The 72,089-nt window shown below is 37.7% G+C and overlaps 1 long non-coding RNA gene across 1 annotated transcript; it reads left to right on the forward strand.

Annotated features, from left to right (window-relative positions):
- Positions 1–6,735: 6,735 nt before the first annotated feature.
- LOC142518568 (uncharacterized) lies at positions 6,736–44,503 on the forward strand. The gene is made up of 3 exons (XR_012813584.1): positions 6,736–7,614; positions 43,855–44,359; positions 44,418–44,503. It is a non-coding gene; the product is annotated as an uncharacterized LOC142518568 (long non-coding RNA).
- Positions 44,504–72,089: the final 27,586 nt, after the last annotated feature.

The following is a 72,089-nucleotide window of genomic DNA, read 5'->3' on the forward strand; positions in this document are numbered from 1 at the left end:
TCAAATTCAATATCCCTTTGGCTCGCTCCACATGGCCCTTAAAGGGAATTCTGGTCATCTTTCCTTTTTAGACATGATTCACAAGTTGGGAGAGAATTAATATCAGACATATCAAACATACCCATTCCCACTAGCATGTTCATCCTTCTTAGGGAAATATGTCCTAATCGAGCATGCCATAATTGTGCCGAATTTAGAGTATATTGTTTTCGCTTGTTTTTTTTTGTTATTTCTTGGACATTGTTTAGTGAAATATCTTTCAATTTTAAGTTATAGAGATCATTTTTAAGTTCACCAGTACCAATTAAACATTCATTCTTGTAAATGTTTCAAACACCTTTGCCAAATAAACAAGAATATCCATCTTCATCTAGCATAGAAATGGAAACAATGTTTTTCACCAAATTAGGTACAAACAAAACATCTCTTAAAATTAACTTAAAATCATTGTTCAAATGCAAGTAAACATCTCCTACGGCCTTGGCAGCAACTCTTGCTCCATTGCCCATCCTCCAGAAGGTCTCACCTTCCTTAAGTCTCCTACTTCTTCTCATCACCTGCAAATCATTAGAAAGATGTGAGCCACTGCCGGTATCCAATACCCAAGAAGTAGAGTTAATTGAAATGTTTACTTCAATATAGAACATATCGTTTCCAGAACTCTTCTGGTCAAGATATTCTCTGCAGTTACGCCTCCAATGTCCAGGCCTTTTTGCAGTGATGACAAATATCAGCAGTCTTGTCAGCCTTTACTGGTGTGGCTGCCACAACATGATTCGGAGCTTGCCTCTTCAAGGGCACATTCTTCTTGGGACGTTGGAAAGAACGCTTCTTTCCCTTCCCAGATGGACCAGTTTTCGTACCAGATGAATTACCCACATAAAGAACCGGCTTCTCTTTCTTGATGGTGGACTCAAAGATAACAAGCATATTCAGCAACTCCTCAAGGATTGGCTCCATCTTTTTCATGTTGAAATTCACCACAAAAGGATCAGATGAGCTAGGCAGTGACAAGAGCAACGCGTCGGTGGTCGGCTCCGATGGCAATGTAAGATCCATGCCAACAAGCTTTTCCAAGAGCCCAATCAACTTTAGGCCATGCTCATGGACCGAGGCCCCATCTCGCATGCGTAAAGTGATCATCTCCTTGATGGTATCATGCGTAAGAGGCCGTGTTTGCTCACCAAAGAGCTCCTTGAGTTGCAAATGAATGTCAGCAGCACTCTTTGCATCCTCAAAACGCCTCTGCAGCTCATCATTCATAGAAGCCTGCATATAACAGTTAGCTCGCAAGTCATGGTCACACCAATCCTTTTAAGTCTGCAATTCCTCAGGAGTGCAGCTAGTCAGAGCCTCAACAGGGGGCGACTCAATAAGAGTATATGATATCCTTTCCTAATTCAAGACGATTTTTAGGTTTCTTAGCCAATTGAGGTAATTAAGTCCGGTTAATACGTGTTTGTTGAGTATTGCAGATAGCGGATTGCGAATCAAAAACATTGTCAAAATTTGTACTAAAAAGTAAAATAGATAAATGTTAATTACTATTTTAAAATATTTAGTAAGATATAAAGTATTGTCTTTTACTTCATAAATTTTCGCTCCCACTATTTTGACATTTTTCACTACCCTCTAGTGAAAACGGAAAACTTCTTTTCTCAGTAGGTACGTAAGGTCCAATTAGTTAATTATGATCCCGAATAATATCAGCCAATCATAATTCCTAAAAGGTAGTTTCCAATTGAATCACAATGCAACCCTCTACGTAAAATTTTGTCTCACGTTTGATTAGGATCCAAGAATATGACGTCGTTCATCTTCACGTGTCAAGCCTTACCCATCGATATTGAACCTTAATGGACGGTCTCCACGAGTTCCCTCAATAATATGAGCCGAAATCATGGGAGTTCCACGTAGTTCAAATCACCATGTCAATGGATGTCACAGCTTTCCGGTGTCCAGGGCCCCCCCAATAATATGAGCCGAGCCCCGAACACGGTAGCGTTCATCATGTACCCATTGTCGATGACAGACATGGAAATTATAAACACCTTTATAATTCCCCTTTTCGGGCTTGATATTAATTTTGAATCTTATTCAAAATGAGGGTTTTTAATTTTGAAAGGTCTCATCATTAATTTTATTTTAAAGCTCGTCATGTTTGATCGTATGTTTGCCGGATTGATGCAACTTTGTTATTATCATAATAATAACGCACATACTCATTATTTATAACATATCATGCATATATTATAAACAGTAAAAAAACAAGGATGATCAATCGCCCAAAAACTAATGGCTCGTGTGAGCTAAGCACAGGCCTAGGTCCAATCATAGGGAAATGCATGGGATGCAAATGTAACTTTTACATAAGCTTCCAATATTTACATTTCTTCGATCTTCATAATCATCAAGGCCACCATCTTCCAATCTTGATCTTCCACTATACTAATATTTACAAATAAATATACATGGCAAATAGGGATACATCTCATGGGGTGGGAACGGGCCATAAACAAAGCACACTTATAAATTGATAATTATTACAACCATCCAACACAAAAAATCCTAGCATACAGCTAGCAAATTGGACTTGAGCTTTTGATCATCCTTCATGCATAATATCACATATCATACACCAACAATTAATTATCACAATAATCAACTGATCCAATATTAAATATCTTAATCAAATCACTAACCGCCACGATTATAAACTAAATCAACAAAGTATACAAACTCCTTTATCTACTTTCTAATTAATTTATTTATAACCGAATTTCTTGTAAATCACAATTCACTATAAATAATTGAAGTTCATCTTCAATTATTTATTTTATGAGAAAATATGTACAAATTTTGTAAATTTAAACTTAAGGGCCCAAAAAATCATTTTTCACCAAAAATATTTTGGCCCATTTAAATTTCACAAATTATGTTAACCATCCAATGGCCCAACAACTCAAGGCCCATGACACTTTAATATTCCAAAATTATTTTGGAAACCCTAGTCGTCATCGCCGTCGCCGGAGCTCCGTAACCGGATTCCGACCAACTTAAAAAAATTATTTTTCAAAGGGGCTGTTCGGGAAGCCCCTTGCCCGAGGGGCTGCCCTTGCTGTCCAAAAAATCGCCCAAACCAGCCTTCATTTTGTTGCAACAAATCATCTCATGCGGTTAGAAATCGACCTCAATATAATATCATGTATGTGCTACACAAAATAGTATTCATAGCTCTCATACCACTTGAAAGGAATCGTTTAAGGTGCTCGAAATAAGCAACGGAAGTTTCAAAATATTTTTCATACAAGAAATTGAGCACCCTAAACACTAAGGTGTGTAACAAATACAATAAAACACATAATGACATTCATAGAGTGTTTTAGAAAAATTACCTATCAATCTCTTAAGATTGATGATGGCTCCAACCAATTTGTAAACAACTAGGGCTCTTGAAAGGTAGACAAATCAACAAGCCTCCTTTGAGCACTCTTTGCTCAAAATCAAGCCCACCACCAACAAAGAAGATCCCCTTTAATTTTTCACTATAAATATTAGAAGATTTTTCTTTGAGAAGTGTATATTTTCTTCAACAATTGAAGAAAAAAAATTGAAGGGAAAAATGAGGCTAAAATTTCGGCCAAAGTGGGGGAGAGAAAGGGGTTGGAAGACTTTTCTTGGTGCTTGAAAAAGTGATAAAGTACATGAGCATGCCATGCATTATTTTATGAAAAAGTTGCCTCCAACCCCTTCACCTCCCTTGCATGCTTTTTACTTGTGCTTGTAACAATTACAAGGCCCATGAGCTTTTATTTAAATGTCTCAAACACATTTGACACCATTTAAACTTTACATGAATTTACTCAAGCCCAATAGTTGAATAATTATTTCTAATTGGGCTTTACAAGGTCCAATGTTGTTTAATTAATTCAACACTTGAATTAATTTAATTATTCGAACTCTACTATGTCTACTAGTGTTTAATTAATTAAACACTTGAATTAATTTAATTTAGTCCATAATAATGTTTATGAAAATCACAATTTTCAAAGACATTATTCACTTGGTCAACTTTTAATTTAGGAACACTTCCACATGTTAAAAGTTACATTTCCCTTATAGAAGTCATACTTCTAATTTTCATTGTGCTTATAAAATTCTTTCTAAGCCATTCAACACATTGAACTAATTTTCTTCTTAACGGGATCTAAAAAGTTCGCACTTGTGTGGCCCTCAATGGTTCATTGATACAACTAGACGTGGGTTCACATCTTGATGTGATTTGGGACTAAACATGTTCTTATATGAGCATAAACCAATTGCTTCATTCTTAATTATCAACTCCTTGATAATAAGAACGTCAGAACTCAAGTCTGATAGTACCCAACCAATCATGTTAAACGCCTAGCAGCATCGCTTACAAGATTCCCTAGGTATCAAATGATAGTTCTTGCAAGAACCATTCTATTATGGTTAGAGTACAGTACGCTCCCTTCATCTCATATATCCAGACTGATTAGACAACTATTGGTATATCGAGAGTTGTCAAAGAATCGATACTATGTGTCATGTCGTAGTTGCATCGATGGTGTAATATATGAAACCCCTTTCATAATTACCACCATATTCTGATCAGAGATTTCATACTATATATACATGAGATCACATATGATATCCATACTCGAAGGTAAGCGGTGAATCCCCGACTACAATGCATCGACTCCTATATGTTTCGACAAAACACACAACCTTGCCACCTGATGACCCCATGAGAGTCTGTAAACAAGTCAAAGTAAAATGCTAGCATATAGAGTCTCAATGTTGTCACGGGTCATAAGGACTAATGGTGTACAACCATAAACTAGGACGTTTCCACTCGATAAGTAAGAACCACTTAGAAAGTCCTTTATGGAGGGTTGTTCAGTGCACTCTACAAGGAGCACCTATCTGCATGTTCAGACATCACAATGTCCCCTACCAATGAAACATAGTACTCACATCGCAGATACTAGTCTCAAATTCGATCGGCCTATATCCTTCTTAGCGGTGGCTAAATCGACTAAGAACTGTTTAGAATATAGAGTATTGCAAATATGAGTTTCATGATACTCATCATATGAGCATCTCATAATCTTTCTACTATTTGTATATTTAAAGACTTTATCTATGCAACTAGCATGGGTATTCAGATAAAGATGTGCCAAAATAATAATTTCAAATATTATTAAAATAAAGATTGTTTATACATAGATTTCAACAAGAACCCTCGGCCAACACTTGGCTCGACGGGCACCTACTCTAACATCAGCCACTTGACCTTGACCATTTTGATTACCTTGTTACGCTGCCTCCTCTCTTTCCTGCCTAAGATCTGTGTCGGTTTCTCCTCGTAGGTCGAAGTAAACTTCAGTGGCTCATAGTTCAGAACGTGTGATGGATTTGACATGTATTTGCGGAGCATAGAAATGTGAAATACATTGTGAACTCCATCAAGATTAGGTGGTTGATATTTGTCGTTTTTACGTGTATTATTGCATTAGTTTTGTACGTATTTGCATTGTGTGTGTGTATTTCATCTACATTTTGTTCGTTTTAGAATTAGCATATGCATTTCATCGTGGCTCACTCGTATTTGATGAATTTGCAGGTGAAATGGCCGGAAAACTGAAATTGAGGGAAAAGTATACAAGCCACAAGAAAAAGGAGACAATTTTGTAGAAAGGCTGGCGCTCGAGCGGTAGAATCTTACTGTTCGAGTGCCAAGGCTGATTTCCTGAGCATGTTGACAGAGAGGCTGGCACTCGGGCAGTATGATCAACCGCTCGGGCGCAAGTTGTTTCCTTTCAAGAGATGAAAAACAGAAGAGTCGACACTCGGGCGGTATAATATTACCGCTCGAGCGCGAGTGTTGCAAGTTGGAAGAAACAAGACAGAGGAGTCGACGCAGGGGCAGTAGAATCTTACCGCCCGAGTGGACTCAAATTTGGAAAATATTGTGCACGTGATTTCTTTCCTTCCGATGGATGCTTACCAAGTTTTGTTGGAAAGGGGCATATGGACGAGATAGGGCAAGGAAAAGACACACTTTTCAGTAACCACAAGAGTTTGGTGGACAAGACAAGGCTTGTAGTTGAAGAATTCAAGATTTTCGAGCACCGACTTCTCGTTTTCTCTAAGTCTAGTATTTCTAGTTAGAATTTCTTGTTTAAATATTGTTTTGATTGTTTTTATCATGAATTCTAGTAGATAAATTTTCATATTTTCTGGGATTTAATGGGATCCTACCCCGGAACCGTGTTTAGTTAATTTACTTCGTGACTATTGATTTATTCGTGATTGTGCTGTTAAAATTTTAGCGAATCGGGGAACTTTTTGAAGGTTCAGCTAATATTTTCACAAACTTTCTAACACGAAATATTTTTCGTCAGTGTGTTTAGATTTAATGGGCCTTTTTTTAAGTTTATTGGGCTTAAACTCTTTTAATTCCTTTTAATTTAAAATAAGGACCCATTAACCTAATTGTTAACTATATTAAATAATTCCTTTTTGACCCTTTACCCATTATCACCCTCCCCCAACAGCCGACACCCTCATTCAGAATTCATTATCTTCGGTTTCAGAACTCAGCAGCTGAAGGTTTCGGTCCTCTCTTGGTTTGCAAAAGAAAAACTTCTCCCGGGTTCCTTCGCTTCGTTCTTGCTCTCCAAACATCATAAGGCACGCTTGTATCTCATTTTCTCTTTATTCACGCCATATTATTGCTGTTATTTATGTAAAAGCATGAGGCTTTGCTTCGGTTATCATGAGGATGCATTTTTACTCAAGTTCTTGTTGTGTTTTTGCACTATTGTGTTGGGATCTCACTTTTTCTTGCATCATTGTGTAAAGGGGCTGCCGATCATCATGCTAGGGGCTTTTCACGTTGAGAAAATGATATTAAGATGCTAGAGTCAAGGTTTGGTCGGCAACTTTGAGGGGCCGATCGATGTTGGTTGTAGGGTGGCTCGGTATGGCAAGATCTAATGTTTTGGGGTGTGCTGCGATGCATGACTCGATTCCAGCCAAGGAGCTGACCCCCTTGGGTCCGTAATGGGGCTGATAGAGGGCCATGAGCAGCTGGTCAAGGTCTAAGAGTCTGTCGAAGAGCTAGGTGGAGTTGTGACTCTGTGGTCTCGTGCGTAGTGCCTTTGTGAGGATCGCACGGGGCTGGGGTTTGGGGGGCAGTAAGGTCAGCTAGGTTTGGTCAAGGAGAGTCTCTTGGGTTCGAACTTGGTCTTAGTATGGTTGGTTAGGCGCTGGTCCTCGTGGTCTTGAGCTAGGATCGATAATTTGCAAGTTTAGTGAATTAGTGTTGAAGATGTCTTGCACAAAAATTTCCATCAGCCTAAGGTGCCTGGTCGAGAGGTTAAGGGGGCTGGTCTTGAAGGTTTTAAGGCTGTTCATATGTTTATAAGGTGTGGAAAAAGGTTGGGAAAATTTTGATTAAGTTTCGGTTTGATTCGGGTTAAAACCGGGACCCCGGTCCAAGTTTTAAAACGAATCGGTTAAGTTGTAAAATGAGCTCGAGTTTATGTCTAGGAATGCTTATAAATATGTTTTGGGATATTTTTAGGAGTTTGGTAAGCTTCGGATCAAAATAATGAGTTTTGGAATTATCCGGGATTTAATCACCGCAAGAAACGTTAATTAAAGGATAAATTGAAACGCCTAGATTTAAGCATAATAAAATTAAAGAAAATTATATTTAAGCTCAAATAATTATTAGAAGTCTAAGTTTTTAATTTGGGAATTTTATGCTAAGGTTTGGTTTAATTCGGGATTAAAACGCATTAATATGTTATAGTTAAAGTTTAATTTACAAGTCATCGATTTAAGACAAATAAAAATATGAAAAAATTCATGTAGGTTTAAATAATTATTTGAGACATGTTAGAGTCAATGGAATTAAGAAAATATCAAAAACGTGAAATTTCACGTCTAGGGACAAAATGGAAATTTTTGGGTTTCTAGGAGCAAAATGGTCATTTTGCACCTAGGGTGAGATGTTGATCCTGGAGCTCCCTGAGCACAAATTTACTATATTTTAAATTTTTATGCATCATGATCATGATTTTAATATTTTACGTAGATATACGTCGCATGCTTGGATTTAAGAAAAATTGCATTTATTCATGGATTTTATAAATGATGAAAATGGTAATGTTTTGAATGATGGGAATTAGTTGTGGCTATTGAAGTATATGTAAATTTTTAAGACGTATATGTAAATGCTGATGATGATGATGTGGCCTAGGCACAGTGGATGGGTAATCCTGTCACTGATGTGCGATAGCCGCCGGGTACCGCGGTTCTATGTATGATGGATATATCGTAAATGATGAATGATGTACGATAGTCACCTCTAATGAACTGAATTCACCAATGATAAATGATGAAAGATGAATGATGAACGATGAATGATGAACGATGAATGATAAACGATGAATGATAAATGATGACCGATGAACGATGAATGATGAACGATAAATGATAAAAGATGAATGATGAATAATGATTAACGATGAGCAGTTTTGACACGTCATGATTTTACACGACACGTTTATGTTACATTTTTAAAGTTCATGAAAGGTATGTTGAGTATGATACTTTTCACTGCTGTGTGCTATGTATATGTATTTGCTATTAACGGTGCAGGTGTGTTGAGTCTTTAGACTCACTAGGCGTGTGTGATGCAGGTGAGCTTAATGATGAGGGGACGGGAGGTGCTAAAATCTGAGTAGGCAGACCTGGTGCGGTGACACGACCCGATGACCACATGTTTTCAGCATTACGATTTATGAGATTGAGAGAAGATGAATAATTTCATACGTTGATAATTTTAAGATTTTTATTAGTTTATGTTTTCGTATGATTATGGATGAGTTTGGTTATTTTTAAACGACGCCATTTTTATTGTCAAATATTTAAGATCATTTTTAAATCTTATATTTTTCTGTAGAGCGCATGCATGCGAAACGTTTAAATGATATTTCAAAAATGCAAGCTTTAAAATAAAAATAAAAATTTCCGCATCTTTTAAATGAGTAGACGTTGCAGCCATAACTTTGAAAGATGGGAAGAATGAGTCGTTCATAGTCAATGTATTAGGATGGGTTGGGTGTGAAAAAGTGTTTAGAATGGGGGTTGAATAAACACTTGACAATTTTCACAAATTCTTCGATAAATGAATCAGTTTAGTGAAAAATTGAATCCGCGAATCTTGTTGTCAATATCAATCAGTTAACTTAATAAAAATGCGGAAATAACTGAGAGACAGATAGAATAAAATTGTTAAGAAAGAACACACGATTTGTGGATGTTCGGAGATTTCAAAAATTTCTACGTCACCCCTTCTATCTCGAAGATAGGATATTTGCTAAAAGACTTTGATCTATACAGATTTGTACAAACCCACTTCAGTTTGGACTTAACACTGCCAATACTGAAACTCTTAGAATTAATACAGTTTTATCAGTGCTCGACTGATGTAAATTCAAAGCACAACTGATCTCTATAAGATCGAATAATACAACAATGAGTGTTTTGTACTTAAGCTCAAAGTATAACCTGAAAGCTATGAATGTGTATAATAAGCTTGACCTTCTGTAAAAACTGAGCTTTGAAAGAATATGCGTAGAGTTTTTGCTAAAATTGTAACTCAGTAACTTCGCAGTTAGATTGTATCGGTTTTGTAAATCAGGTAACTTTGGTTTGTATTTCGTAACTTGGGTAAACTCTTCTCAGCTGATCTTCTCGGCTATTAATAGGCTTTGCTTCCAATGGTAAAAATGAATGCATTTGAATATTTGTATCCGTTGTATAGCCACGTCAACATTTTTCTGACAATCATACACTATCGTTCTCACTGCTCTTGTACAAACTGTCGGTTGTTAGCTACGTCCTTTAACTGATTACGTGTAAAGCTGATAAATCAGTTGATTTCTTTAGCCGATAGGATTAATTGATTGGTGTGTAACTGATCAGTCTTAACTGATTGTTGTGTAATTGATCATTCTTTACTGAAGGTTCAGTTGACTGCACAGCTTCAGTTAGCTTGATCAGTTCAGTTGCCTTCAGTTAACTTAATCAGTTGTTCAATCTTTTTACGCTTAATTTGTCAAACTCCGAAATTTAGTTTCCAAAAATTTCCCCCTTTTAGGTGTTTGACAAAATTTAGAATTTATGAACTGATCAAACTGAACTCTTGTAAATAAAATAATCTTTTATTGATAAATCTTTCATTCTACAGATTCGTACAATGAATGAAAGAATAAAAGAATCTTCTACTGACTGACTGAAAATCTTCCAAAACTCTCAACTGAATATAGAGGTCGTCTTCTAACTGATCTGGACTTCTTCATTTCTTTGCTCTTTTATCAGCTGGTCCTTGATCAATCGGTTGACTTGGTCTTCTCTTAAATAGCTTCTGATGTTCCTCTTCCCCTTTTTTGTCAAACCCATAAACTTTGCTGGATAATGCACGGACTTCTGAGGTGACAGTAGATATTGCATTCATCATTTGTTCTTGCATCATATCCATTCTCTTTGTCATTATTTTTTGCAAAAAATCAATGCAATTTTTGAACATGTCTTGAGTCTGAAAAAGTGCTTGAACTGTCACTCGGTCTTTCCTCAATTGATCCAATTGGAGAAATAAGGAAGTGATATCCTTAGTGACCTGTTGTAGGCTCTTCATAGTATTCTCTTTTGTGGAATCAACTTCAATGTATGCAGCAATTGAGTTGACTTCACATCAGAGATAATTGAAATTAAATTGTGCAGATTGGACTGAATTTATCATAATATCTGTAGCCATTGTTATCTGATGAGACAGGGCTTCAGATGATTCTGGTTGTTGCTCCTTGTATGCTTCATTAAAAACTACAAAGGCCCTATTAGTTGATTTAGTCACAGCCGTAACCATTTCTGGAATAATTTCTTCAACTACCTCATGTTGAGGTTCTTGAGGTGAAGTGGAAGTCTGAGCAGCAGTTGAGCTGGTATGCTCTTCAGTTGGTTTATAAACTGGCACTTCAGTTGGCACTGGCACTTCTTCATTTTGTTCAGAGTGCAACTGAGCCACTTCAGTTTCAGTTTGAACTACTTGTTCAGTGGTGGCAGGCGACTGAACTGGTTCTACAGCTTCTGGTATCACAGTCTCTGAGGCTGGTTGTTCAGTTTTTCTCTGGTCTTCAACTGATTCATCAGTTATAAAATTCACCTGGATGTCAGCAGCAACTGATTGTATCACTTCATCAACATTTGCCAGTGACAACTCAGCATCGATGTATAATTGAAGACCTGCTGGAGGAAATTTAAAAACAGAAAATGACGGTTGAGCATCCTTGGAAGAAGGAAAAGTTACTTGCTCTGTTTGTTCAGGAACTGCTTCCTTAGATGGCTCTGACAAAGTTGTTGAAGGTTCAGCCTGCTCCTCTGATTATGGACTTTGGGAATTTGCTGGAATAATCAACTATTGACTCATTTCCCAATCTTTGATCTTCATTTGCAAAGATAAGAGATCTGTATCCAGCTGATCAAAAACTACTTTGTCATTGAAGGCAGTTGGACGGGTAGGATCATAGTTCATGCGTAGCTGAGCTAGGACTTGAGCTAGCTTTTTGACACGCATCATATCAAAGAAGTAATTGCTCCTCTCCAGCGCTTAAGCAATCGTTGCAGCTTTAACTACCTTGAGGACTGTTGTTTCCAAAGCGATGAATTTGGTCAAAACTGATGTCTTCTGCAATCGCTTAGCAAACACTTCAGTCTTGAATCTGACCCATTCATTGTACACTTTCAACTTCGATTCAGAAAACTCATTTACTTCTTCCCATATTAAATCAATATGAGTCTGAATCGGGTGGTTGGTCTGGGCTCTTCAATCATTTTGCCCTTACCTTTTGGGTCAGTGAGGGCATGAGAAATGCTCAGCCCTGATATAGTTGAGTCCACCTTATCACGTATCACCACTCCCTTTGGTCTGGAAAAAGCCAGTGTAGTTGGACCGGTGATAGTGATGAGTGATGCTCTCACTCCAACTTGTTTCTGCTTTTCACTTGATTCGGTGGTAGTCTTTTTTGAGGGAGCAGTTGGAGGAAGTTGTTGATGCTCAGTTGACGATGCAACTGGAACTGCCCTGATTGGTATTGCTTTGATGGGTGCAACTGGAACTGCCCTGATTGGTATTGCTTTGATGGGTTGTTCAGATCCAGTTGGCTTTACTCTTTCAGCTGGGATAGATTCCACAGCTGCAATAGGCTTGGTTTTCTGCGTTCTTGGCTTTTTCATAATTTCCGGAGAAGGGCTTTTCTCCGATTCAGTTTCAGTTTCACTTACAATAAATTTCCTTTTGATTGTTTTCTTTGACTTTGCCAAGTCCTTGGTCTTCTCCTTTTTGACTGATTTGGGAGCTGCCTGCGTCTCAATCTCCTTTTTAACTTTCAAAAACTGCTCAGGAGAGATGATTAGCTTTGTCTTCGGTTGCTGAATATTCTTGGCATCATGAATGTTTGGAATCCATATGAAGACTTTGAATATGGATGACTGCTCAGCAGATTTGCACAGCATATCCTTTGGACTGTTTGGTCGACTGAATCATGTTCTTCAGAATGTTGAAAATAATGGCCGAACAGTTCAGTTTTCGTCCATTTATCACAGCAGCCATGACTTGAAATTTTTCAAGGGTGAGGGCAGCAAAAGAGCCTGCCTTGGCTAGTACACCCTTGGCCACGATATCTACCAGCAACTGAAATTCATAGTTCTGCTCCTTCTTGGGATTAGATACCTTTATCTTTTTCCCATCAGCAGATAGAAGCATCTTCTCAATATCAGAAACTTTTATTTCAGAGAAGTGAGAGAGACCATGTCACGCCCCGGGACCAAAGCGTCGGTGACATCAGGCATTGTTTAACAATTACATTGAAAACAATAAGCCACGTATCAAACAAAACAGTCTTTTTCATAAATAAATATTGTCTTTACAACATATGGGTCTGTCCATCTTGATCGTAATTTTTTGGGGAATATGTGAAGTCGAGAATTATAAAGAAAAACTTTTTTACCAATCTCAAATGATTTTCTAAGAATTGTTCTATCATGAAATGATTTGATTTTTGCTTTATAAATCCTTGAATTCTCATATGCGTCATTTCTGAGTTCATAAAGTTCATTAAATTGCAATTTGCGCAATTTATTGGCATCATCCATGCTTGAATTAAAAGTTTTGATCGTCCAATAAGCTTTATGTTCCAATTCCACAAACAAATGACAATGTTTTTCATAAACCAACCTATAGGGAGACATATTCAATGATGTTTTAAAAGATGTTCGATATGCCCAAAGTGTATCATTAAGTCGCATAGACTAATCTTTTCTATTTGGGTTAACAGTTTTTTTCAAAATTTGCTTTATCTCCCTATTAGCTAATTCAACTTGTCCATTTGTTTGAGGATGATAAGGAGTAGTTACTTTGTGAGTAATATAATATTTTTCATTAATGAAGCAAATTGTTTATTAATGAAGTGAGTTCCCCCATCACTTATCATGGATCGAGGAATTCCAAATCTACTAAAAATATTTTCTTTCAAAAATTTGATGAAGATTTTATGATCATTTGTTCGACATGGAATTGCCTATATCCATTTGGAAATATAATCAACTGCAACTAAAATATACAAGTATCCAAACGACGGTGGAAAAGGTCCCATAAAATCAATTCCTCAACAGTAAAGATTTCAATTTCAATGATAGGATTCAAAGGCATCATGTTTCTTTTTGAAACTGCACCAAATTTTTGACAATTTTCACAGATCTTACAGATTTCGTGGGTGCCTTTAAATAAAGTGGGCCAATAAAATCCACACAGCAAGATTTTTGCAGCCGTTTCCTCTGAAGAAAAATTTCCTTCGCATGCTTCTGAATGACAAAATTTAATGACACTACTTACCTCATTGTCGGGTATGCAACGCCGAAAAATTTGATCTAGACAATACTTAAAAAAATACGGATCATCCCAATAAAAGTTTTTTACCTCATTCAAAAAATTTCTTTTATCTTGGGAACTCCATTGCGGTGGCATTTTGTGAGGCCCGGGGCCGAAGAGGGCAGGGGGTGATCGCCGGTGCCATCAGTTGCATGGACATTGAGCGGCTCCTGGCAGGCTTCTAGGTGGAGGGAACATGAATGAACCGACCCACACGGGAATGAGAGGGATTCCAAGATTGTTCAATGTAATGGACTGTACAGTTGAAGAGGGCTTAAAAGATTTGATTTGTACTACTCATATCACGAAGGTGCATCTTTTTTTCGGTAGCTCATCACATAAGAACTCCAAAGTTAAGCGTCCTTGACTTGGGGCAATTTTGGGATGGGTGACCTCCTGAGAAGTTTTCCAGGGTGCGTGTGAGTGAGGACATAAGCACGCTGGAAAGACTCGTCTTGATACAGTGAGGACAGTCGTCAAATTCGGGGCGTTACAGTTGGTATCAGAGCTGACCTCTCTTATTACGGTGTGGTTCGGGGATGAACCAAGCGGAAGCTGGTGGGCATGTGAGGCCCGGGGCCGAAGAGGGCGGGGGGTGATCACCGGTGCCATCAGTTGCACGGACAATGAGCGGCTCCTGGCAGGCTTCTAAGTGGAGGGAACATGAATGAACCGACCCACACGGGAATTAGAGGGATTCCGAGACTGTTCAATGTAATGGACTGAACAGTTGAAGAGGGCTTAAAAGATTTGATTTGTACTACTCATATCACGAAGGTGCATCTTTTTTTCGGTAGCTCATCACATAAGAACTCCAAAGTTAAGCGTGCTTGACTTGGGGTAATTTTGGGATGGGTGACCTCCTGAGAAGTTTCACAGGGTGCGTGTGAGTGAGGACATAAGCACGCTGGAAAGACTCCTCTTGATACAGTGAGGACAGTCGTCGAATCTGGAGCGATTCACATTTTTTCCTATCACAAGAAAATTTACTATGTTAGCAAACCAAGGTGTAGTAGTAACTAAAAATAGATGTTCATCAGGAAAATTATCGTTAATTGGTGTCATTTTACAAGATGATCTTGTTACTAGTCTCGATAAATGATCGGCTACGACATTCTCGGTTCTTTTTTATCTTTGATCACAATGTCAGATTCTTGGAGCAACAAAATCCATCGTATCAGTCGTGGCTTTCCATCCTGTTTGGCCAATAAACATCTAATAGCAGAATGATCAGTAAACACAATAGTCGTTGATCCAATCAAATAAGAACGAAATTTATCTAATACAAATATTACAGCAAGTAGTTCTTTTTCAGTTGTGGAATAATTCATTTGAGCATTGTTTAAAGTTCTTCTTGCGTAATATATCACTTAAGGCTTATCGTTTCTTCTTTGACCCAATACTGCACCGACTTCATAATCACTCGCGTCGCACATGATTTCAAATGGTAAAGATCAATCATGAGGTTTCATGATAGGAGCTGATGTTAAATGTCGAATGATTTTATCAAAAGCATTTTGACATTCTTGAGTCCACTCAAATGCAGTGTCTTTGGTTAAGAGGATACAAATGGGTTTAGAGATTGAAGTCCTTTATAAACCTCCTATAAAATCCATCATATCCCAAATGATCGAATTTCTTTAATTGTTTTTGGAGGGGGTAAATTGGTAGTGACATCAAATTTTGCTTTATCAATTTCAATTCTATGAGATGACACAGCATGTCCCAAAACAATCCCAGAAGTAATCATGTAATGATATTTTTCTAAATTTAAAATAAGACCTTTTTCCTAGCATCTTTTTAAAACTTTTTTAAAATTTTCAAGACAATTATCAAATGTATTCCCAAAAACTAGCTAAATCATCCATGAAAATCTCCAAACAATTTTCAACCATGTCGCTAAAAATGCTTAGCATACATATTTGAAATGTTGCTGGGAATTGCATAAACTAAATGGCATCCTGCTGAAGGTAAATGTTTCAAAAGGATATGTGAATGAAGTTTTATCTTGATCTTCGAGTGCAATGGGAATTTGATAATAACCTGAATATCCATCAAGAAAACAATAGTAGGGATGACCTGCTACTCTTTCTAAAATTTGATCCAAAAATGGTAATGGAAAATGATATTTTCTAGTGGCGTCATTTAAATTTCTATAATCAATACAGATCCACCAACTAGATGGGATTCGACTTGTTAACAATTCACCTTTTTCATTTTTTATCACTGTGATGCCAGATTTTTTTGGAACTACTTGCGTTATACTTACCCACTTACTATCAGAAATAGGTTAGATAATCCCAACATCAATTAGTTTGAGAACTTCAGTTTTCACAACATCTTTCATATGTGAATTTAATCTCATTTATGGTTGTTGAGATGTTTTAACATTTTCTTCTAAGTGAATTTTGTGAGTGCAAATTAGTGGATTAATGCCCTTGAGATCTTTTAGTGTCCAACCAATTGCATTTTTATGCCTTTTAAGCATATCAACTAATTTACATTCTTGATCACTTGCTAGTTTGGAAGAAATTATCATCGGATATGTTTTATCTTCTCCAAGAAATGCATACTTCAGTTCTTCTGGCAAGGGTTTTAACTTTAATATGGGTGGTTCATCTTTGTACTCATATTTTGCCTCAAATTCTTTCTTTGATCCTAGTAACGAGTGATACCTGATAAAATTATCAAGATCAATTTCAATATTTTCTTTAACATTATCAATTGAACAAATATATAATTGGTCACGAGTACTCCCTTCTTGAATGTTTTCTTCCACAAGAGTTTCAATAAGATTTTCATCTTCACTTTCATCTCCTTTGTCATGTGGTTGTTTACAAAGATTAAAAACATTAAGCTCCAAGGTCATGTTACCAAATGACAACTTTCATTATTCCATTCCTGTAATTTATTAGAGCATTAGAAGTTGCTAGCATTAGAAGTTGCTAAAAATGGACGACCCAAAATTACAGGAATTGCATTACAAGCTTTGATAGGTTGTGTATCTAAAACTATGAAATCTATAGGATATACTAAGTTATCAACTTGGACCAACACGTCTTCTACCATACCTCTTGGCACTTTAACAGATCTATCGGCAATTAAAAGTGTTACCGAAATAGGTTTTAACTCGCCTAGATTGAGTTCTTGGTAAACTAAATATTGAAGCAAATTCACACTAGCTCCAAGATCAAGCAAAGCTTTTTTAATCTTTTGTTCTCCAATAATACATGAAATAATAGGACAACCAGGGTCTTTATGTTCAAAGTATTATTATTTTGAATGATTGCACTTACTTGTTCGGCTAAAAATGCATTTTTTTTCACATTCAATTTACTTTTTTCACAGTGCACAAGTCTTTCAAAAATTTGGCATATGATGGTACCTGCTTTATTGCATCTAATAAAGGAATATTAACTTTTACTTGTTTAAAAATATCATATATATCATAATTCAATTTGATTTTTTTGTATTTTTCAATGCATGAGGGAATGGTAGTGATACTGTCTGTTGATCCTCCTCTTCGCAAGTTATGGGTTCCACTTCCTTGCCCTTTGGAGTTGATTCTTCACATGGTTCAAGAATGAATTTTTCCACAACCTTATCACTGCGAAGGGTAATAACAGATTTTACCTGATCCATCGGTTGAATTCCAGAAGTTCTAGTTTGTGAATGATGATATTTGGGATTAGCTGTGGTTGCGAAGGAAATTTACTTTTTTCATGAACATTAAGTGCATATGTAAATTTAGAAAAAGTATCTTTCAAATCTGTCATGGTTTGAGCAGATTGAGTATTGATAGACTATTGTTTTGCAATGAAAGAATTCAATATTTCTTCCAATTTTCTTTTAGGTGGAAGAACATAAGGTGCATAATTTTGAAAATTTTGTTGATTTTGGAAATGTGGTTGTGAAAATTGTGCAGCATTATCATTCCTCCAACTAAAATTTGGATTATTTCACCAACCTGGATTGTAACTTTGAGAAAATAGTTCAAAGTTTGGCCTTTTGAAATTTTTCAAAACATTGGCTTGTTCATGGAGACATTCTTTAAAAGAGGGCGAAGTGGGACAACTTTTGTAGAATGATCACTTGTATCACAGATCTGATATGCAATTTCTTGAACAGATTTTAATTGACCATTCTTTTTCAATTCAAGTGCCTCAATTTTTCTTGCCAAAGAGGTAAATCTAGCTTAGAGATCATGTTCATCCTTGAGGGTGTACATACCTTCACCAGATGTGGGAGATTGAATCTTGTTTGATGGTTCGATTGTACCTATAGTGTCCTAATTTTGAGTATTTTCAGCTAATGAATCGAGATACTCAATTGCCTCGTTTGGATCGTTATCTTCAAATGTTCCATTACACATAAATTCAACCATTTGCCTATCTTTAGGTGTTAAGCGTTCATAAAATTGAGAAACAACTCTCCAAATTTCAAAACCATGATGTCAACAAAGATTAAGCAATTCTTTATATCAATCCCAGCATTGATAAAAAGTTTCTCCTTGTTTTTGAGTGAAAGTGATGATTTGCCTTTTGAAAGAATTTGTTCTATGAAACGAAAATTTTTTTTTCAAAAATTGTTGTTGCAATTCATCTCAAGTTCGAATGGATCCCGATCTAAGAATTTGTAGCCAAGTTTTAGCTCTATCTTTTAAAGAAAAAGGAAAAACCTTAAGTCGAATGGTGTTCATGCTACAATTTAGATAATTATCTGTGTTGCACATTTCTTCAAACTCTCGTAAATGCATGTATGGATTTTCAGAATATAAGCCATGAAAGTTGGGTAAAAGTTGGATAATACCAGACTTAAAATTGAAATGAGATGCATCATGGGGAAAAACTAGACATGAAGGTGCACTAGTGCGTGTAGGATTCATGTGATCTCTAAGTGTTCTTCGTCTATCATGATCATGTTGAGATTGAATTTCATATTCATTTTCTTAGATGGGTTCTTCCGCCACGTTTTGTAAAAAAAAAGGGTTATTTCGAACGAGTCGACCACTAAGTGTATGTGACCAAATGCTCATGCAAATGCAAAATAAAAAGAAGAAAAACATACAAAATCAATAAAAATTCAAAAAAAGAAAAATAAACTATAAAAAAAATTAAATAGACTTGTAACTAAATTATACTTCCCGGCAACGGCGCCAAAAACTTGATGCGACTTTGATTGTTGCACTCCCAAGAGCAGATTGGCCACAAGTATTATAATTCGATGAGTTCGAATATCTTATCCATATGGAAGCTAAGATAATTACAAGTCCACTACAATGTCCATTTGTTTAGTTTTTTTCTTTTTCTTTTAATTGTTTGAATTTTTAATTGTTCAAATTTTAATTTAAATACTTGAAATTATAGGATCCACTCTTGGTATTTTAATAAAGTTAACATTAATGAACATTATTGAAATCCACTTAATTAAATGGGTTCAATATATTAAATAATCATATTTATATTATGTTATATATTATTTGAAACGTCTGCTATTCGTTTTGCTTAGAAAATACTAATAATATTTTTTCCTAACTCTCATGATTCGGCCGAACCCTTAAACAAATTATATAAAATAATTTGACACCATTTAAAAATAAAACACCCAACTAGTAATTGGAAATCAAAGGGAATACTCAAAACATGAAATCGTTAAACGTTTTACCAAACCTAAAAAGCGATAAACTTGAAAAGTATAGCCCATACTAAACATCTCAAAAACCACTCAAACATAAATAAAAAGTCTTAAAAATCTTTAATGTAAATCATAAGTGCGGAAAATAGAAGCGCTGGTCCTCAGGTTATGTGCACCTCCAGTCCAGTCAAATCAAGCATCAAGACCTCCACTACCCTCAACATCATATTCACCTGCATCGAACACACCTAGTGAGTCTAAAAACTCAACACAACATATTGTTGATAAAAATAATACGTAATACAGATAACATGAAACAGTGAAAATACTTGTACTTAAAATAACATTTTCATAAACATGTAAAATCATAAACATTTTTCGTAAACATATCCATAACATCATCAACATATACATATTCATATTCGTGTTTGTTGAATTCAGATAGTTGATTGTCACTTTCGTGTTCATCTACGTGTTGGGCGATGGATCCATCTATATGTAACTATAGTACTGGGCGGCGGGGACACCAGCGACACTCTCACCCGTCAAATGGGCCTTGGCCTTACGTATTAACATATGATCGTATTAATATTTGTATCCAAGGAAATACGATCGTCGGGCTCCCATTGAAACCATAACTCTCACGATATCTCAAACATTTCGTATTTCCATAACTCTCACGATATCTCAAACATATCATCGTTTTTCCTTTAAACCAAACATGCAACATATCTTTTAAATGTCCATAATTAAACCATAAAAATCCATGAACATTTAAAAATCATTAATTAACATATAAAAATTCATAAACATTTAAAATAATCATATTAGCATATAAAACAGCATTCATGACACTGCCATGACGTTTACTAATTTTTAGGTGTAAAATTACCATTTTACCCTTGGATGTAAAATTCCTCGAATTTTACTTTTTCTTAATTTCATTGACTCTAACATGTCCCAAATAATTATTTATGCCTAAATTAAAATTCTCATAATTTTATTTAGCTTAAATACTAGGCTTTTTAATTAATCTTTAATTATTCATTTTTAAGGCGTTTTAATCCCGAATAATTTCAAACTTTAATATAAACTTCCGAAAGTTAAAATTTAGACTTTTTATATTATTTTAGCCCTCTTGAACCATGACTCGACCCTTGTGAGCCGTGTTTCGATTAATTTAACAAAGGAAAACCCTAACTTGACCCATATGTTTCGACCCCGAGCCACGGTCCGATTTTCTCGAGCCACCCTCGAACCATGATGGACCGAACCCTGACCAGCCCCTATAGGAACCCTTCATGACCCTTAGAACCCATGGACTTGACCCCAAGCTTGAACCCGAAGCCCCTAACCCAGCAACCAAACTAGCCGAGAACTCCTCCTAGCTTAGGACTCTTCGAACTCGCCCCTAGGATCTAGCCACTGGACCATGCCCTTGAACCAGCCTATTGTGCACCCGTCTAGGACCCTAAGGACTCACCCTAGCCCAGCCCTGATCCAACTGGTCGAGCCCCTTAGTTCCTCGCAGTCTGCAGAACCAACATGTGATGCACGCGTCTTCTTGGGTGGGAGTCCTAGCTTGCTAGGACTCCTCCCAGCCCCTGGTGTACGAGTCGTAGCAGAGCTAGGACTCTTCCCTTGACTCAACCACGACCCTGGCTAGCCCTGGTCCCAAGCCAAGACAAGCCAAGCCTTAATTTCCCACAAACCGAGCCCTCAAGACACACATGTCACCCGATGGTTCCAGTTTCTATTTTATCATGTTGTCTAGTTTGTGGGTAGTGTTTCTATGACCCTAACTCATGTAAAAACATGCTTGTTCAATCCCTAACTCATGGCAGTCCCTTTTCCATCATACAAACATGATTTTGAAACAAACCAAGCTTTAAAAATCCATGTTCATGTAAAAAAAATTAAATAAAACGTCACTTGTTTTTCATACAAAACATTCTTAAATTCATATTATGGTGTGATAGATGTTTGAAGGAAAGAAATATGCATGCCTTTGCGTATTTTACGCACGAAAACGAAATGACGATGAGAAGAACGGCGGCGTAGACTCCTAGGCTGAATTCCCCTTGAAGCTCACGATTTTCTCTTAAAAATATTGTAAGGCCCGAGGATTTAGTTATCATAATCAGATTTGTTTTGTTGATAATTAAGGTGATTGTAGATGCATTGTATCGGACCGGAAGAGACGAGAAAGTAGACGCAATTTTTGGTGTGAGATGAGCTCGGCGTATATGCGCCACCAGCTCGGCGCATATGCGCGACATGTCCAGAACCTGCGGCGCATATGCGCGAGTAGATACGTGCATATGCGCGACACGTCCAGAATATTCGGCGCATATGCGCGAGTAGATCCGCGCATATGCGCGAGGGGCAGATTTGTTATGTGCCGAGACAGAACTTCTCGTGCACATGCGCGAGCTGAGGACGCGCATATGCGCGAGAAATCCAGCATGAAACCTTATGTTGACACATGGCTTGGACCTATATAATGTACAAAATCTTCATTCTTCATGCCATCAGAGAACACCGAGAGAAGGAAATTCAGAAGAAGACAAAGGGGCAGAATTTAGGGACGAAATCTTCATTCTTCATGCTTTATATTGATATTACTTGGAAGGTATTCAAGGACGAATTTTATCAACGTTTCTTTCCAGTCTCCTATCGAAAAGACAAAGGGGCAGAATTTGCCAACTTGAGACAGGGGCAATGGAACATAGAAGAGTATGTTGCCAAGTTATCTTCCTTGCTTCGATTTGCGCCACACGTGGCAGGAAATGACGAAGCGGCCGCGGACCAGTTCATCAATGGTTTAAACCTTGATATTTTTACTTTGGATAACACGGGACGACCCAACACCTTTTCTGATGCACTGAACAGAGCGAAAGGAGCAGAGGCTGGCTTGATTAGGCAGCGAGGAGCTTCCTATAGTGCTCAGAGTCAGAGACAGCCACAGCCCGCCGCACAGTTTCCACCACTTCCTCCTCGATTTGATACTGGAAGCAGTATTAGTAGCCAGAAAGATTCTTTGAAAGCTAAAGGCAAGCAGTTCAAGAGATCTGGGAGCAGTTCGTCGAGCTCCAGTGGACCCCGACAGGGAGGTCCTGGTCAGAGTGCAGATTATGCAGGTGTATACTGCCGTTCTTGTGGAGGACGACATGCCACAGAGCAGTGTCAAGGAGTGATGGGCAGATGTAACATATGTAGGCAACAGGGACATTTCGCCAAAGTTTGTCCACAGAGAGGTGCACAGAGATTTCAGTGTGCAGGGTCATCTGCATCAGTGACTCAGCCTGAGAGGCAAGCTTCGTCTGTCCATTCCTTTCAGCCAACGCCTACACACTCCCAGCCTAGAGCCAGAGGTGGCTAGACAGTGAGCCAACCTCCCAGACAACAGGCTCAGGTGTTTGCATTAACGGAGGAGCAGGCCCAAGATGCACCAAACGATGTGATTGCAGGTAGCTGTTTTCTTTGTGGTTATCCTGCCTATGTATTGATAGATACAGGTGCATCATATACATTCATATCAGAACGTTTTGCATTGATACATACATTGCCTGTCAAGTCATTGTCTGCTGTAGTGTCTATTACTTCTCCGTTGGGAAGTGGGTTGATATCTGTGACATCAGTTAGACATTGTATACTACAGTTTAAGGGACATGAGATTGATTTAGACTGTGTTGTACTTGGCTTATCTGATTTTGATTGCATTGTCGGGATTGACATGTTAACTAAGTACACAGCCACCGTAGACTGTTTTCACAAGATTTTCAGATTCATACCTGAAATGACAGAAGAATTGAAATTCTACGGTAAGGGTTCCAGATCACGGATTCCCTTAGTATCTGCTTTGACTATGAGTAGATTGCTGCAGAAAGGAGCAGATGGGTTCCTTATTTACTCTATAGACTTACAGAAATCGAGCCCGACATTGGCAGATTTTCCAATAGTACGGGAGTTTGCAGATGTAATTCCAGATGAGATCCCAGGGTTACCTCCAGCTCGAGAGGTAGATTTTAGTATTGATCTCATTCCAGGTACTGTTCCTATATCTCGAACTCCGTATAGAATGGCGCCGATAGAGTTGAAAGAACTGAAAACACAACTAGAAGATCTTCTAGCCAAGGGATATATCAGACCCAGTGTATCTCCTTGGGGCGCTCCGGTATTATTTGTTCGAAAGAAAGACGGTTCGATGAGATTGTGCATCGATTACCGGCAACTGAATAAAGCAACGGTGAAGAATAAATATTCATTGCCGCGTATCGACGATTTATTTGATCAGTTACAGGGATCATCTGTCTATTCCAAGATTGATTTGCGATCGGGATATCACCAGTTGAGAGTTAGAGATGTGGACATACCGAAGACAGCATTCCGAACCAGGTATGGACATTATGAGTTTGTTGTCATGCCTTTTGGTTTAACGAATGCTCCAGCAGTGTTTATGGGATTGATGAACCGTATCATTCAGAGGTACTTGGATGAGTTTGTGATTGTTTTATTGATGATATTTTTGTATATTCTAAAAATCTGAGTGAGCATGCCAATCATTTGAGAATTGTGTTGCAAACGTTGAGAAATGAGAAATTATTTGCTAAACTGTCAAAGTGTGAGTTTTGGCTAAAACATGTTGTCTTCTTGGGTCATATTATATCTGGAGACGGTATTTCTGTAGATCCGAGTAAAGTTGAAGCTGTGATCAGTTGGCCCAGACCGACTTATGTGCCTGAGATACGCAGTTTCATGGGTCTGGCAGGGTACTATCGACGATTCATCAAATATTTCTCCAGCATTGCAAAGCCGATTACCCAGTTGACACAGAAGAATACTCCGTTTGTATGGTCTGAGGATTGTGAGTCTAGCTTTCTAGAGTTTAAGAAGAGGCTGACCAGTGCACCTGTCTTGATGATTCCATCAGGTACTGGCGATTTTGTTGTATATTTTGATGCTTCACACAGAGGGCTAGGATGTGTTCTTATGCAGCGAGGTCATGTGATAGCATATGCATCTAGACAGCTGAAGCCACACGAGACCCGATACCAAATTCATGACCTTGAATTGGCGGCCATCGTTTTTGCATTGAAGATTTGGCGTCACTATCTTTATGGCGAGAAATTTGAGATTTACTCTGATCACAAGAGCCTGAAGTATCTGTTTTCTCAGTCAGAGTTGAACATCAGACAGCGTAGATGGCTCGATTTGTTGAAAGATTTTGATTGCGAAATCAAATACTATCCAGGGAAGTCAAATGCAGCAGCAGATGCCCTGAGTCGAAAGGTATGCGCCCTATCCTTATCGACGATAGGTGTTTCGAATTTAGTTGAAGATTGCTGTTTGTCTGGTTTAGAATTTGACACAGATAGTAGACCATTGAGACTTGCTTCGATTCAAGTTGAGCCAGATTTGATTATGAGAATCAAGGAAGCCCAAAGAACTGATCAGAATGTGCAGAAATCGATTGATATGGTCAGATCAGGACATCAGTCTGAGTATCAGGTATATGATTATGTTCTGTATGTGAATAACCGTCTTGTAGTGCCAGATGTTTCAGAGTTGAAAGAACAGATTATGTCAGAAACGCACTGTAGTCGGTTCAGCATTCATCCTGGTGGCAGGAAAATGTACAACGATTTGAAGACACAATTCTGGTGGAAACAGATGAAGTCAGATATTGCAGAATTTGTGTCTAAGTGCTTGAATTGCCAACAGGTAAAGGCCGAGAGAAAGAAGCCCGGAGGTTTACTTCAGAGTTTATCTATTCCAGAATGGAAATGAGATCACATTTCCATGGATTTCGTGACGAAGTTACCTCGATCCTCCCGGGGCTGTGACGCGATTTGGGTCATTATTGACAGATTGACCAAATCAGCTTGTTTTATTCCGTACAGAATAACATATCGACACAATCAGATGGCTGAGATATATGTCCGAGAAGTAGTCAGATTGCATGGTGTGCCGAAGTCTATCGTATCAGATCATGATCCACTATTCACTTCACACTTTTGGCACAGTTTACAGCAGGCTTCAGGTACGACATTGCACCTTACTACTGCCTATCATCACCAGACAGATGGACAGTCAGAACGGACTATCCAGACTTTAGAGGACATGTTGAGAGCCGTAGTGCTAGATTTCGGCACTATTTGGCAAGATTCACTGCCACTTTGCGAATTCTCGTACAACAACAGCTATCAGACGAGTATCGAGATGGCACCGTTTGAAGCTTTGTATGGCAAGAACTGCAGATCTCCGTTGTACTGGGATGATATATCTGAGGTACCAGAACTTGGGCCTGATATGATTCGTGAAATGACTGAGAAGGTAAAGATCATTCAGAAGAGAATGAAGGCAGCGCAGGATAGACAAGCCAAATATGCCAATATCTGACGTAGACCGTTGGTATTTGAACAAGGAGACAGAGTGTTTTTAAAGATTTCTCCTTTCAGAGGCATTGTCAAATTTGGCAAGCGTGGAAAGTTGTCTCCTAGATACATCGGTCCTTACGAGATTCTGGAGAAGATTGGCGATCGAGCATATCGACTGGCTCTTCCTCCTTCTTTATCTGGGATACATGACGTTTTTCATGTATCGATGTTGCGTAGATATATGCCAGATATTTCTCATGTCATTCAGCCTGACGAAGCCGAGCTTGATCAGACGTTGAGTTATGTTGAGCAACCGATACAGATTCTTGATCGGAAAGAGAAGCAGCTCAGAACGAAGACTATTCCACTTGTAAAAGTTCAATGGAGTCGTCATGGCATCGAGGAAGCGACTTGGGAGACAGAAGCAGATATGAGACAGAGATATCCCGAGCTATTTCTATGAAGTGAGTATTTATTCAGTTTTGATTATATTGCATCTTGTATATACTTCGATCGATTGAAGTCGATTTCGAGGACAAAATCATTTCTTAGAGGGGGAGAAATGTAAGGCCCGAGGATTTAGTTATCATAATCAGATTTGTTTTGTTGATAATTAAGGTGATTGTAGATGCATTGTATCGGACCGGAAGAGACGAGAAAGTAGATGCAATTTTTGGTGTGAGATGAGCTCGGCGTATATGCGCCACCAGCTCGGCGCATATGCGCGACATGTCCAGAACCTGCGGCGCATATGCGCGAGTAGATACGCGCATATGCGCGACACGTCCAGAATCTTCGGCGCATATGCGCGAGTAGATCCGCGCATATGCGCGAGGGGCAGATTTGTTAAGTGCCGAGACAGAACTTCTCGTTCACATGCGCGAGCTGAGGACGCGCATCTGCGCGAGAAATCCAGCATGAAACCTTATGTTGACACATGGCTTGGACCTATATAATGTACAAAATCTTCATTCTTCATGCCATAAGAGAACACCGAGAGAAGGAAATTCAGAAGAAGCCTCCTCACTCTATTTTATCTTAGAAATAAGATTTTGAAGAATCCAACCAACCGAATTTGAATCCGAATTTAGAATTTTATTCCTCTCATCACTAGCTACAAGAGGATGTAAGTATCTTTAAATTTCAGCATGTTCTGGAGTGTAGATGTTGAGGAAAGCTTGATATGATAGAGATTATGTGTTCATATGTTTGTAGTGTTTGTAGATTCGAAACCGGATCGATTATCGGATATCGTATGCTATTGTTATGATTTCCAGCACATATGTGTATGAATTTCTGCAAATTTTGAGATGCTAATGGGTAGATTATGATGGTGATGAGTTGGGGATTATGATATGTTGATATATGGTGAGATTTGCATTGATCGGTATCGCAAGTTTACGCCGTTATGCCGTCGAAATATACCGAGATTGAATATTGATCCGTATGTGTATCCTTTTGAGTTAAAAGTTGATATGGTGCATTATATATATGTCATTTCAGATTTGATTTGACAGATTCGATATCAAGAATACGAGACTTCGACTTCTACGAACGACAAGAAGGTATAATTCAATGTTTGTTTGGGGAAGACACAGCTCAAATGACTTTCAATTTGAGTTTCCCAACAAATCACATACTTGTTCTGTTTGTACTTTATATTGATTTATATATATGTACTGAGATAGGAGTGTCATTTGTAGATACGCCAATTTTCTAAACGTTCGGTGATATCGATGCTTCGGATCAGATTCACTCCGATTGTAGATTTCGATACAGACAAGACCAAAGTTTAGGAATAAGATGTAACGTCACCACGATTGGGAGAGTAGGTGGGAGACCTGTTACATCTTATTCACACCGGGATCCCTAGACTTAGATACGAGTCGAGTTAAAGAGTAAGAGTCAGATTGTTTTATCTGTAATCACTAATGTGTCATAATTACTGATTATGTGTTATGATTTGTATTAAACTGCATGACATGCATGTATACATGTTTTATACTGGGATTTATTCTCACTGGAGTTTCCGGCTGTTGTTGTGTCTGTATGTGTGCATAACAACAGGTAGGGCAGGATCTGGGTCGCAACAGAGATGAGAAATGGATATAGCGTGGTGATCACGGGCATAGCAGATGTACTAGTAGTTTGTACTTTTGTCATGTACTGTATTTGAATACTAGTTTGTTGAATATGTACTGGACAATACATGTATATTATGTTTGTAGAGATAAAATAAATAAAGACCTTGTGCATGTTTATATACATTTGAATTAATGTTAAAAGCAAAAAAAAAAAAATTTGACCCACATTTTCTAGCAAAGTCCAACTAATCCCAGAAAGAATCGAGTTAGAGCCCGGGTCCCCACAAATATGGTGTGGGTGTGTGTCGTGAATATTGGGGAGAATTGGTGTGTGAAATCTTAAAGTGGCGTGAGTTTTATGAGGGTTTGGGTTGGGGTTTTGTACATTAAATAGTTAATTAAGTAACTAATAAGGCTTAGGCCCACTAAGTAAGTAAATTAGGCCCATTAGTGCTTAATGAATATATTAAAAATAATTTTGTTTAAGTAAGTTTGTGAATTTATTAGCCGGGTTGCCAAAACGTTTGTATTTTTGTTGAAAAACCAACACCGATAAAATTTACGTCCCGACGTATAAAATCACCTCAAAACCTCTTATTTTCAAAAAGATGAAAAAGCATCAACCATATTTTAAATAATTAAAAACAATTATTTAATAAAAGCATTTTACATTTTTTCAGCCCTCGGTTTCCGTTCCTCGATCGCAACTCGAATAATCCTTAAAAATGCATATTAATGCATGTAAGTAGAAAAACTACTAAAACATTACATAAACATGTCACATAATAAATTTAGCAATTAAAATCATTTAATTACTCTATTTTTTCATATTTCCTAGATTTTTATGTAGTTGAATTACGTCGTCTTAATTTTGGTCCTTACAATTCCTCCCCCCTTAAATAAAATTTCGTGCTCGAAATTAGAATTTACCAAATAGCTCTGGGTAGCGACTCTTTAAGTCCCTCTCGGTTTCCCAAGTAGCTTCTTCTTCCGAGTGATTCAGCCACTTGACATTGACCATTGGAATGACTTTGTTACGCAGTCTTCTTTCTTGCCTTGCCAAGATTTGGATAGGTTTTTCTTCATATGTCATATTTTGAGTCAATTCTAGAGGTTCATAATTTAGTACATGTGATGGATTCGATATGTACTTCCATAGCATAGAAATATGGAACACATTGTGAACTCCAAAAAGCATTGGTGGCAATGCCACTCTATAAGCTAGTATCCCAACCCTCTCTAAAATCTCGAACGGACCAATAAATCTTGGACTAATCTTCCCTTTCTTACCAAATCGCATAACACGTTTCATAGGTTCTATTTTCACAAACACATGGTCTCCCACTGCAAACTCTAAGTCTTTTCGTCTCTTGTCAGCATAACTCTTTTGTCGGCTTTGTGCAGTCTTGATTCTCTCACGAATTTTGACTACAAGCTCGGCAGTCTATTCAATCACATCCGGACCAATTTTTCTTCTTTCACCAGCCTCGTCCCAATGAATAGGAGATCTACGTTTTCTTCCATAAAGTGCCTCAAAAGAAGCCATCACGATTGATGATTGATAGCTATTATTGTAGGTGAACTCCACTAGAGGTAATTTAGGTTCCAAACTGCCTTGGAAATCGATCACACAAGCTCGCAGTAGATCTTCTAGAATTTGAATAACTCTTTTGGACTGACCATCAGTTTGAGAATGGAATGTTGTTCTGAATAATAACTTGGTCCCAATTGCTGCATGCAGACTCTTCCAAAAAGACGACGTAAATCTCGGAACTCTGTCAAAAACAATAGATACAGGAATCCTATGCAGACGAACTACCTCTCGAATATATAACTCTGCATACTGAATCATGGTGAAGGTCGTCTTTATAGGTAGAAAATGCGCTGATTTCGTAAGATGATCCACTATGACCCATATAGCATTGAATCCCTTAATAGTCTTCGGCAATCCCACAACAAAATCCATAGTAATATTTTCTCATTTCCACTCGGGAATAGGAAGTGGCTTAAGTTTCCCTGCTGATCTTTGATGCTCTGCTTTAACTTTTTGACAAGTCAAACACTCGGATACCAAACTCAAAATGTCTCTCTTCATGCCTGGCCACCAATATAACAACTGCAAATCTTTATACATTTTCGTGCTTCCCGGATGAATGGAATATGGAGTGTCATGGGCTTCTTTCATAATAAGATCTCTCAAAGAATCATCACTAGGAACCCATAAACGATCTCGATAACGAACTATATCATCCACATCTGAATATAACTTTCGGCCCTTGGCTTCATCTCTTGCTCTCCACTTTTGCAATTGCTCATCATTAGAGTGCCCATCACGAATTCTATCTCTCAAAGTCGACTGTACTGATAATGTGGCAAGATTAGGGGCCTCGCCCCTAGCATAAATTGTAAGCTCAAACCGCTGTATCTCGGACTACAACGGTCTTTGAAGTGATAGATGAGTGATAACTGCTGCTTTTCTACTCAATGTGTCTGCCACCACATTAGCTTTCCCCGGATGATAGCTAAGGTTACAATAGTAGTCCTTCACTAACTCAAGCCATCTACGATGTCTCATGTTCAATTCTTTTTGGGTGAAGAAGTATTTCAAACTTTTATGATCGGTGAATATTTTTCACTTCTCCCCATATAAGTAATGTCTCCAAATCTTCAATGCAAAAACTACTGCTGCAAGCTCAAGATCATGAGTAGGGTAGTTTTTCTCGAGAATTTTCAACTGTCTCGATGCATAGGCTATTACTCGGTCATTTTGCATTAGAACTGTTCCCAAACCAAGTTTAGAAGCGTCGGTATAAAGAACATACTCTCATTGCCCCGATGGCATAGATAACACCGGCGCTGATATCAAAGCTGCTTCAACTTATCAAAACTGTCTTGAGACTCGGATCCCCAAACAAACTTTGCATTCTTCTTTGTTAAGGCGGTCATGGGTACCGCTATAGATGAGAAAACTTGCGATATTAGCCAGCTAGTCCCAAGAAACTGCAAATCTTGGTAACACTCTTCGTTACTGGCCACTCTTTCACTGCCTCAACTTTACTTGGATCAACTTCGACGCCATCAATAGAAATAATGTGGACTAAGAATGCCACTCGATCAAGCCAAAACTCACACTTGCTGAATTTTGCAAATAACTTCCTATGTTGCAAAACTTGCAGTGCTGTCCTCAAATGACGACTATGCTCCTCTCTGCTCTTGGAATAGATCAATATATCATCAATGAAGACTATAAAAAACTGATCCAGATACGGCTGAAATACGCGATTCATGAGATCCATGAAGATCGCTGGCGCATTGGTCAACCAAAATGGCATGACCATAAACTCGTAGTACCCATATCTAGTACGAAATGTTGTCTTGTGAACATCAGTCTCTTTTACTTTCAATTTATGGTATCCAGAACGCAGATCAATCTCAGAAAATATCGATACTCCTTGTAACTGATCAAATAAATCTTCAATTCTTAGCAGTGGATACTTATTCTTGATAGTGAACATATTTAGCTCTCGATAATCAATGCAGAGACGCATAATACCATCTTTCTTGAAACGTCTGCTATTCGTTTTCTTAAAACGTGCTAGAAAAAAAAATTTCAAACCTCATTAAACCGACCGAGATGCATTATCACATGCAAAAACTATTTTGAAACCGTTTTAAAAGTAAAACAACCAACTATTTTACCAAACCTCAAAACATTATTTGAAAAGTATAGCCCATAATATCACCTCTCAAAAATCACTCATAATCATGAAAAAAGTCATAAAATATCCTTAACATAATTTAAAATCATAAATCATAAACTAGTGCGGAACACTAGCGTCGGTCCTCGGGTTATGTGCACCTCCAGACCAGTCAGATCATCCATCAAGACTTACATTAACATTACTATCATAATCGCCTGCATCAATCACACCTAGTGAGTCTAAAGACTCAACACACCATAATCTTGATAACAAGTAATACATATACAGATCACATGCAACAGTGAAAAATACTTGTATTTAAAATAACCTTTTCATGAAGATGCATAAACTTTAAAAACATTTTCATGATCCTTTTTCATAAACATATTCATATCATCCTCACCATATTCATATTCATATTATCATCAACATATACGTATTCTTTTATCCTTTCGTTGAATTCTGATCGTTAATTGTGGCTTTCGTGTTCATCTACCTCTACGTCTACATGTTGGGCGATAGATCCATCTACATGTAACCACAGTACTGGGTGGCGGGGACACCATCAACACTCTCACCGGTCAACTGGGCATTGGCCTTACGTATTAACATATCATCGTATACATATACATATTCATATCCATATCCAGGGAAACACGATCGTCGGGCTCACACTAGGACCATAACCCTCACGAAATTTCCAACATATCATCGTATTAGTCACAACTACTTCACTTCCTTCAACGTTTCATATTATCATCACTTTATAAAATTTAAACATGCATGTAACGTTTTTCTTTTAAACCAAGAATACAACATTTCTTTTAAATGTCCATAATTAAACCATAAAATCCATAAACGTTTTAAATATAACATTTTAACATATAAAAATTCCTAAAAATTCCAAATAATCATATTAGCATATAAAACAACATTCAGGACACTACCATGACGTTTACTAATTTTTAGGTGTAAAATGATCGTTTTACCCCTAGACGTACAATTTCACTTTTTTGACATTTTCTTAATTCCATTGACTCTAAAATGTCCCAAATAATTATTTAAGCTTATATGAATTTTCCCGTATTTTTATTTAGCTTAAATCGACGACTTTTAAATTAATCTTTAACTATAATATTTTAATGCATTTTAATCCCGAATTAAACCAAACCTTAATATAAAATTAAAATTTCCAAATTAAAAACTTAGACTTTTAATACTTATTTAAGCTTAAATATAATTTTTCATAATTTTATTCCGCATAAAACTATGCGTTTCAATTAATTCTTGATTATTTGTTTTTAATGCTTAGGTGTACATTCCGGTTTTGACTCGTATTGACTCGAAACTTAACCAGATTTTACCAAACTTGAACCAAATCTGAAAAACACCTAATTAAACCATATTCTACCCAAATCAAGCCCAGCAAGCCCCTTGAACACATCTAGGAAGCTACTGAATTTTTCTGCACCAAGAGTTCTAGTCCTAATATGATTCGAACCTAGGCTAATATCGACTCCAGCCCTTAACCACCATGTCCAGCCTCTACCCAACCATTCTAGGACCTAGAACAAACCAATGACATGCTGCTGGACCGAACCTCCCAGCCTCAAATACGCCTAGCCCTTCAACCGTACCCTAGGACTCTAAAACACACAATTTTCGTTCAAAATGGTGTCCTATATTTTCCAAACTTTAAACATACACCTAGGGACCCTTAAACATGTGGAAAAACATCCCTTCAAGTACCCCTACCATGGCAGCCCCTTTGTGCATCATTATGAGGAGTTTTAAAAGATGAAAACACTAGTTTTGTGTATGTATAGCCATAAAAACGAAAATATGAAAGTTGTGTCATATTTTTCATGCAATCATGTATCAAACACATAATATGGTGTGAAAGATGAGAAAAAGGAGATTAAGGCGTGCCTTTGCATTTAAAACGCAAGATTTTACGTTGACAAATCGAAGAACGACGACGAGGAGACGACGACTTGAATTTCCTAGCAATTATCAATGCTTTTCCCTTCAGCTTTTGATGTGTGTGCCGTGACTTGTGTGAAGTGGAGATTTTTTATTGTATTGGGGATGTGGGCGTGGGGTTGTGGTAGGATATGGGTAGGTTTTAGTTTTAAATATAGTTAATTAATCACTTAAACAAGCTTAGGCCTATTAGTGATTAATTAAAATATAAAAAAAATTATTTTGTTTAATAAAGTTTGTGAATTTATTAGCCAGGTTTCCAAAACGCTCGCATTATTGTTGAAAAATCAACACCGATAAAAATTACGTCTCGGCGTATAAAATCACCTCAAAACTCCTTATTTTCAAAAATAAGAAAAAGCATCACCCTTAATTGAAATAAATAAAAACAATTAACCAATAAAAACATTTTTATTTTTCAGTCCTCGGTCTTCATTCATCGATCGCAACTCGAATAACATTTTTTAAAATATATTTTAATGCAATCATGTATAAAAATATATGTTAAACATATCAATATGCACAACATAATTAATTAATGAAATTAAAACAATTACTTAAAATACAAGAGAATTTAATAGTTCAAATGCATGTTGTTCGAGTGGACCTTTAAATTTTCGGGGCGTTACATTTCTTCTTCACAAATAATACCGGTGCGCCCCAAGGAGAATAACTAGGGCTAATAAAACCCTTTTCTAGCAATTCTTTCATTTCAGCAGGTGCTAGACGAAAAGGTTATTTAGATTGAGGTACTGTGTCTGGCATTATTTCAATAGAAAATTCCACTTCACGATCGGGTGGGATGCCAGAAACGTCCTCGGGAAAGACGCTAGGAAAATAACTGACAATATCAACATCTTTGAACTTCTGACTGATAGGAGCATGTGTGGTAGTAACACATTCTAGAAAAGCTTGGCATCCACGTTTAATAAGTTTCCTCGCACATAGACAAGAGATAATGTGCGGCATTTGTTTGTTTCTCGCCGCCTCAAAGACAAAAGATTTACCACTAGGCGGTCTAATAGACACTGATCGCCGACAAAAATCAATCGAAGCTCCATTCGCTGATAACCAATACATACCGAGTATAATATCAAATTCAGGCATATGAATCACAATAAGATCTGCCCGAACCACATCTTTGAATAAACGAAGCTCCAGATTATTGACAATTTTAGACGTGAGCATTAGATTATCGGAAGGAATAGAAACTTTGAAACCCAAACCCATATCTTCAGGAATAATATTCAATCTTTTGATGAAGGTTTCAGATATGAAAGAATGTGCTAGACTTAATTTAATTGTGGTGATGAGAATCAAAACCAGTAGAGATAGCAATAACTAGAAAACAATACAAAGCAGAAGATATCGAATCGCTTTAACAGAAGCAGTACTTTTAATAGTACTCAACGGCTTAGAAAAACCGAAGCAAAACTTAGCTTTTTAAGCAGAACTTGGCTTACACTAGATCGTTATTCAACGGTTTTGCTTGATCGTTTCAATCTTAAATGTTACCGTTACTTTACCTAGTACTAGCATTAATTGCACCATTAATGTTGTACGAAGCCATTTAATACGTTTTACCAGTTTTGGTATTAAACAGGACTGATTGTGTTGAAAGCTTTATGCAGGATCCTTTTTAGGAAATAAAGTTGTTTTTATCGGTAATCAAAGGAGCCATTTTTTATTATAGACGTCGTATTCAAGTTATCTATATATATGGATCAAACCCATATAGAGAAGAACGTGGATTATTTTTCGAGGATCATTTTATCTACCCAACGTTATATTGAGCAACTGCGAACCAATCGTTATCTTCTAGCTCAACTTACAGAAAGCAGTACACGCTTCATATTATACATCTGATCTTCTGAGATCACTTTGTACTGCTGTTTCTTCATCTCTTCAAGCAAAACATTTTACTACATCTTTGAGAAGAGTTTGTAATCTGGAAAAGAGTCTTTTCTAGAACTTTTTTGAATTGAATTATATTGTGTTGAGATACTAAGATTTTCAGTAGGCAAGGGATAAGTCTTGCTGAAGTGGGTGTGTACAAATGTGTACTGTAAAATCCAAATCTTTTAGTGATACCTTCTGAAAACTGAAGAAGGGGAGACGTAGAAGATTTCATCTTCGAACTTTCATAAACAACCATTGTCTACTGCCTACTGTTTTTACTTTATTCACCTTACTCCATCGGATCATTTCCGCACTTATTATTGTGATCTGATGGACTTACATTCGTACAAGATTAGCTACAATCTCTAACATGATTCTAGCACCCTTTGCAAAAATTATCAGTAAAGGATAGAGTTTATTCACCCATCCCCCTCTCTAAACTCTACATCAATCTCCAACAAGTGGTAACAGAGCAGATTTTTCTTGTTCTGAAAATTTACAACAGTTGTGGCACACTTTAGCAAGGTTCCCATGTTCTCAAAAGAAGACTTCGATGACTGGAAGATCCGAATGCAAGCTCATTTTGCAGGTCAAGATGATGACATTTGGTATGTCATCACAGATGGTCCATTGAAGATTTTAAAGCCTAATACAGCTGTAAGGCCCGAGAATTTGATTACCGTAATCTGAAATGATTTGGGGATAATCGATGTGATTATAGACGTAAAGGATTAGACTGGAAAAGACGAAAAAAGACACGCAAAGTAGGTGTGAGGGTGTGCCATTCGCGCACATGCGCGACGTGATGCGCGAGCCATGCGCGGGTTTGGCAGAAGACCCCGGCATATGCGCGGCGTGAGGGTGCGCATATGCGCGAGGTGTCCAGTAACCAAAGTAAATGTCCAGAGAAGTTGGCGCATATGCGCCGGATGGAGGCGCGCATATGCGCGAGTAGCATTTCACGAGACAGTAGGTCTCGCGCATATGCGCGACGAGGAGGCGCGCATATGCGCGAGCTGCCGAGACACGCGCTGAGAAATTGTGTCTCGCGCATATGCGCCGAGTGATGTCGTGCATATGCGCGAGACGTGTTGCACCAAAGATAAGCCACTTGCCCTTGCATACAACGTGTGTATATATATATCTATACATATCAATCCTTAGCCTTAAGAATGAAAAATGAAGAGAAACGAGCTGCCGAGGAAAGCTCAAGTTCTAATTTACGATCTGGTCATCTGATTTGAAATCTGACTTCAGTACCGAGTTCCTAGAGACGACAGCTACAACGGGACGTAAGTTTTATTGAATTCTGATATCGTTTGAAATTATGATATTGGGGGAATTGTGATTTGACTAATATTATGTGTTCTGGGTATACTGATCAGTATATAATTGAAGTCAGATCCAAGAACATACTGTTTATGTAATTGTTATGATTTTCTGAAATGATATGACTGAGATTGTACAGATTTGAGATTATGATCTGTTATTGTTGGAATTATGAGTTGTATCGATATCGATTATGTCTCGTGATATTTTATCTGTGATATTGAAATTGACGGGATTATCGAGACTGTATTACTATGCCGTTGAAACATCATTAGAGTGGTATCGATCAGATTCAGTATTGATTATGATTGTATCGTTCGATCGTGACATTGATCAGAATATGTTTTGAGTTGAGTATCGATCATAACAGGTTTTGATTTGAGTTATACCTTGATACAGTATATTGATATTGTTGATGCCAGATGGATATTGATAGGCAGTGAGTTCGAGACTTCGACTGAGTCCGATCGACAGAACGAAACGAAAGGTATAAATTGATGTTGATGCGGAGTGGATAGAATTGGAGTTTCTTCTATTATTGGTGTTCGATATGGAAAGAGCCATAGTCCGTGAATAAGAACATACTACCACCCCGATCGGGAGTGTAGGTGGTTGTATGTTCTTATTCCGATCGGGATCCCTAGATTACGACTGAGTCGAGTCGGAGTCTGAGAATCACGGAGAGTGATTCATTGCTTGATATGGAATTATGTTCCTCATGATGGTATATGTTTAGAATATAATTTGTTCTTGATATTGATTCATGTTTAGGATTATATTACATGTGATGAATATTTGATTCATGTTCTGATTTTGATACATTTTATGAATGTTTATTTCATGCTTTTATATTGTTTATATGAAAGGCATGTATACATGATTTATACTGGGAATGTAATTCTCACCGGGGTTATCCGGCTGTTGTCCTGTTTGTATGTGTGCATGACAACAGGTGGGACAGGATCAGGGTCAAGAAGAGAACGAGGCTGGACTAGATAGCGTGGAGATCCAGGCTCAGAAATAAATTAGGAGTCAGTACTGATATGTAGTTGAACCTAGTTGGATTATTGTAGACAATACATGACTTGTATGTTTATATTTAATATGTAATTCAGATTGATTTACATAACGTTTCCGCTTTGTATTTTTTTTAAAAAAAATTTAGACTATGTTTATTGTAATTGATTGATTAATTCTAAGAACGATTAAAAACTTTAATTAGCGTCCGGGTCCCCACAACAGGTGGTATCAGAGCGATAGATCCATTAGATTGAGACTAAGATAGAGGCTAGTGAGCGGGGTAGAATGAATTTTCTTTCCTTGCATGTGATTACTAGCATGATTTACTGCTTTGTTGATACATGTTACTTGATTTATCTGATTTGATATAGTAATATGCATTATTGAGGTTGGATTAAAACCGACTCTTGATCAGCTGTAAGATGATCAGGGGAGGACTGAAACTTGAAACAGGGTCAGCTAAGCATTGAAGAATATGTTGCTCAATTTTCTACCTTGCTACGTTTTGCACCTCACGTGGCTGAGAATGATGAGGCTGTAACCGATCAGTTTGTTAAGGGATTGAATCCTGAGATATTGACATTAGTAAATACAGGCCGACCCTATAGTTTTGTTGATGCTCTGAGTAGGGCCAAGAGAGCCGAAGCCAGTCTGACAAGACAGAAAGGAGCTTCGTTTGTGCCTCTAGCATCGAGACCATAGCAACCACCTCTCGGACCTGAGACTGGTAGTAGTAGTGGTGAAAAGAAAGACTATTTGAAAGCTCGAAAGAAGCAGTTTAAAAAGTTAGGCAGCAGTCTTTCTAGCTCCAGTCGTTCGAGTCAGAGTTATTGAAACGTCCCGTCCTTTTTATTGCTTAAAAAATACTTGAAATTTTTTTTTTTTAACACTCAATTTTTGGCCATGTACCTTTCTCACATGAAAATATAAAATATTTTCCCCTTTAAAATTAAACATTAACCAACTAGCATTTTAAAAACCAAGTGCAATAGTGATAAAATGAAATCGTCGCATATTTTACCAAACCTAAAAAGCAATAATTTGAAAAGAATAGCCCATACTAAACCTCTCAAAAATCTCTCAAATGCATAAATAAATAATCTTAAAAATCTTTAATCATAAAGTATGAGTCAAAAGTCATAATGCGGAAAAAGTAGAAGCGCTGGTCCTCGGGTTGTGTGCGCCTTCAGTCCAGTCAAATCACTCATCAAGTCCTCCCTCAATACCACCTGCATCCATCACACCTAGTGAGTTTAAAGACTCAACACACCATAATCTTTATAACGAGTAATACGTAATACAGTCAACATATAACGGTGAAAAATACTTGTACTTAAAATATCGTTTTCATAAAGATGCATAAACGTAAATATTTTCGTAAACATTTTCATGATGCATAAAACTTTAAACATAAACATTTTCATGACATGCAAACATGAATTTCCTTTTCCTCAACATGACATGACATAAAACCTTAAACATAATCATAAACATTTTCTTTTTTTTCCATTGTTGAATTCAGATCGTTAATTGTGACTTTCCTGACATGACATGACATGACGATGGATCCATCTACGTGAAACCTCAGTACTGGACGGCGGGGGACACCAGCAACACTCTCACTGGTCAACTGGGCCCTGGCCTATCATGATCGAATAGAAATACGCTCGTCGAGGTTCCCTCGGGGGCCTTTTCCCATAAATGGGTTCCCTCTGGGGCCTTTTCCCCTCACGACATTCCCATTCTTACCGTTACTACATGACCGTTACCACATATTCGCAATGATGGAAACATGATCGTCGGGCTCTCACTGAGACCATAACCCTCACGACTTCTCCAACATTAACGAATTAGTCACAATCACTTCACATCCTTCAACATTTTACATTCACATCACTTAGAAAAATCATGAGTAATATTTTCATTTTTCATTTTTGAAACCAAGCATGCAACATGTATTTTAAATGTCTTCTTAAATCATAAAAATCATTTAGACATTCAAAAATCAAATTTTAATCATGAAAAATTCATAAACATTTAAAAATAATCGTAATTTCATAAAAACAGCATTTAGGGCACTGCCATGACCTATACTAATTTCTAGGTGTGAAAAGACCGTTTTACCCCTGGGCTCGAAATTTTACGTTTTCGACTTTTTTCTTGATTTCATGACCCTAATATGTCCCAAATAATTATTTAAGCCTACATGAATTTTCCCATAATTTTATTTGGCTTAAAACTTAGACTTTTTCATTTATCTTTAAATAATTGTTTTAATGGTGTTTTTAACCCGAAAAATCCCAAACTTTAATATAAAATTCCTAAATTCTAAATTTAGTCTTTTTATATTATTTTAGCCCTTATGGACCACGACTCGACCCCGTGAGCCGTTTTCCAATTTTCTTATTTTAAAAACCCTATTTGACACCTAAACTTCGACCTCGAGCCAACTTCCGATTTTCACGAGTTACCCTGAACCATACTGGTCCAAAACCTGACCAACCTCCCAAATTAGCCTACTGGACCCTAGGTTCACCAAGAAACCTATCTAAACTACAAAAACGTGCAGTCCAAAAATCCCCTAAGATTGGCCGAGAATTTCACCTAGGAGGGACTCTACGTTATTGAGCTTGTGGCTCCAGCCAACGCCCCAACCCTTGGACCCAACCCATGTGCACTTACTTAGGACCCTAGGGACTCCTTCTAACCCAGCCCATGACCCCCGAACAAAGACCCTCAACTCCTGGACACCTATACTCTCCCACGCTCATGTAGTGTGTTTCTCGGGTGGGAGTCCTAGTATGGCTAGGACTCCTTCCCCAGCCCTTATCGTGAGTCCTAGCTTGGCTAGGACTCTCGCCCTGACCCATGACAGGCCCTGACCGAGCCTTGGCTCAAGCCAAAACCCTGGTCGACCCCTCCCTCGTGAAACCTGGCCTTGCGATCATGCACAGAATTTCGCACCAGCAGGTTTCCCTCGATTATGTAGTGTTTAGGGTGTGGTTCCAGGACTCTAACTCATGTAAAAACTTGGCTTGATCATGTCCTAATCATGGCAGCCCTTTGAAGCACATAAAAACATGATTTTGAAACTTTAAATCATGAGTTTTACACATGGTTATGCAATAATACGAAAATTTCATATGAAGTTCAAAATTTTCATGCAAACATAATTTAAAACACTAATATGATGTGATAGACGAGAAAAGGAGATGTATGGCGTGCCTTTGCGTTATATACGCACGAAATATCGTTGACGACGAAGAACGGAGGGACACCTTGGCTTGGACTTCTCTTGAACCCTTCGAAAAACCTTAGATGTGCTTAGGTGGGTGCTGCCGTGAGGTGGTGGGGTTTGGGAGAGTGTTTTCAGCAAATAAAAACTAGGGTAGCCGATTGATTTGTTTCTAGAATAGGGTTCTGTGATTTAATTAACACATTATATACTAATTTGATCACTAACTAGACCTTAGGCCTAATAAGCCATTAAATTAGGCCCATTAGTCTATTTAGGATTTAAATAAAATAATAACAAAGTTTTTCTTTAATTAAATATGTGAATTTATTAGCCGGGTTGCCTAGAAGCTCATATTTTAGTTGAAAAACGAACACCGATAAAATTTACGTCCCGGCGTATAAAATCACCTCAAAACCCTTTATTTTCAAAAATATGAAAAGCATCGACCATATTTTAAATAATTAAAAATAATCATTTAATAAAAACATTTGACATTTTTCAGCCCTCGGTCTTCATTCCTCGATCGTCACTTTGAATATTCCTAAAAATACAATTTTATGCATGATGACAATAAAAATCTCAAATAACAATTAAACAAGTATGTCACATAATTAATTAGCAATTAAAGTCAATTAATTACTCATTTTTCATATTTCCTAGATTTGCATGCAATTGGATTACGTCGTCTTAATTCTGGACCTTACAATTCCTTCCCCCTTAAATAAAATTTCGTCCTCGAAATTAGATGTAGAACCCGTAAAATTGGACTGCGTATAAGCCATGCATTATTCTAGTATTTAAAATTAAAATGATTTTTTTATCGTATGAGTATTTAAATTCTTTTCTTTAAATTTATTTATTTTACGCAGTAGTGTAATTGTTATCTTTTCAGTTAAATAAATGAGGTCGGACCGGAGATGGAGTATTAAGATAAGTAAATAAAGACTTATTTAAGAAGTGGTAATTTAGCATGTTAGTAAATATATTTTAAAAAGTTGGCATGCATGCAAGTTATTAAACTTATTTGGTATTTTATTTAATTGTTTTTAAAGCATTAAATGAATGTTTATTTCATTAATTATGTGATTAATTATTTTATGCATTTTATGCATAATTCATGCATGAAAGGATTTAATTCATGAAATTTTAGAAGCTCAAGCATTAGAGTTTTAGGTGCAATTCACGTTCGGACGAGGATCGGAGACCGGAGAATTTTCTGAAAAATTATTTTATTACATGATTTATTTTTATAAGTTAAGGTAAAGCATTTTTAAGTGTATTTTACAAAAATGAGAATTTTTGGGTGTTTTTACCAGTAAAAATTTTATTTTTAATCGGTACGCAAATTTTATCGAATCGGGGGACTTTTTAATGGTTCGGCTATTATTTTCAAAATCTTTCCAACTCGAAATATTTTTCGGGAGTGGGTTTGGGCTTAATGGCCTACTTTTGAGTTTATAGGACTTAATCATCTTTTTAATCTTTAAATTAAACAATTTAGGCCCATAAACTAATTTGTTATCTACTTAATTAACCCTTAAATACCATTTACCCTAAACCTAATTACCCCAAGTAGCCGACACTACCCTCAGCAGCAGACACACCTTCGTTTTCATCATTAAAGCTTGAGGTCCCATCGGTTTCTTCTACACCCTTGAAAGAAACTTTCGGCTCGTGTGTGTGTCCTTCAATAAAGATCATCACCAGGCACGCTTGTAACATCCTTTGTGCATCACACATGCTTATATTACTGATTTATGTGCATACATCCCATGAAACTTTCGATCCAAGCATAAACAAGAATAGGTTTCGATTTTTGCATGTATTTTGCACCCTACGTTTTACACTCACGTTTTTGGTTTTCTGCTGCAAGGGACTGCCATATTTGGTTGGAAAGGGGCTGTCTAGATGGTGACACGATAGGGTTTGAGTGCAGGTGTGTAGATCGATCGAGTGGGAGAAGGAAGGGGTTCGATCTAAGCTCACGGGTTACACCAGCTGTGCGAGAGCCTCCTCCAGCATTGGACCAGATCCTGATGGGTCTGAGATGGGGTCTGGTGCGCCTAGAAGCGGGCTGGAGGGACGGAGAGCTCGATCGGTCCAAGTAGAGGCGCATGGGTCTCGGTAGGGAGCTTGGGGTTGTCCTCGGTTACTAGCTGTTAGCCGGTTGCATGGGGAGGTTGGCTTGGTTCAGGGGTGTTCCTTGGTGTCTGGTTTAGGCCTACAGTAGGTGGGTTCATGGCTGGAACGAAGGATTAGCGTGAGGTGTGAGTTTGTGAGGGAAAGGTGTGGTTGAGGTGTTGAAATAAGAGAGGACCGAGTAGTGTAGCATGTTCTGGACTATTACCGTGGGTTTAAGGAGACTAATGATAGGGCTTTAGGGCCTATTAAGTGTTTTTATGATATGGTAGAAGTTGTAGAAGATTTGGGTAAATTTTGGACCGAGTCGGATTAAAACCGGAACCCCGAACCGAGTTTTTAAAACTAATTAGATAAGTTATGATACGGACTCGAGTTTACGTCAAGGAATACTTTCAAAAAATTTTTGGGATATTTTAAGGAGTTTTGTAAGCTTCGGGTCAATTTTAGAGGTCCAGGGGTTAAACGATAATTTTTTGATTTCTAGGGGCAAAATGGTTATTTTGCACCCGGGTTGAGATTTTGGTCCTGGCAGCGCCCTGAGCACAAATTCAAGATATTTTAAATATTCATGCATCATGTTTACGATTTTTACGCTATTATAATAATTATGGTGCATGCTTGGTTTAAAGGAATTAAGAGAGAAAAAGTGAGAAAGTGAAGAGCACTCCGTCTCCGCCGCGCCGCGTCGTTGTTTCGTTTGTTTTCTGTCAAAACAAACCAAGGCATGTTTATATCTTCTTTCACTCTTCAATCAAGCCATATAGGTATTTTTAAATATCGCAAGTACATGATTTTAATGCAAGAAGATCGAAATTGTTCATATTTAATTCAGTTATTTAATTATATTACGTGCAAAAATACAAATTTTGAGATTTATGCGATATGGCTTGTGGTCACTTTACTATCATGATTAAATCCGATCGCCAGTTACCGGTCCGGTCGTCAGTTACCGGTTATGAGAGCATTACTAAGTCCTGTCGCCAGTTACAGGCCCGGTCGCCAGTTACCGGTTAGTTCAGTTGTTTCACCCAGTACTGTGGCAGTGGTCTGATCAGACGTACATTACTAAATCCTGTCGCCAGTTACAGGCCCGGTCGCCAGTTACCGGTCAGTTCAGTTGTTTCACCCAGTATTGTGGCAGTGGTCTGATCAGACGTACATTACTAAGTCCTGTCGCCAGTTACAGGCCCGGTCGCCAGTTACCGGTCAGTTCAGTTCAGGGACCACTTGCGTAGACCATAATCTCAACAGAAAATTTATGACATGCTATTTTATTACAGGGCTCCAAGTAGCAAACATTTTCACTATGATTTTCAGTTCAGTTATGCACGTATTATAATTGCTCATGACAAGTTATTTTCACATTATGCCTCATGACATGATATTTTTATCCCATGCAAATTTTTACTATATTTACTCTTTATTTACGATATATGCATGTTGAGTCTTTAGACTCACTAGACTTGATTGTTGTAGGTACTGATGATGCCGGGGCCGAGGGCGGGGACCAGTGAGCTAGTTGGATCGGCAATAGTGGAACCCGAGGACCTCATTTACAGCCCTTGCCATTTTTATGCTCAAACATTTTTTATCAGTTGTTGGATACTTTAACTTGTTATTTTGGCGAATAATAATTTCTTCCGCTGCTATTTTTAAACATTAAACTTGATTCATCAGTTTATTTTGTGAATGAGGCACCTTAATTATTTTAAAAAGAAAATTTTAAATTTTTCCGCAATTTTTCAAACACGAATTTTCGGGCCGTTTCATTAGAACTTACTGAATAAATCTGGATAGCGATTCTTCAAGTCTCTCTCGGTTTCCCAAGTAGCTTCATCTTCCGAGTGATTCAGCCACTTGACCTTGACCATTGGAATGACTTTGTTACGCAATCGTCTTTCTTGTCTTGCCAAAATCTGGACAGGTCTTTCCTCATAAGTCATATTTGGAGATAGTTGAAGAGGCTCATAATAAAGCACATGTGACGGATTCGACATGTACTTCCGCAGCATCGAAATGTGGAACACATTGTGAACTCCTGCAAGCGCTGGTGGCAATGCCACTCTATAAGCTAGTGTCCCAATCCTCTCCAAAATCTCGAACAGACCTATAAATCTTGGACTAAGCTTGCCCTTCTTGCCAAAGCGCATAACACCCTTCATGAGTGCTATTTTCACAAATACATGATCGCCCACTGCAAACTCTAAGTCCCTTCGCCTTTTATCCGCATAACTCTTTTGTCGGCTTTGCGCAGTCTTCATTCTATCACGAATTTTGACTACCAGCTCAGCTATCTCTTCAATGACATCTGGACCAATATCTCTTCTTTCCCCAACCTCGTCCCAATGAATAGGAGATCTACACTTCCTTCCATAGAGTGCCTCAAAAGGAGCCATTCCTATTGATGATTGATAGCTATTATTGTAAGTGAACTCCACTAGAGGTAATTTTGGTTCCCAACTGCCTTGGAAATCAATAACACATCCTCGCAGTAGATCTTCCAAAATCTGTATAACTCTTTCTGACTGACCATCAGTTTGAGGGTGGAACGCTGTACTGAACAATAACTTGGTCCCCATCGCTGCATGCAGACTTTTCCAAAAAGACGACGTGAACCTCGGATCCCTGTCAGAAACGATGGATACAGGAATCCCATGTAGCCGAACTATCTCCCGAATATACAAGTCGGCATACTGAACCATGGTGAATGTCGTCTTAATAGGTAGAAAATGCGCTGATTTCGTAAGACGATCCACTATCACCCAAATGGCATTGAATCCTTTAACTGTCTTTGGCAATCCCACAACAAAGTCAATAGTGATGTTCTCCCATTTCCACTCGGGAATAGGGAGTGGTTTTAATTTTCCCGCTGGTCTTTGATGCTCTGCTTTGATTTGCTGACAAGTCAAACACTCGGATACATATCTCAGAATGTCCCTCTTCATGCCTGGCCACCAATATAACAACTGCAGATCTCTATACATTTTTGTGCTGCCCAGATGAATGGAATATGATGTGTCATGGGCTTCCTTCATAATAAGGTTTCTCAAGGAATCATCACTAGGAACCCATAGACGGTCTCTATAACGGACCAAGCCATTCACTACTGAATATAAATTCCGGCCCTTGGCTTCATCTCTAGCTATCCACTTTTGCAACTGCTCATCAGTAGACTGCCCATCACGAATTATGTCTCTCAAAGTCGACTGTACTGATAATGTGGCAAGATTAGGGGCCTCGCCCCTAGCATACACTGTAAGCTTAAACCGCTGTATCTCAGACTGCAACGGTCTTTGGAGTGATAAATAAGTGATAACTGCTGCTTTTCTACTCAATGCGTCTGCCACTACATTAGCTTTCCCCGGATGGTAGCTAATGTCACAATCATAGTCCTTTACCAATTCAAACCATCTGCGATGTCTCATATTCAACTCCTTTTGGGTGAAGAAGTATTTCAAACTTTTATGATCGGTGGATATCTTGCACTTCTCCCCATAAAGGTAGTGTCTCCAAATTTTTAGTGCAAAGACTACTGCTGCAAGCTCAAGATCATGAGTAGAGTAGTTCTTTTCATGAATTTTCAACTGTCTTGACGCATAGGCGATAACTCGGTCGTTTTGCATCAGAACTGCGCCCAACCCAAGTTTAGAAGCTTCGGTATGTAGAACATACTCCCCTTGCCCCGATGGCATAGATAACACTGGTGCGAATATCAAGGCTTGCTTCAACTTGTCAAAACTATCTTGACACTCAGATCCCCAAATAAACTTAGCATTTTTCTTCGTCAAAGATGTCAAAGGCACTGCAATAGATGAGAACCCCTTGATGAATTTGCGATAATAGCCAGCTAGTCCCAAGAAACTGCGAATCTCGGTGACACTCTTCGGTACTGGCCACTCTTTTACTGCCTCAACTTTACTCGGATCAACTTCCACGCCATCACTAGAAATGATGTGGCCTTAGAACGCCAATCTGTCAAGCCAAAACTCGCACTTGCTGAACTTTGCATATAGCTTTTTGTCTTGTAATACCTGCAGTGCGATCCTCAAATGACGGCTATGCTCTTCTCTGTTCTTGGAATAGATCAATATGTCATCAATGAAGACAATAATAAACTGATCTAGATATGGCTGAAATACGCGATTCATGAGATCCATGAAGATCGCTGGCGCATTGGTCAACCCGAATGGCATGACCATAAACTCATAGTGCCCATATCTCGTGCGAAACGTTGTCTTGTGAACATCAGATTATTTGACTTTCAATTGATGGTATCCAGATCGCAGGTCAATCTTAGAAAATATCGATGCTCCTTGCAACTGATCGAACAGATCCTCAATTCTTGGCAGTGGATACTTATTTTTGATGGTAACTCGATTAAGCTCTCGATAATCAACGCAAAGACACATGCTGCCATCTTTCTTTTTCACAAACAAAACCGGAGCGCCCCATGGAGAGTAACTAGGGCGAATGAAACCCTTGTCTAGCAATTCTTGGATTTGATCTTTTAGTTCTTTCATTTCACCAGATGCTAGACGATAAGGTGCTTTAGATATAGGAACAGTGCCCGGCATAAGATCAATAGAGAATTCCACTTCACAATCGGGCGGAATGCCAGAAACGTCGTCGGGAAAGACGCTAGGAAAATCTCTCACAATATCAACATCTTCTATCTTCTGACTGATGGATTCATGTGTAGTAGTGACACATGCTAGATAAGCTTGACATCCACGCTTAATAAGCTTCCTCGCACATAGACAAGAGATGATGTGCGGCATTTGCTTGTTTCTCGCCGCCTCAAAGACAAAAGATTTACCACTAGGCGGTCTAATAGATACTGATCGCTGATCAAAATCAATCGAAGCTCCATTTGCTGATAACCAATCCATCCCAAGTATAATATCGAATTCGGGCATAGGAAGCACAATAAGATCTGCCCGAACAACATCTTTGAATAACCGAAGCTCCAGATTCTTAACAATCTTAGACGTGAGCATCTGACGCCGGATGGAATAGAAACTTTGAAACCCAAACCCATATCTTGAGGAGTAATTTTCAGTCTTTTTATGAAGGTTTCAGATATGAAAGAGTGTGTAGCTCCTGAATCTAGCAATGCATAGGTAGCTACACCTAAAATAATGATCCTCCCTGCGATGAAAATTGTCTTATATATCTTTTCGAGTTGAAGCTTAAGGATTTACTATCTTTAATTCCCAAAATATATGAATATTTCGTGTCGAACTTAAACATTTCTTGGGAAAAATTGCGCTTTAGTCCCTCAATTTTTGAAATTTGCATTATTGACCCCAAAATTTCGAATTATTGCAATTAAGTCCTTATATTATTCGAAATTCCGATTTAGCCCTTCATGTTTCGAGAATTGCATTTTGATTCTTAATATTTCAAAAATTTCACTTAGGTTCCTTATTTTCGAATTATTGCATTATAGTCCCTTTATTTTTTTCGAAATTGCACAATAGACCTCAAAGTTTCGAAAATTGCACAATAACCCCCAAAATTTCGAAATCTCCCTAAATTATGATTTTCTTTAATTTTGGCCCTAAAACTTTTTTATTTGGAATCATTCCATCCTTCACATAAAACAAGACACAAAATTCAAATCATTTTCTATAGTTTCTAAAATCATCACTTAAATCCAACTAGGTAGAACATGCAACCTAATTTATTCTAGGTTGAAACTTGATCCCAAATCAATTCTAATAACCAATTTAACACTTCATGCATTAATAAGCAATATAAAAATGTTAAATGACTAGGTTACCCGTGATGAGGGTAGTGTCTGCCTCTTCCTCAGCTTCCTCGGCATTCATAACATAAGCTCGGGCTGTGGCAGCTGCTTTCTTCTTTGGACACTCGATAGCTTTGTGTCCATCCTCTTTGCAGTAAAAACATTTAAATGATCCCCATTCACATTTGCCAAGATGTGCACGGTTGCACTGTTTGCATGGTTGTCACTCAGCAGGCTTTGGTGCTCCAGGATTTTGTGGCTTTGGTGGCGCTGGCTTCTTGACTTGACCTTGGGGCTTTTGAGGCCCTTGAGGTCTAGGAGGACCCGTATTTGGCTTCTTGTTGGGTTGATTGTTACTCTGAAAGTGCTGCCTCTTGCGCTGAATCTCAAAGTCAATGTCCTTTAAGGACTGCTCATTCTGATATGCATAAGTAACTGCCATAGCATAATTCTCCGGACGCATCATCATAACTTTATCCCGAATGGTAGGTCGTAGGCCATCCTTGAAATGCTTAAGTTTTTCTTCCGCGTCCCTGGCAATAAGGGGTACAAAGTGACAACCCCTATCAAACTTCTTCACAAAATCAGCAACAGGTATGTCTCCCTGACGGAGAGTCATAAATTCCCTCTTTATCCGGCTTCTGACGTCAGCAGTAAAGTATTTCTCATAGAATTTCGTCTTGAACTGTGCCCAAGTGAGTGTAGCAAGGTCAACACCATGCTCGGCTCCTTCCCACCATAAAGAAGCGTCGTCCCAAAGCAGATAAGTAGTGCACCTCACACGGTCGACGTCTCCCATATCCAGATAGCGAAAATGTACCTCGAGTGATCAGATCCAACTCTCAGCAGCAAATGGATCGGTGGTGCCAGAAAATTCCTTCGGCCCTAGCCTCCGGAATTGCTCTTAAATATCCTGATGTGGCCTAGGTGGCTGCTGTAGCTGCTGCTGCTGCATCTGCTGTAACTGCAGCTATAACTGTTGCTGTTGTAACTGCTGCTGCTGTAATTGTTGCTCGAAGAGACGAGCCATACTCTCTAAAGCACGAGAAGCAGGATTCCCTGGAGGAGGAGGTGGTGGTGGTGGTGCATTTCTTTGACTATTCCATCGGCGATTAACACTGTTCTCTTCCTGATTCTCGATAACGGGTACACGTCTAGGAGGCATTTTATCTGAATGTTTTCCAAATTCTAACGTAACCAACATGCAATTAAATCTAAGTTTTCTAATCATGTGACATGTCCTAATTCATTTTATCAATTAAAGCATGCAAAGCATAAATACTCGAAAAGCTAATAAACATGCATCATAAACATAATATTCATATCATCATGCAGGTAACATCATACTAAATCATATAAAGCATGTAAACTTACAAATTGAGGCTTGACGACTGATCTTCCCGGCGCTGATGGTGGCACAACCCTTTACAGGACCTTTGCTCTGATACCAACTGAAACGTCCTGTCCTTTTTATTGCTTTAAAAGTACTAGAAATTTTTTTTTAACACTCAATTTTCGGCCATGTACCTTTACCCTTTAAAATTAAACGTTAACAAACTAGCATTTTAAAAACTAAGTGCAATAGTGATAAAATGAAATCGTCGCATATTTTACCAAACCTAAAAAGGAATAATTTGAAAAGAATAGCCCATACTAAACCTCTCAAAAATCTCTCAAATGCATAAATAAATAATCTTAAAAATCTTTAATCATAAAGTATGAGTCAAAAGTCATAATGCGGAAAAAGTAGAAGCGCTGGTCCTCGGGATGTGTGCGCCTTCAGTCCAGTCAAATCACTCATCAAGTCCTCCCTCAATACCACATGCATCCATCACACCTAGTGAGTCTAAAGACTCATCACACCATAATCTTTATAACGAGTAATACGTAAAACAGTCAACATATAACGGTGAAAAATACTTGTACTTAAAATATCGTTTTCATGAAGATGCATAAACATAAACATTTTCGTAAACATTTTCATGATGCATAAAACTTTAAACATAAACATTTTCATGACATGCAAACATGAATTTCCTTTTCCTCAACATGACATGACATAAAACCTTAAACATAATCATGAACATTTCCTTTTTTTTCCTTTGTTGAATTCAGATCGTTAATTGTGACTTTCCGGACATGATATGACATGACGATGGATCCATCTACGTGAAACCTCAGTACTGGGCGGCGGGGGACACCAGCAACACTCTCACCGGTCAACTGGGCCCTGGCCTATCATGATCGAATAGAAATACGCTCGTCGGGGTTCCCTCGGGGGCCTTTTCCCATAAATGGGTTCCCTCTGGGGCCTTTTCCCCTCACGACATTCCCATTCTTACCGTTACTACATGACCGTAACCACATATTCGGAATGATGGAAACACGATCGTCGGGCTCCCACTGGGACCATAACCCTCACGACGTCGCCAACATTACAAATTAGTCACAATCACTTCACATCCTTCAACATTTTACATTCACATCACTTAGAAAAATCATGAGTAATATTTACAATTTTCATTTTTGAAACCAAGCATGCAACATGTATTTTAAATGTCTTCTTAAATCATAAAAATCATTTAGACGTTCAAAAATCAAATTTTAATCATGAACAATTCATAAATATTTAAAAATGATCGTAATTTCGTAAAAATAGCATTTAGGGCACTGCCATGACCTATACTAATTTCTAGGTGTGAAAAGACCATTTTACCCCTGGGCTCGAAATTTTACGTTTTCGACTTTTTTCTTGATTTCATGACCCTAATATGTCCCAAATAATTATTTAAGCCTACATGAATTTTTCCATAATTTAGTTTGGCTTAAAACTTAGACTTTTTCATTTATCTTTAAATAATTTTTTAACGGTGTTTTTAACCCGAAAAATCCCAAACTTTAATATAAAATTCCTAAATTCTAAATTTAGTCTTTTTATATTATTTTAGCCCTTATGGACCACGACCCGAGCCCGTGAGCCATTTTCCAATTTTCTTATTTTAAAAACCCCATTTGACACCTAAACTTCGACCCCGAGCCAACTTCCGATTTTCACGAGTTACCCCCGAACCATATTGGTCCAAAACCTGACCAACCTCCCAAATTAGCCTACTGGACCATAGGTTCACTAAGAAACCTATCTAAACTACAAAAACGTGCAGCCGAAAAATCCCCTAAGCTTGGCCGAGAATTTCTCCTAGGAGGGACTCTACGTTATGGAGCTTGTGGCTCCAGCCAACGCCCCAACCCTTGGACCCAACCCATGTGCACTTACTTAGGACCCTAGGGACTCCTTCTAACCCAGCCCATGACCCCCGAACCAAGCCCCTCAACTCCTGGACACCTATACTCTCCCACGCTCATGTAGTGTGTTTCTCGGGTGGGAGTCCTATCATGGTTAGGACTCCTTCCCCAGCCCTTATCGTGAGTCCTAGCTTGGCTAGGACTCTCTCCCTGACCCATGACAGGCCCTGCCTGAGCCTTGTCTCAAGCCAAAACCCTGGTCGACCCCTCCCTCGTGAAACCTGGCCTTGCGATCATGCACGGAATTTCGCACCAGCAGGTTTCCCTCGATTATGTAGTGTTTAGGTTGTGGTTCCAGGACTCTAATTCATGTAAAAACTTGGCTTGATCATGTCCTAATCATGGCAGCCCTTTGAAGCACATAAAAACATGATTTTGAAACTTTAAATCATGAGTTTTACACATGGTTTTGCAATAATACGAAAATTTCATATGAAATTCAAACTTTTCATGCAAACATAATTTAAAACACTAATATGATGTGATAGACGAGAAAAAGAGATGTATGGCGTGCCTTTGCGTTATATACGCACGAAATATCGTTGACGACGAAGAACGGAGGGACACCTTGGCTTGGACTTCTCTTGAACCCTTCGAAAAACCTTAGATGTGCTTAGGTGGGTGCTGCCGTGAGGTGGTGGGGTTTGGGAGAGTGTTTTCAGAAAATAAAAACTAGGGTAGCCGATTGATTTGTTTCTAGAATAGGGTTTTGTGATTTAATTAACACATTATATACTAATTTGATCACTAACTAGACCTTAGGCCTAATAAGCCATTGAATTAGACCCATTAGTCTATTTAGGAATTAAATAAAATAATAACAAAGTTTTTTTTAATTAAATATGTGAATTTATTAGCCGGGTTGCCTAGAAGCTCGTATTTTAGTTGAAAAACGAACACCGATAAAATTTACGTCCCGGCGTATAAAATCACCTCAAAACCCTTTATTTTAAAAAATTTGAAAAGCATCGACCATATTTTAAATAATTAAAAATAATCATTTAATAAAAATATTTGACATTTTTCAGCCCTCGGTCCCCGTTCCTCGATCGTCACTTTGAATATTCCTAAAAATACAATTTTATTCATGATGACAATAAAAATCTCAAATAACAATTAAACAAGTATGTCACATAATTAATTAGCAATTAAAGTCAATTAATTACTCATTTTTTCATATTTCCTAGATTTGCATGCAATTGGATTACGTCGTTTTAATTCTGGACCTTACAGTTATACCGGAGTGTATTGCAGCACATGCGGAGGGAGACATCCCACTGAGCAATGCCAAGGAGTATTTGGTAGTTGCCATATCTGCCGACAGTCAGGACATTTTGCGAGAGTATGTCCACAGAGAGGTTCCCGAAGATTCCAGGGAGCAGAGGCATCTGGTGGTAGTGACCGAGGAACAGATCTAGGATGCACTTGATGATGTAGTGACAGGTATCTGTTCTTTTATGATTTTGTTCCATATGTATTGGGAGATTCTCGTACATCTTATACATGATTCTGTATGAATTGCATTGACATATGCTTTATTCGGTTGGGTCTGTATATACTATAGTATTGATTTCTTTATCTTTTGTGGGAAAGATTGATACCAGTGAATTCTGTAAATATCGTATATTGCAGTGAAGTGAGAATGAGATTGAGTTATACTGTGTTGTACTTGTGTGGTCTGATTTTGACTGCATTATTGATATTGATGTATTGACAAGTACAGAACTATTATAGATTCTTGCCAGGAGATGGTAAGATTCGGACCTGAAATGGCCGAAGAATGAATAATATACGGTAAGGATTTTCGATTTAAAATTCCTTTGATATCTGTATTATTTATGACTCGATGATTATCGAAAGGAATTGAGTAATTCCTTATGTATTCAGTGGATTACTGAAACTGAGCGTATCATGGATTGATTTGCCAGTAGCATGAGAATTGCTAAAGTCTTCCTAGCTGAGATTCCAGGTTTGTCTTATAACAGGGAGAGTGATTTCAGTCTTGATTTGATACCAGATATTGTTCTTATTGGTAGAATTCCATACAGAATGATGTTGATTGTATCGGAAGAATTGAAGTATCAATTAGAAAATTTATGCCTGAGAGTAGAGTTATATCTGATTGTGTGTTTCTCTGTGAAATACTTCAGTTCTGTTTATTAGTTCAGTTATGGGCGGATGAATCCTGTGTTCAGAGGTATTCTGATGATTTTATGCTCGGTATATTCATGATATTTTGATTACTCGCAGCATATGACCGATAGAATCGAATATTTTGTATTGAATATTCTGAGAACTGAGATTATGGTAGATAAGAACTGTTGAATTTTGAATCTGGCCTGAGACAGATTGTATTCAGAATATGTGACATCTGAAGACGATATATCTGTTGAGCTGAGTACAGTGAAGCCGTGATCAGTGGCTGAGATTGATATCAATGTCAGATATTGGTGGTTGTATGAATTTAGCAGGATATTATATACGATGGTTGTAGTAAATCTGCTTGAGACTTGTTATCTTCTAACTCAGTATTTGATATAGACTACATATCGTTGAAATTCTATACGGTGTGAGTCAAACCAAAGCTGATTTCGAGAATTAAAGCAGTTCAGAAGTTTGATCAGAATGTTTAGACCTTGATTACAATGATCAGAGTAGAGGATCGATCAGAATATCAGGTATGTGATACTGTATTGTATGTGAATAGCCGACTTGTTTGTGCCGAATATTTCGAATCTGAAACGACAGGAATGATCATAAATGCGCCATCTTTAATTCAACATTTATTCTGATGATAGAAAAATGTAGACTGACTTGAACTGACTGATGTTAGGGAAACAAATGAAATCAGTTGTAGCAGAATTTGTACTGAAATGTCTAAATTGCCGACAGGGGAAAACAGGAGGTTGGTTATATCGATTATCGATTCTTGAATAGAAATGGGAGTACATTTCTATAGATTTCGTAATGGAACTACCGAAATCTTTTCTAGATTGGGATGCGACGTGATTGTTATTAATAGATTGTGTGAATTTGCATATATTATTTGTACATGAAGACTTACGGATATGACCAGTCGATGGAGATTTATGTCACAAAAGAGGATAGATTGTACTGAATGCCAGAGTTGATTATATCAGACTGTGATTTTCGTTTGATTTTGTACTTTTGGCAGAGTATACAATAAACTCTTTCACTTATCGTCTATAGATCGACAGATAGTTGGAACAACTATCCTGGAACTGGAGGATATCCAGGAACTGTAGTGCTGGATTTTAGCACTAGTTGAGGCGATGTGTTGTCACTTTGTGAATGATTGTAAGACGATAGTTATCAGATGAGTATCGAGATAGCATCATTCGAGGCATTGTACAGTGAGAACTATAGATTTTCTTGTATGGGGATTATATCTCGGTGATACCTGAGATTGGATTTGATAGGATTAGAAATATGAAAAAGAAATTGAAACTGATTCAGAAGAGAATAAAGACAGCTCAGAATAAATAGACTGAATATGTCAACGTCGGATGATGACTGTTGTTATTTGAGGTTGAAGATTGAATATAACCCTGATTAAAATTACCAGATTGATAGGAGATGATAGTATTGATTTGTTATGAGCTATTGATGGTATATACGGATGTTGTATAGCCAGTATTGTAAGATTGATTCTATCATCAGTCATTCGAGTGGTATTATGAGATTATACTTCTTGAAGCATTATTTCAGATTGAAATCAGAATCAGTAAAAGAAAAATGATTCATAACGAAGACTATTCCGTTTGTGAAAGTTCAATGGAATCGTTATGATACTGAAGAAAAACAAAATCCGAGATGAGATAAAGATTTCAGAATTGTTTCATGACAATGAGTTTTTTGATTAACCTCTATCATACATTTCTTTCTTTATATGATTGGATAGCCTGTGATTTCGAGGACGAAATCGAATCTTAGGGGGGGAGAAATGTAAGGCCTGAGAATTTGATTACCGTAATCTGAAATGATTTGGGGATAATCGATGTGATTATAGACGTAAAGGATTAGACTGGAAAAGACGAGAAAAGACACGCAAAGTAGGTGTGAGGGTGTGCCATTCGCACACATGCGCGACGTGATGCGCGAGCCATGCGCGGGTATGCCAGAAGACTCAGCGCATATGCGCGGCGTGAGGGCGCGCATATGCGCAAGGTGTCCAGTAACCAAAGTAAATGTCCTGAGAAGTTGGCGCATATGCGCCGGATGGAGGCGCGCATATGCGCAAGTTGCATTGCACGAGACAGTAGTTCTCGCGCATATGCGCGACGGGGAGGCGCGCATATGCGCGAGCTGCCGAGACACGCGCTGAGAAATTGTGTCTCGCGCATATGCGCCGAGTGATGTCGCGCATATGCGCGAGACATGTTGCACCAAAGATAAGCCACTTGCCCTTGCATGCAACGTGTGTGTATATATATATCTATACATATCAATCCTTAGCCTTAAGAATGAAAAAGGAAGAGAAACGAGCTGCCGAGGAAAGCTCAAGTTCTAATTTACGATCTGGTCATCTGATTTGAAATCTGACTTCAGTACCGAGTTCCTAGCGACGACAGCTACAACGGGACGTAAGTTTTATTGAATTCTGATATCGTTTGAAATTATGATATTGGGGGAATTGTGATTTGACTGATATTATGTGTTCTGGGTATACTGATCAGTATATAATTGAAGTCAGATCCAAGAACATACTGTTTATGTAATTGTTATGATTTTCTGAAATGATATGACTGAGATTGTACAGATTTGAGATTATGATCTGTTATTGCTGGAATTATGAGTTGTATCGATATTGATTATGTCTCGTGATATTTTATCTGTGATATTGAAATTGACGGGATTATCAAGACTGTATTACTATGCCGTTGAAACATCAGTAGAGTGGTATCGATCAGATTCAGTATTGATTATGATTGTACCGTTGGATCGTGACATTGATCAGAATATGTTTTGAGTTGAGTATCGATCAGAACAGGTTTTGATTTGAGTTATACCTTGATACAGTATATTGATATTGTTGTTGCCAGATGGATATTGATAGGCAGTGAGTTCGAGACTTCGACTGAGTCCGATCGACAGAACGAAACGAAAGGTATAAATTGATGTTGATGCGGGATTGCACAACTCGAGTTGGATTCGACTTGAGTTTCCCAAAATCACATGCTTTATGTTATTGCATTGTTATTTGCAATTGAATATGATTGATATCTTTGGTCTATGGATTTATAGACAATGTAGGTGTTGAGTCATAGGCGGATGTGCCTAGTCGTACACATTTGATCTCGTGACAGAGGTTCCTGACTGTGATGGAATCGTCACTGGACCATTGCACATTGTCATCGAGGTTTGGCTGTATCGAAGTGGATAGAATTGGAGTTTCTTCTATTACTGATGTTCGATATGGACGCCAGGGTCGATAGGCCTAGTCTGTGGCAGATTCGCCAAGACGTAGGACGTTTGGCTATATCGGAGTGGATAGAATTGGAGTTTCTTCTATTACTGGTGTTCGATATGGAAAGAGCCAAAGTCCGTGAATAAGAACATAATACCACCCCGATCGGGAGTGTAGGTGGGTGCATGTTCTTATTCCAATCGGAATCCCTAGATTAGGATTGAGTCGAGTCTGAGTCTGAGAATCACGGAGAGTGATTCATTGCTTGATATGGAATTATGTTCCTGATGATGGTATATGTTTAGAATATAATTTATTCTTGATATTTATTCATGTTTAGAATTATAATACATGTGATGAATATTTGATTCATGTTCTGATTTTGATACATGTTATGAATGTTTATTTCATGCTTTTATATTGTTTATATGAAAGGCATGTATACATGATTTATACTGGGAATGTAATTCTCACCGGAGTTATCCGGCTGTTGTCTTGTTTGTATGTGTGCATGACAACAGGTGGGACAGGATCATGGTCAAGAAGAGAACGAGGCTGGACTAGATAGCGTGGAGATCCGGGCTCGGAAATAAATTAGGAGTCAGCACTGATATGTAGTTGAACCTAGTTGGATTATTGTAGACAATACAAGACTTATATGTTTATATTTAATATGTAATTCAGATTGATTTACATAACGTTTCCGATTTGTATTTTAAAAAAAAAAATTTTAGACCCTGTTTATTATAATTGATTGATTAATTCTAAGAACGATAAAAAACTTTAATTAGTGTCCGGGTCCACACAACAGCTGTTGCTGTTGCTGTTACTGATGGTGCACCGAAAATGGTTGAAAAACCAAGAAGCGAATGGACTGGCGAGGATAAAAAGAAAGCCAATCTTGATAATGTCGCGAAGGACACCCTCTATAAAACTCTTGATAAGAACACCTTCAGCAAGATCAAGATGTGCTCTACTGCGAAAGAAATTTGGGAAAATCTCATTCAAATCTGTGAAGGAAATGAGCAGACGAAAGATAATAAATTGTCTGTAGCAATGAAAAAATTTGAAAATCTGAAAATGAAGGCTGGAGAAACTCTAAATGAGTTTGATGAATGTTTAAGCAGCTTGGTCAATGAACTAGCAACTCTGGGTAAAGAGCATGGCAACAGAGAGATAGCGCTCAAAGTAATGAGAGCTTTGCCCAGAGAATGGGATGTAAAAACCATGGCTATGAGAGTATCTAAAGATCTGAACAAGTTAGAAGTGCGTGACTTGTTTGGAGACTTAAAAGGCTATGAGTTTGAACTGGAAGTGACAAGCGGAGAAGAGCCTTCATCAAATCTACCTACCAAGGCCCTTACTGCTATCACTGCTACTGCTGCTGCTGTAGTTGTTCCACAAGCATCACCTACTATCACCATTGATAGCACATCTGAAAATACTGCTGAACAGATCATCAGTGGCGCGATCTCTCTATTTGTAAAGAAATTCTCCAGATTCATGAAAAGAATCATCGAGCTTACCATGGTCCCAACCGAAACTTCAAGAAGGATTCACCATCTGGTAACATGGCGTGTTTTAATTGTGGAAAGGTTGGGCATTTCATTGCTGATTGTCCAAAGCCAAAGAAGGATGATCATAAGAAAAAAGAATACAAGAGAAATGACAAGAAGTCTAGAAGAGACCGCAAAGCGATGATTTCTGAAGAAAGCAAATTCTAGTTCTGAATCTTCTGATTCAGAAAGTCATTCTACTGATAGTGATGTAGAAGAGATCAAATGTCTCATGGCAGACACTGAATCAGCCTCGACATCTGGAGAGGTATTTGACTTTGACTCTAATGAATTTACACGAATTGATTTGGTTAATGCATTTCATGACATGGTAAAGGAGTACACAGGACTTTCTCAATCATTCGAGGAAGTTAAAACTGAAAATCAAAACCTAAAGGATCAAATCAATAAGTTTTCTTGCTTGCAAGAAAACAGCTGTAGAGATCTAAAGGTTGAGAACTGAGAATGATAGAGTGAACACAGATTACCAGACGATGAAGTCTGAAAGCCAGAAGCTATCTGTTCTTGTAAATGCTTGGAATAAGTCTTCAGTTTCATTGGAGAAGATGCAAGAGTTGCAGAAGCAATCCGGAGACAGGAGTGGTCTCGGATTCAGCAATAATGAAAGCACTTCAGAAACCAGTACCAAGCCAGAACTGGATACAAGCAAAGCGAAATACATTCGTTTTGTTAAATCCAATGTGGTACATGAACCGGAAGTGCCAACTGTTCGAGTTGAAAGGACTGTAGATCAGATGAATAGAAGGAAGCATTATGGTCTGGGTTATGTTGAACCTAGGGGAAGAGTTCACCAAAGTTCTGGATCCAGTAGAGGATTCAACTCCGGAGGACAACCCTCTATGAAAATTAAAAATTACCAGTACTATAATTCTGGACCTATTCAGAAGATATATAGGCCAGACAACAAAAACTGAAGGGAAGAACAACATTCTAAGATGCATACTGTTAGAAATAACATACCTTCTGTTTCACACACTTCTTTGGTTACCCGAAGTACAAAATTACCAAAAATTGTACAAATATGGGTTCCTAAGGGACTGATAAGGCTTGGACCCAAATAGATTGGGTACCAGATACTAAAATTTGTGTTTGCAGGAGCAGGAGAAGAAAGCATAAATCAGCAACTCCACATGGTATTTGGACAGTGGATGTTCCAGGCATATGACTGGTCAAAAGAGTCTACTTTCAGAAGTAATGAGTTGTACTGGACCAAAGATAACTTTTGGGGACAACTCAAAAGGTAGAACCGTGGGTAAGGGTATGATTATCCATGGTAACATAACTATCAATGATGTACTCTTGGTTGAAAATCTCTGTTATAATTTAATCAGCATTAGTCAACTGTGTGATAATGGTTATTCAGTAGCTTTTCAGAAGCCCACATGCACAGTTAAAGATGCTGTTGAGTCTACTGTATTAACTGGAAAGAGAGAAGGCAACACCTACAAAGTTTCATGGAACTTAGATCATGTTAATGTTTCTACATGTTTAGTTGCCTCTCTTAGTGATAAACATTGGCTCTGGCACAAGAGATTGAATCATCTGAATTTCAAATCAATCAATAATCTCAAAAAGCAGAACATAGTTGATGGCTTGCCTGATATCAATTTTGTTAAGAATCATGTATGTTCTGCATGCCAACTTAGGAAACAAATCAGATCTAGCTTCAAGAATAAAGGTAGTAAATCAACTTCAAGGTGTTTGGAATTATTGCATATGGACTTATTTGGTCCAATCCCTATCATGAGCTTAGGGGGAATGAAATACACTCTTGTTGTTATTGATGACTTTTCTAGATTTACTTGGATAATATTTCTTGCTGGAAAAGATCAAACCAGTAGCCTCATGATCAAGCTTCTGAAAAAGATTCAAAATGAAAAATCAGTTTCCATCATTAAAATCAGAAGTTATTGAGGTACCGAGTTTACTAACAAAATTCTTGAGCTATAGTTAGATGAACAGGGGATTCATCATGGATATTCAGGTGCCAGAACGCCTCAATAAAATGGAGTAGCTGAGAGGAGAAACAGAACCCTTAAAGAATCTGCTAGAACAATGCTAGCAGATGCAGATATCTCTCAGCGCTTTTGGGCAGAAGCAATCAATACAGCATGCTACACTCAGAACAGAACAATGATCAACAAAAGGCATAATCAGACTCCATATAAGATATGGAAATGGAGTAAGCCGAATGTATCTTATTTCCATGTATTTTGTTGCAAATGCTTTGTGCTTAATAACGGTAAAAACTATTTGTCTACAATTGATTCAAAATCAGATGCTGGACTTTTTCTCGGTTATTCAGCAGTAAGCAAAGCTTTTAGAATCTTCAATAATAGAACTCTTAATGTTGAAGAATCTATTCATGTTGTCTTCGATGAAGACAGCAGTTCTCCTGAAATCTCTAACATGTCAAATTTGAGTAACAAGTTAGACATGATTCATCTGGAACTGGATAGTGAAGACGATGCAGAACCAAGTATCAAAGATGCCCAAAATCCAGAACCAGACATTCCAATAGTGGAATCACCAGTACAAACACCGGATATACCAGAACCAGAAGATGTCATTCCAGAACCTGCTACTGGTTTAGCTGAGCTTAATCCAAATATATCAAACCAGGAAGAAATCCCTCTAAACCCTTTTATTTGGAGAAAATCTCATCCTCCATCTTTCGTTATTGGCAATCCAGCAGCTTCTTTGAGAACCAAAAGGCAAATGATTAATGAATATATGCATGCTGCCTTTATTTCTCAGGATGAACCTAAGAAGATTGAAGAAGCTCTTCTGGATCCAAGCTGGATTGAAGCTATGCAAGAAGAACTGAATCAATTTAAAAGAAATGAAGTTAGGTTTCTAGTACCTAGACCATCTCACCAAGCTGTTATTGAAACTAGGTGGGTATTTAGAAAAAAACTAAATGAAGAAGGAACTGTGATTAGAAATAAAGCAAGACTGGTGGCCCAAGGTTTCAGACAAGAGGAAGGAATAGACTAAGATGAAACCTATGCACCAGTAGCAAGGCTTGAAGCCATCAGAATATTTTTAGCCTTTGTTGCTTTTAAGAATTTCAAAGTTTATCAAATGGATATGAAGAGTGCCTTCCTAAATGTTCTACTACAAGAAGAGGTCTACGTCGAACAACCTCCAGGTTTTATTGATCATTTCTTACCACATCATGTATTCAAATTACACAAAGCTCTGTATGGTTTAAAACAGGCACCTAGAGTGTGGTATGACACCCTTTCACAATTTCTTGTCAATCATGATTTTACGATTGGCACAGTAGACAAGACTTTGTTCACTTTAATTAAGAATAAGCACATTCTATTAGTGCAGATTTATGTTGATGACATTACCTTTGGGTCAACTAACCCCAAACTGTGTGCAAAGTTTGCCAAATTAATGTAGGAACAATTCGAAATGAGCATGATAGGAGAATTAACATTCTTCCTAGGACTGCAGATCAAACAACTAGATACTGGAATTTTTATCAATCAAGCTAAGTATACTAAGGAGCTACTGAAAAAGTTTGGCCTGGAAGCATGCTCACCTGCTTCCACTCCAATGAGCTCTTCTACCAAACATGATAAGGATGAAAGTGGAATTCCAGAAGAGGTAACTCAATATCATGGTCTTATTGGCTCACTATTGTATCTTACTGCCAGTAAACCTGATATTTTATTTGATGTTTGCATTTGTGCAAGATTTCAGTCTAACCCTAAGCAGTTACATTATATTGCTGCTAAACTTATACTAAAGTACTTAAAGGGAACTCAAAATGTCAGCTTACGGTATCCCAATGATTCATCTTTCAATCTTATTGGATATTCAGATGTTGATTATGCAGGTTGCAAACTAGACAGAAAGAGCACAAGTGGTTTTTGTCAATTTCTTGGTGATAGGCTGATCTCCTGGTTTAGTAAAAAGCAAACTTCCATAGCTACGTCTACTGCAGAAGCAGAATACCTTGCTGTTGGAAGTTGCTGCTCTCAAATACTGTGGATGCAACAACAACTTAAAGACTATGGAGTTCAAGCCTCTGAATCACCTATCTTCTGTGATAATATAAGTGCTATTGCAATCACGCAAAATCCAGTACTTCATTCCAGAACAAAGCACATCGACATTAGACATCATTTTATTAGAGATCATGTGCAGAAGAAGGATATTCGTTTGGAATACGTTTCAACCGATTTACATGCAGCAGACATCTTTACAAAACCTCTGCCTGAGAATAAATTTTCTTATTTTCTAAATATAATTGGTTTAATTAATTAACTTGATTTTATTAATGTTCTCATCTTGTTAATTATTATCAGTTATTTGTCAGTCAACTAACAGTGGTTTGTTTGCATAAGAGTACGAAGACAATATTGCAAATACTGAGATTTCATTGCGAGAAAAATCGAAACCATGTTACACGAGACAATTCAGTTTCTACAGAATTCTGCTACTCAGTAATCCAATTATTCAACTCATGGATTCGAATTCTTGTGAAGGACTCTGCATGGAAATCTTCTCTAGCTGATGTCATTCCTTCCATAGCATCACTTGCAGCAGAACTTTATCAGTAGCAAGCTCTGTAATATGATCGACTTCAAACTGCTGTTTGTACTTCCTTGCTGTTGCTCTTTGTGTAGCAGTAGGAGTCAAACCATTTCGATGAATGTTCTGGAGATCTTGCACCTTAAAACATGATGACATCACCTTCATCCAAACGTATTCTTCAATGATTTTCTTCAAAGTTTCCAAATGAGGAAGTGTTTCTTGTGTAACTATATTATGAGCACTGCTACAGGCATCTGAATTGCTTGAACTTGACATATCAAATTGTTATTATCTGACATTATTGTTGTCTTATTTATAGACATGCTACATTTAATGACGAAGAAGTTGAAGAGTTTCAAGTCAACCAAAACGTCTTCTGATTTACCCAGACTAAGTTTTTCTTATCCATTATTTTATTTACATTCAATAAAAGCAGTAGATAAACAAAGATATGTCAAAACGAGATTTTTCATTCATAAAACCATATGCATTACATTGAATTTATCTACTACATTTGTTGATATCATCAGAATGAAGTACTTCAGTAATATTGAGTACTTCAGCCGGAACCTAACTAAGGACTGCTGGAATCCCTTCTCTTCGCATGATCGTGGTTTGTGAAATGGATGATTCCACAGCTTAGTCCAAATAGTTTTGAACAATCTAACTGATTGTTCATATTATAGGCCAAGGAATTTCTTCAAAGTCTTCATATCTTGAAAAAGGATGTCTTCAAACATCTGCTTACGAGATGCTGGAAGTTGCCTTTGGAACTCCTATGCTGATTTAGACTCTGGAGAAGACTCCGAGAGAATGCTTGAACTACCCATTTGTTTTGATTTGATAAAAGCATAAATGACTTAGTTTGTGAACTTGCAGGCATTTATATAGCGTCTCGGGAAGCTGAAGAGATGGCTATCTGTTTACACGAATAACAAGAATCATCTGTCATTCCCTCAGATCATGTATCTTTGCATTTATTATTTGCATTAATTAAGGGGAACAATATCTTATTCTGACTAAAATTTTCGTGCTATGTCAGAAGCAGAAAGGATGTTTGTCTTTTCGATATAACAATGTGTCTACTAGTTTTTATCAAGGTGCTGGAAATATTTCAGTACCTTATAATTTTCAGTAGAGATTATCATAAAACGATAAATCCTCTTCTGGTTATTTTCAGTAATCAATTGGACATCCCACTCTTTTCATTCTTTTCAAATCTTTTTAAAATCATTAGTCTTTCTGACACACTCTGTTTAACTTTTCAAATACTCTACCGCAAACATATTGACACGTGTCCTTATGTTTCACTGATGGCTATACATTTTTGTATATTAACCTCCTCTTTCATCTTATTTCACTTTTAAGATTCCAGACTTTTGCTTACCAGCTACTGCTTTCTCTTGCACTCATCTCTTCTACAGATTCTACTTCGATTCTATCTTGATTGCAGAAATGGCCGGAGCATACACGCTCAATGCCTATCAAGTTAATTTTGCATCAGTCCTAACAATCAAGGACGAGAATCTTGTCAGGATGTTTAAATCTATTGAAAAATCTGGTCTCAGAAGATTTTTGGAAGCACCTGCTGTTATCTACAAAACTACTCTCTTGGAATTATATGCCAAGGTAACCGTAGAGGAAGGAAAAATCATTTATTCCCAGGATAATGCATCCATTTCCATTGATGTTGCACTTTTGGGATCGATTTTCTTTCTCCCATTTTCAGGTATCTCTGAATTTTCTGTCATTTCTAAGGAGGATATGTCTATTGCTCTTCTTACATTCTCAGCTTCTGGAGAGGAACTCTCTCCCTCCTGTTTCAAGAAGCTTCTGAAGATGGAATATCAAGTTCTTGCTCATATCGTCGCAAAATCACTTTTGGTCAAGGCCGGTACGTTTGATAGGCTGACCAAAGAAAATGTTCAAGTGATGATAGCTATCACTTCTAAGTATAAGGTGGAGTGGAGTCGATTCCTTTTCAAAATAATGAAGGATATGATGGTGAGGAAGAGTTCTGGTTTTGCTGTTCAGATCAGCACAATGCTTAAGGATGCTGGTTTTGCTTTCACTACTGAACAGGATGCTTCTTTTGTAACTATTGTCGATGCTGACAATGTACTTGCTTCGAGGCCAAAGCCAACTGTGTCTGAGTTCATTGCTATGAAGAAGGAGGTAGGAGATGCTCAAACTGAGGCTCAAGGACCTCAGAAGAAGATCAAGAGAAAAAGAGTGGTTATCTCCACTGATTCTGATAAAACAGTATCCGAGGAGTCTGCTGCTCCTATTCAGGCATCTCTACCAGCCACTCCCATCAAGAAGAAGGCTCGCACTGTTCTCCGCATCAAGAAAACAGCAGTCATCGCTGATTTGGACATTGTCCCTTTGAGACAAGTGTTTCCAAAAGCCACTTCTTCTTTACCAGAATATGTCCCTTTCACTAGACCAGCAGCCACTTCTACTGCCTCTGCCTCAACTACTGCTCCTACTTTCAGACCCACTTCTGGAGTTGTCATTCAAGAATCTGCTGCAGGGTCTTCTGCATTTAGACCAGTGATGCCTATATCATCTTCTGATAAAGGCAAAGGGAAACTCGTTTCAGAACCTCAATTTCACGGCGACAAGTCATCTGTTTTAACTAGTATTGATCTCACTTGGAAGAAATTGAAAAATCTACCAGTGAAGACATGACTTTCTTTGATGATTGGCATAAGGTTCGACTTTTCCATACTCTCACATATTTCAGAACACCAGGCGCATTTGGAAAAATGGTGAAGAATGAGAAGAAGGTTTTTGATTTTGCCAAAACGGACAATGTGATTGAAGCAATGAGCAGGCGAAGCTACATTCTTGAGCAGCTGAAGTGTCGAAAGCTGGAATCTGTTTTAAAGACTTTTGAGTCTAATTTCGACTCTATGATTCCTACTGCTGCTCAGGATCAGTATGTCATCCTTATTTTGACCGAGAGATTGAGACTAATGAATGAGCAACTTCTTGCTCAAGAATAGGTCTTTGGAGAGCCTGTAAAATATATAGAAGCTACTGAACCAGAAGAGAGTGCAGTTCCAAAACCAACCACTGCTGTTGGAGAGACTTCTGCAGAACAGCCTCCTGTTCAATCTATTGATGAACCGTCAACTGTCCTTTCTACTGGACCACCAGAGATTGACCCCTCTATTGCCTTGATCATTCCTCCTGCTGATTCCCCGACTCATATTGCTCATGTTTCTCATCTTGCTGAAATCTCAGAACGTATTCTTGCAAGAAGCCCTTCCCCAGAAGAAGAACACTTCAATCTTGAGTTTGAGATTGACACAGTGAGACGGAATATTGACAAACTTTCAGAGATCCTCAAGAAGTTATCCTATGAACATACTAGTGAGGTCCATGACACCAACTTCTTCCGAGAACACGTAACTAAATATGTCATTAACAGGGCAGAATCGTTGGCAAAGCTTGAAGTTGAATCCGACCTCTTCAGGAAAAATGTCTTAACTAGTCACGCTAACATCGTGCTTGGTCAATCTGATGTTATTCGTACTGTCTCTGATCATGAAGCGTCTCTTCGCTCAGTCTCTACCAAAGTTGAAGCTGTGGACTCTAGACTTGAAACTATCGACGCCAAGATTGAGTCCCAATCTCAATCGCTTCAAGCTCTAAATGAACAAGTTTATAGTCAAACACCACTTCTGGAGATACTGCATAATGGCATTATTACTCTTACTGGACGAGTGGATTTCTTACTCACTCGAGTTCAGGTTGTTGATGCCAAAAAGGGGGAAGCAGAAGGAAGGGTGCCAGAAGAAGGAAGAACTGGAGGACATCACGCAGAATCCTTCTTCAGAAATCAAGATCCTCAGGATGAGGAAACAATATTCAGGGATATCAGAACATATGATTAAAACTCTTTACTGTCTTTTTAAAACTCTGATTAACTGTCTATCTATTGTTTGGTTATAATTGATATCTGTTTTTATATTCATCGTTACTAACTTCTAGGTTTTGGCATCACCGCCAAGGGGAAAATTGTTAGACTTAATTTAATTGTGGTGATGAGAATCAAAACTAGTAAGGAATAACCAGAAGACGATACAAAGCAGAAGCTATCGAATCACTTTAACAGAAGCAAAACTTTTAATAGTACTCAACGGCTTAGAAAAACAGAAGCAGAACTTGGCTTACACTAGATCAGTACTTCACGGTTTTGCTTGATTGTTTCAATCTTAAATGTTACCGTTACTTTACCTAGTACTAGCATTAATTGTACCATTAATGTTGTACGAAGTCATTTAATATGTTTTACCAGTTTTGGTGTTAAACAGGACTGATTGTGTTGAAAGCTTTATGCAGGATCCTTTTTAGGAAATAAAGTTGTTTCTATCAGTAATCAAAGGAGCCGTTTTTTATTATAGATGTTGGATTCAAATTATCTATATATATGGATCAAACCCATATAAAGAAGAACGCTGATTATTTTTCGAGGATCATTTTATCTACCCAATGTTATATTGAGCAACCGCGAACCAATCGTTATCTTCTAGCTCAACTTACAGAAAATCAGTACACGCTTCATATTAAACATCTAATCTTCTGAGATCACTTTGTATTGTTGTTTCTTAATCTCTTCAAGCAAAACACTTTACTACATCTTTGAGAAGAGTTTGTTTGTAATCTAGAAAAGAGTCTTTTCCAGAACTTTGTTGTATTGAATTATATTGTGTTGAGATACTAAGAGTTTCAGTAGGCAAAGGATAAAACCTGGTGAAGAGGGTGTGTACAAGTGTGTACTGTAAAATCCAAAGTCTTTTAGTGATATCTTTTGGAAACACAAGAAGGGGAGACGTAGAAGATTTCATCTTCGAACTTCCATAAACAACCATTATCTACTGCCTACTGTTCTTACTGTTTTCACCTTACACCATCGGATCGTTTCTGCAGTTATTATTGTGATATGGTGGACTTATATTCGAACAAAATTAGCTACAATCTCTAACAGGATTCTAGTAAAGGATAGAGTTTATTCACCCCCTCTAAACTCTACATCGATCCCCAACAGAATGTGTAGCTCCCGAATCTAGTAGTGCATAGGTTGCCACACCTTAAATGATAATCCTCCCTGCGGCGAAAACGACTTTTAAATCTTTTCTTGTTGAAGCTTAAGGAAATTTTTACCATTAATTTTCCCAAAATTATGTGAAGATTACGCGTTGAACTTAAGCATAAAACTGCATTTTAGCCCTTCAATTTATCGAAATTTACATTTTAGGTCCCCAAATTTTCGGATATTTGCAATTTGATCCTTATATTTTCGGAAATTTACAATTCTGGTCCCTTAAATTTTAAAAATTACGTTTTTGACCTTAAGAATTCGGAAATTTTACTTAGGTCCCTAATTTTTTCGGTTAACTGCATTTTGGTCCTTTAATTATCAAAAATTACATTTTAGTCCTCATAATTTCGAAAATTTCACATTGACCCCTCAATAATTTTGAAACTCCTATCCACCCTTATATTGTGATTTTTCTTAAATTTTTGGTAATAAAAATTTTTATTTTGAATTAATTCATCTTTTACATAAAATAAGGCTCAAAAATAAATATCATTTCTATGGTTTCTAAAATCATTTCTTAATTTCCAACTAAGGTAGAGCATGCAACTTAAATTCCACTAGGTTAATCTTGATGCCAATTCAATTCTAATAACCAATTTAACATTTCATGCAATTACAAGCAATATAAAAATGTTAAATGACTAGGTTACCTGTAGAACCCGATAAATCAGACTACGTATAAGCCACGCATAATTTCTAGTATTTAAATTAAAAATGATTTCTTTTTTATTTAAAGCATTTTTTTAAAGTTGTTAGTCATGATTATTTATTTTAAATCGCATAAGTTTAGTTTTATCTTTTCAGTTAATTAAGTGAGGCCGGACTGTAGTTGGAGTATTGAGATAAAATTTAATATTAAGAAAACATTCCTAGAATTTATTTAAGATAAATAATAAGTTAATTTAATGTAAAAGAAAGTTTAAGAATTTAATTAATTAATTAGAGATAAGTAGTAAATAAATTCCTTTGGGTTCATTAATTAATTAAAAAGCCTAAATTAGAATATGTGACCAATTGAGATAAGTTAATCTAGGCTTATTTTAGTTAAGAAATTATAATTTAACATGATAGTAAATTTACCCTTTAGGATTTAAAATCTAACCATGCATACAAGTTAATGTTGATCCTAAATTAAATTATTAATTCACTAAAATATTTAAGGGGTAGATAAAACTCTAAAGATTTAAAATATAATATTTAAGCAAGATTTTTCCTCTCCCATTATCAAGATTTCGGCCACCTCCTTTTTAAGGATTTAAATTTTTGACAACTCTCCATTTTTTATACCTTTCCTTATCCCTTCCATGGTAAATAATCCCTTCACTTTTAATTACCAAAAATTAAAGATTTAAGCAATATTCCTACCCATATTTGATAGCTAAAAATCGGCCACCCCTTGATAAGATTTAATATTTTTTTAACAACTCATCATTTTATTCCTTTCCTAAATCCTTTTCTTGGTAAGATAATTCCATTCTTTTAATCTCCAATAATTAAACAATTAAGCAATTTTTCTACCTTATTTTAGATTGATATTTTCAGCCAACACACCCCACAATTATCCATCAAATCAAATCATATCACATATCATTCCTTATCTCTCAAACTGGAAAGATAGAAAGATTATTCAATCCATTTATCTTGCAATTTCCCTTTTATTCTTCCTAGCCTTTCCTCCCTCCTCATTCACCGAAAATTTCAGAGTAGTTTGTGAGAAAAAAATCCTGAGCCTCCACTACAAAATAAGAGAGAAAAAGGTGAGAAAAGAAGAAGACTTCTCCTCCGCACCGCGTCGTCGCTCGTTTGTTTTTCTTTCAAAAACAAAATTTCCAGGCATGTCTATATCTTTCTTTGCTCTTCAATCAAGTTATATAAATATTTTTAAACATTACATGATGAGGATTTCATGGCAAAACCGAAATTATACAGCAACAAGAACAAAAAAATTCTGCACAGATTTTCTGTTACCCTTCATGCTTCACGTTGGTATTTCTTTTGATGGTTCGGGGTATGGCTCGATTCCAGGGGCTCGAGGCTGCTCCTAGGCATGTACTAGGATGTATTAGGACCATGTTGGTCTATTCGTTCAAGTCCCATACCCTCTGGAAATCAGTAATGACAGCAACACCCCGAACATGCCCCCTTTGAGTCTCGATTTTTACTGTTGCTGTCAAGGGAGAAAGTTCCTGATCTTGGCTGCCCTAAGGGCCTATAGCCATGGTTAGAACACCTCTCTGTCGTGTCTAAGATGTGACCAAGTTGCCTTTTTGAGGCTTGATCCATGGTGGAATCGGTTTTCAAATGAAAGAAACAAGAACAGCCCTCGGCCCCTTCCCCTACTGCATGTGTTGTTCGGTTTTTGTGGAGTGGTGTGGATCTTGGTTGGTCTCGGGCCCTTAGCCACGGTTCATACTACACCCCTTGATGTCTACATCGTGCCATGGTCAATCAAATGGCCACTGGAACAATCCATGACAGCAAAACAATAGCAATGCCCCATGCGCGCAGGTTTGCTCTCGGCTGGGTGTATTGTCGCATTTCATGGTGCGGTTCAGCGGTGTGTTCCGGGTTCTCGGTTGGCTTTTAGCCTATGGCCTTGGACTGGACAGTACCTCATCAAGTTAGGAAGGTCATGTTTTTGGCTGTTTGTTATTCGGATCAGTTTAGAGGTCGTACGAGAATTTACGGTGCAATGTGCCAAAGTGACTCTCGAAAGAACGTTTCATGTTTTGGCCTCCATTCACCAAAATTTCGAGTACTGCAATTTTAGGAGCATTATTTCATCATTTTAGGTGTATTTTAATCATAACTAAATGATGGTTCGGTGTTGGTTCGGGTTGGCACGGAGTCATGATTAAATACTAAGTCATTGGAGGTAATTGTCTCGTTTTTGGAGTCAATTACAAAGTTCGGTCAAGTTAAATCATTTGCATATTTT

Source organism: Primulina tabacum, chromosome 11, assembly GCF_025594145.1.
Source record: "Primulina tabacum isolate GXHZ01 chromosome 11, ASM2559414v2, whole genome shotgun sequence".
Lineage (NCBI taxonomy): Eukaryota > Viridiplantae > Streptophyta > Magnoliopsida > Lamiales > Gesneriaceae > Primulina > Primulina tabacum.